This window comes from Manacus vitellinus, unplaced genomic scaffold (genome assembly GCF_001715985.3).
Source record: "Manacus vitellinus isolate BGI_N305 unplaced genomic scaffold, ASM171598v3 scaffold_18_pilon, whole genome shotgun sequence".
NCBI lineage: Eukaryota > Metazoa > Chordata > Aves > Passeriformes > Pipridae > Manacus > Manacus vitellinus.
The window spans coordinates 8620847-8687829 of NW_021939324.1; the positions used below are offsets into that span (position 1 = coordinate 8620847).

General features: G+C 38.9%; 1 protein-coding gene across 5 annotated transcripts; it reads right to left on the reverse strand.

Annotated features, from left to right (window-relative positions):
- Positions 1 to 270: 270 nt before the first annotated feature.
- ZNF366 (zinc finger protein 366) lies at positions 271 to 37441 on the reverse strand. 5 transcript variants are annotated; one of them, XM_018070452.1, is made up of 7 exons: positions 37311 to 37441; positions 26668 to 26740; positions 21792 to 21861; positions 16920 to 18248; positions 14649 to 14840; positions 8917 to 9091; positions 271 to 6969 (listed from the first exon to the last, which is right to left on the reverse strand). In XM_018070452.1, the coding sequence occupies exons 4-7, from the start codon at positions 18216 to 18218 to the stop codon at positions 6437 to 6439; spliced, it is 2199 nt and encodes a 732-aa protein (XP_017925941.1). In that variant the 5' UTR covers positions 18219 to 18248; positions 21792 to 21861; positions 26668 to 26740; positions 37311 to 37441; the 3' UTR covers positions 271 to 6436. The 5 variants fall into 5 exon arrangements, with proteins under 5 accessions (XP_017925941.1, XP_017925942.1, XP_017925940.1 ...); XM_018070453.1 differs by lacking the exon at positions 37311 to 37441 and adding an exon at positions 26907 to 26963; XM_018070451.1 differs by lacking the exon at positions 26668 to 26740.
- Between the last annotated feature and the right edge of the window lie 29542 nt (positions 37442 to 66983).

Here is a 66983-nt window from a genome sequence, read left to right on the forward strand (position 1 = left end):
TTCTGCTTGTTTGAAAACATAGGAGGGCATAGTTCATTTTTCACCTGGAAATTTATGAAAAAGACCAAACATACATTTTTCTAAATTAATTTTTTTGACTGGTAGAGGGGAATCTGAGATTCAGTGGTACTGAATCCCATAGGAGTGAACTAGGTCACTCTCCAACATATCCTTGTCCTCCTTATGTAGAGGTTGCCTATAATCCTAATAGTAGTTGTTACCTAGCATCAAAACATGAGGAGGAAAAAAAGAAAATAAGAAAACAGGAAAGAAAATAAAGGCTTTGTTCTGTTTTATTTAGCCTCCTGCATGTAGTTCTAGCATTTACATAAGTCTTTTTGCACTTTTTAAGGCATTTACGTCAGAGAATTAGAAACAGAATATCTCTATTTTTGTTATTACTTGATTTATTTTATAGCAAACATTCCAGTTGCTTTCTCTCTGTGCTCAGAAACAGCTCAGAGAGTAGAAATGTTCTCTGTGAAATCTGATAATGCCAATTTAATCAGGATCTCATTAAAACAAACAAATTCAAGAGTTTAATCATCACTTAAAAGTGATGCTTTCCTTTAAAAACAGTGACAATGGGTTTCTGAGTTCAGTCTTCTGCTTATTCCTTAATCTATAAAAGTATTCCTACTTTCTTAACTTCAATCTTACAATATGTCTGATTGGTTTTTCCCATCTTTTTACGTCATGCAGGTCTTTCAAATGTGTCTAAGATAAGAATCTTTCTTTTTTAGCTTGTCTGAAGACAAGTTGACAAATAACATAAGCATTCCAGAACATTCTTTATGTCCTCTGTGTAGTTGGTAATAATAAAGTGATATCTCTGCCTCAGAGGACCTGGTAGTTCTTCTGCTCTGGTCTTCTAACTGTCCATCATTGATTTAGGCTTCCCTTTACAAGAACCACTCTTCAGTGATGCTGAGTGAAGCATGACCTCATCAGACCAGCCCCACGGATTTACTATATAAAATGCCTAGAATGCCAAGAACTCCAGATGCATTTCAATACCAAGTACAGCAGCTTTTTCAGTATGTATTTATTAGCTTAAATTAATACAATACATCATACATGCTTTTACTATTGAGATAGAAAGCCAGAACCTAAATATTCACATATAGTTGGTTCACTTTTTGAGTTGTGGCTTTAAATAGGAACTCAATGTTCTATGTGAAATAAATATGCAACACATTATTTGCAAAATCTGTTAGGAGCACAAAATGTTAGCTCTGTTACATCTTGTTCAGCTAAGCAGACATGACTTATTTTCAAAACTGTTAATAATTATTAAAAACTTCTTGGAATAATAAATACAGTACTTATATTACTTCTTAACTGTACACTCAAAACAGCAGAATCCAGCAGCACCATATAAAGAGAGATATCAAAGAATAGGTAGTAGAGAATCACAGAGTTGTAAAAGGGTGGGTGCAATAGCATTACCTGGTCTTTCTGGTAACTTGTTTTAGAAGAAACAGCACAGCATAAACATCAGTTATAATACTATCATGAAGTGTTTTACGCTTTGAGCCTCTGAATACAGAGCACCTGTCTGGCAGCCAGGAAAACTCTGATTCACAAGGAGATGACTGAGTCCTAGTGGCTAGAATCAAAGCATCTTATTCCGGGGTCACCTATAACTTCTCTTTCCACATAAATACATTGTCTATCTTCATCCTTAATTTTTAGTAACTCAGCTTTTAGCTTTTCCTCCACCTACTCTGTACTCTAAAGTGTCTTGCAGAATTCTCCTTGCTACCCTTAACATCAGAAAAACCTCTAATTTAACAAACCACCTGCCTTCACTTGCCCAGACTCATTATGATAGGGCCAATTTACTTTTCCTCAGCATGACTTCTTGAAGCATCTTGGCTGCATGAGTTTGTGGCCCCTCTTATTTGCTGTTATGCTCTCCAAGAGGATGGAGCTACACTTCATCTAACAATGCAGGGAAATGGTATGTATGTAATTTTACATAGAGATGTTAGAGGCTGGGCTTTAGTTTCATGTGTTACCACACACTGAAGACCCAAATACAGAGAACAGTAAGATAAATATTTTTTTTTTCTCACAACATAGCAAGAAGGTAGATAAACTCAGAAATCAGAAAAAGAAGAAAATATATCCCCCAAGGTCCAGGACACAGGTAATGTCTCTACTGGACTTCTGAGCCTCTATACAAGGCAAAATAAGGAAGCTAATCCCTTGAAAAACAGAAATGGGAAATAGCTTCATTATGAGAGCAAATTTCTCTAAAGCGTTTTCAAAGCTATTATAAAGCAAAGGCTGTTACTGTCTGTTCCTAAAGTGATGCCAATGTAAATAGCATGAAAATAACTCATGTTTGAAAAGCAAGGTGCTTCACAATGAAGGCTGTTATTTCACTTTTAATTTGTCCCTTGGGACCTCTTTGTAACAAGTGTCTTAGACCCATTTGCATTATGTTCCACAGAGAGATGACTGTCATCTAATCGCTTTGCTTGGGTCACTTGGCACTGTCTCCTTATTTCAGTAATAGTTCTGTTTGCAACTCCTCTTATGGTAACTTACAGTTTTAGATTAATTCTTTACTATTGTAGCATGAATTACACTTGGGTGTTTGTGAATTAGCTTAGTGTGACTTCATGACTGGGCAGAATATCAGGATCTCATTGTAATGGAATACTCTCTGCTTTCTAGGAAAAATGCAAAAAAAGGGACTCCCATTACGAATTATTTGCAAATAGTATGTGGTTGTCAGATGTTTCTGCTCCAGTGAGAAGTGCATTTGTAGAAGAGGGTAAATTGACTGCAGTGACAGTGTGGTTGAAAGAATTCAAGTTAACCATTTAGAAAACCAGAGTGGTTTGCAGTGATTTCCTTTCCCAAGGACACAACTGGCACATTCTCTTACAACATGTGTAAGGGAACTCTGGACTGCGTGCTTTCAGTAAACATAATTCTTGTGGTTATAGAATCACAGCGTCACAGAAGCATTTATGTTGGAAAATACCTCAGATTATTGAGTCCAACCTTTCACTGAAGACCAGCAGGTCAACTAGACTGTAACACTAAGTGCCACACAGTCATTTCTGGAACATTTCTCAAACATTTCCAGGGATGCTGCCTGGCTCATTGCCCTTCTCTGGACTTGCTCCAGCACCTCAATGTCTTTCTTTGAGTGAGGGGCCCAAAACAATACAGGATTTGAAGTAGGGCCTCACCAATGTTGAGGACAGAGGAACAATCACTGCCCTGGTTCTGCTGGCCACACTGTTGCTGATACAGGCCAAGATGCCACTGGCCTTCTCGGCCACCTGGGCACACTGCCGGATAGTGTTCAGCCTCTGTCAACGAGCACCCCCAGGTCCTTTTCTGCTGGGCAGTTTTCCAGTCATTCTGTCCCCAGCCTGTAACATTGCCGGTGGTTGTTGTGACCCAAGTGCAGGGCTTGGCACTTGGTCTTTTTGCATCTCATTCCACTAGCCTTGTCCCACTGATCCTGCCCATCCAGGTTGCTCTGCAGATCCTTCCTACTATCCAGCAGACGAACACTCCTACACAGCTTAGTGTCATGTACAAATGTACTGAGGGTGCACACGAGCCCCTCATCCAGATCATCAGTAAGATATTAAACACATCCAGATCATCAATAAGATATTAAACAGGGCTGCCCCCCAGTACTCTGGGGAGTACTGTGTTCCACTGGTGACCGGCTGCCAGCTGGATGTAACTCCATTCACCACCACTCTCGGGGCTCAGCCATCCAGCCAGTTTTTAACCTAGCAAAGAGTGCACCTATCCAAGCTGTGGGCTGCCAGCTTCTCCAGGAGAGTGCCATGGGAGTCAGTATCAAAGACTTTGCTAAAGTCCAGGTAGATAACATCCTATGATATTAGCTTCTGTGAGCTGAAATCTGCTGAAAATTTCTCCTTTGTTCCATTTGCCTGGACTGCTGTTGATACGAAATCGTTTGTTTCTTTCTTTCTTGGTAAGGATTGGTTAGCTGTCCCATAGCACTCTCCAATGAATAGACAACAAGGCTTTGCAATGGAAGGACTGAATGCTTTCCTGCTTTACCCACCACAGAAGTGAAGGACTTGTTAAGTTCTACCCATCTGCATGATTACCATTCTAGAAATTGCAAAGAGATTTCTGATTTCCTGCTTGTTCTTCCCATCAGGAGAGCTAATATGGCTGCAAAAGTGGAGTGGACTGATCTGGAATCATGCATAGCTGGAAACTACACCACTGAGACAGAGACAATTCTAAGACTCAGTGACTCCCAGCTTTTGGCTGTATACATTCTCAAATGGGAGCTTTTGTCTGACAGAGACAAGATAGTGACAAGAAGGTAACCGAAGGAGTTGTTCCCATTTCTAAGGGACCATCTCCTAGACTGTGTTGAATTTTTGCTGGATCACTTCCCCATAGTCTAAGAAAGAATGCAGTTACACTCATTATTCTGAATTTTTTTCAGAATAATGAAAAAAATTTTTTCAGTTTCTTCTGCGTGACCACAATGTCTTCCTTGAAAGAAGGATGGCTCCTTTTTCAAGAGGTGTCATCTCAGCGGCAAGGAAGAGTGTGTAAGGTAAAACAGTTCATTCCTGAAAATCATGGCTATTTATAACTGAAATACACTCAGTTTTCAAAGTCTTCTTTAATTCTATGTTTAAACTGACCTACATTCCACATCAGTTTGGCATACCCTTTATATTTTAAAATGTATGCACATCAGTTTTAATTATGTAAGTTAACTACATTTAGAAGAGTCACCTGTATGTTACAGTTTCTTTTATCAACAGCTTTTTCTGCTCTTCATTCAGAATATTTATTATGCCATGTTTGAGCCTTGGAAAGTGAAACCACCTTCTCCAACCTTGGACTACACAAATCCAGTTTTATTTGAGGAATAAAGACTTCTGCACTGTGAATGCTGATTAACTGGTAGGCGTGAGAATCATTAGTTTGAAAGGTATTTGTTTTCTTATAGTGGCAGAGAGCTGCAGCTACTTGACTATAGTCTTAGCGAAACATAAGTATATGACTATATTTAATTACAACTTGCTATATGTTGAACATTATAGCAATGTATTTCAAATCAAGAACTTGGCAGGTAAGTGAAGAAGGCAGTAGTATTTGGAAGAGAATTTTAACCTTTTAAGCTGGGATGTGGGAGGGACATAAGACAAATTTTATGATTTCTTAAATTTTTATTTCTTTATAAGGAAGAGCATGATGCAAGGCTGTTTGTTTTCTATCTTGAAGATGCAGAAATTAATATGATGGCTGAACTACTCATGCAAATAATGAAAAGTTGAACGGAATATGCTTTAAGCATCTTTGTTGTGAATGTGTAATTGTATGGGAATCAGAGGATGCAAAGCTGGGTGTGACAGTAAAAACAGTGTAAGTGAATTCTTCTGAAAGGCCTGGACCCTCCTCAAGACACATTGATAAGGGAAAATTTCTGCCTCCAATAAGAGGAAATCGAAAATCAGTTTTACTCTGTGAGGTACTGCTTGTCCTATAGGGGTTATTTTTACCTTCTAAAATAAAAATTGTGTATTTCAAAATTATCCTTCCTAGTCATGAAAAAATGAAGAGATAAATGGTAAAACTGCATATTTTTTTCAGTGCAATTACTCATATTTCTTTATATGTAATTATAGCAAGATTGTGAATGCTGTATGCTGCTGCTGCCCATTAGATATATTGGTCTGAGCAGGCAGTAGAATGAAATGTCAACACAGTCTATGCTATTTCACTTGAAGAATTACTGAATACTCTCATACTGACTGAAACAAAACAGGAACATTCCTTGTACTAGAGGAAGAGCTTTTGTAATAAATTCCAGTCCTTTCAAAGCCTTACAGAGTTGCCCTTCACTGCCTCCCAAGACATTAGTATTTCTTCTTAATTTCTTTCCCAGTTCTCACTATAAGTGATTGAATTAAGAGTCACTTCAGTAAATCAAAGTATTTGGACTGTGTTAGTTCTGAATGTTGACAGCATTTTCATGCGTGTCACATTTAATAGTACTCTGGCTTATAATGTGAAATATTTAGTATTTTCAACTGTTTCTGAGACATATGGCTAGAAGTGTTCATATTTATCTAGTCAGACAATAAATCAGATGCTAAAGTATGTTGCTTTCTGCTAATTAGAAAATTGCATGTAAGTATCTATCCCCATATAATAGAAAATAAACTTCTGTACCTAACCCATTGTTTGCTTTTACATCAAATGGATAAATATAAAAGTGTTATTGTTCAATATCTATTGCATTTCTCAGTGGCTTTTAATGTATGTGTTTTACACTAAATTATTTTTATCTATTTGGCTTGTTTATTTCTAAAGAATACTACAGACTTCAGGTCTTGGTAAACTACAGTTCATGTTAAAAACTCTCTGGTTCCCATTTTCCAGCTATTTCAAAGTGTCCATTTTACATGCCTATAAGCATTGTTTGTTTTTCCATTTTTCTTTCCAGCAATTCTTTCAAACTCTTGTTCCTGTGCTTGAAATACAAGTAATCAGAGAAAGAGTGGCCAATTCTGGCCTTTTCAAAGGATCTAAAGCTGAGACGTTCTTTGTTGTTTGCAAGCTCTCCTTCTCTTTGGCTCTCCTCTTTGTCCGAATTTCCTATTCTCTTCCTCAGTCCTCCCTCACTTAGCACTTCTTCCTTCTCATTGCAGGAGGACTCTCTGAAGTCCTTCATCATGGACTCGGGTTTGCCAGAGAGATCTTGAGCCACACATAGCTTGTCATCATGATGATACATGACAGGGCTGTACCGCTCTGCCTCATAGCAGTTGTCTTCCTCTTCTTCCTGGCATGAGCTCCCCTTGGCACTCTCGCCATCAGAATGAAATGAGATTCCCTTCCCTTGGCTTTTCTGGGAAAGATCAAAGGGCTCTTCCTGTTCCAAACTTTTCAAGACTTTTGTCTGCGACAGAGCAATTCTTCCTCTTCCAAAACCTTGCAGCAGTTTGAGGGGAGGAGAAGAGGAAAAATTTATATATCGGAAATTTTAGTACTTGATACATGGCTAAAAAACAGATTCTGAGGTGGCCTTCTAGTTCATACTTTACCTTTGTCTTCCATCCAGCTACCTCCAAGTACTTCACTATTTGCATCTCATGGCATCTCCTTTGAGATGCTGCAAAAAGGAGTGCTATTCTATACACTTCCCAGACAGGTCAGGACACACAAAACATTGTGTTATACATGCCAGACTCTTGATGAGGCAGCTAGAAAAAAAGTGAAATGGTCTGTCCTTTTATAAGCTAATTTTTACCAGTGAACCTATCCACTTCCTCCTTCCTATTCTTTTTTAAATGAAAACTTTGATCTAAAGCATCACAGTCCATAATCCAAGTTCAGGTTTTATATATTATTTTTCCATAGGAGTGGAAGATACTGAAATTGTGTTAATGTAGTTGTTCTCTGGACACTCCAATTCAAAGTTAATACTTTATAATGAAAAGACAATAAAGTCTCAGCAGTCTATGACCTCCACTCTCCTAAATTTTTCCTTTCATCCACTGAGAAACCAATCAACTGAAAAGCTCTATGCACTAGATAGTGCTTCAGCTTGAGGAAATCATTATAAACAAATAATGATTTCGAGCAGTATAGTGTAAATCTGCATGTACTCCTGGATCTGATTTGCCTTAATATTTGTCAGAGTGTCTTTCCTCTTACTGGAAATATAGATGTTACCCAGGAGGCAACTGTGTACTCTAATATGCTGCAAGGACCAGGAGGCACTGAAGAAGATCTGGATACTGTAGGCATAGACCATTTTCATTAAAGACTAGTGACAGTACTGGGGCGAGGATTTCACCCCATAGTAAATATATACAGAAGTCAGTACTTGCTTTTGTTTGCTTTGTTGTTTTTTTTTCCCTCAGTAATTGAATCCAGTTTCTGAAGAATCTATGCAATCTCACAAGATAACAGATGCTACTTTGCAACAGACTGTATTTGTTAAAATGGTTCATAAGCAAGTGGCAGGCCTTACAAATTATCTTGTGTCTGATAAGCCTCAAGGGATGCAGAATCCCTCTACAATGAAAAGCTCTTAGCGATCTCCAATTCCAAGTAATTGTCTAACTAGCATGGTGCTGGAGGAGGCTAACAGAAAAAACACACTTATTTCATTACCCATTAAGATGTTTGTACATTTTATATCAAATGTCATTAGAGTAATGTAGTGTAATTAGAGTGTTCTACATATGTGCTGGACTGTCTTAACGCTTGAATTTGAGGAACACTAAGAAATCTTCCCCATTAAAGAATTATTTATGCAAAAAATCTTAAAAAAACATATCTTGGAAAATCAAACTCTCAAAACAATCTTCCTTAATTCCTCCACTTCTTTAGTTAGCATTGACATGTGTGCATACATAAGGATAACTTTTGGAATGGTACATGGCAGATGGTAGACAGGAAATGCTTTGCAGGATACCCTGGGTAGTCAAAAATCCTTGTACTTTGAAATGGGGCAGTAGTATCTCCTGTTCATGTACTCCTTTGTAAATTGGGTCTTGAGCCTATGGCCTTCACCTGACATCAGCTATGCCAATACAGTACAGAATAACCAAGGCTCTTGGATGTAGAAACACTCAGCCTTCCATACGCATTCCAGACTGGAATCCAATATGCAGTAAGCAAGACCCATAAATGTTCTAGATTTTCTGCTTCTGTCAATTTAGGATTAATTTATGATTTATTGGGAATCTCTGATCTGTAACGTTGTAGTAATATAGTTAATAGCAACTTCTCAGGCTTATGGGATTCTATCACTGGCAGTAGCATAGGATCCATGGTACAAGTTCGTGGATCCGTAGTACAAAGCTCATTTGGGTTCACTGATATGCATCTTCAGATCTCACAGAAAACAACCTTTCTGAAAAATATTACCTTGTGAATGAAATCCTCTTTCCATGACCCCGTGTTTGACTTTCATGTGTCTGGTTAGGTTCCCCTTCAAGGTGAATTTGCTGGGACAGTAGAGGCACTTGAAAGGCTTACTATCAGAATGCAAGTGCATGTGTCCCATTAAATTGTGCATTCTGTTAAATTCCTTTCCACACAGCTGTAAAAACAGTAAAAATGAAAATTATTAGTTTGAATCAGTATTTACTAGGAGAACATTTTAAAAGTAAGTAAGACCTACACTTTTCTACTTTAGCCTTGGCAGCTTTTGGCTGCAATGTGTTTTTCAAAGTTCCAGGCAATAATCCTACAGACAAAAATATGTGTTTGAGTATCTAGAGCCCTCTGCACTGCTGGCTTTTTTTTAATTTGGTGACCAAGACACATAGTCAAGGATTCCCCAAAAGCAGGCAATGTTGTTGTAAGGAGGGGAGAGACTTAAGTGAGTAATCTGGTAGGCTCTTAATTTGAATGACATTCAAAGTATAACTTTCTGCCCTGGCAAAGCATTTAATTTGTAGTTTATAAATCTAGCCTTTAATCAAGAACAATGTCAGGCAGAGATGGAGATAAAAAATAAAACCAATTAAGGGTTTCTGTGACACAGTCAAACAGAATATTACTTCTCCTTAAGTGGAAATTAAACAGCTGCATATTTTGCTTAAAGCTAGAAAAAGCAATTCCTTATTTTAGTTTGTTTCTTGCTCACCCTTTTTTCTCTGATCCCTTTATCATTTTTTTATCAAATTCTGTGTTTTGATGTCTCTGGTGAGTAAGCTGGAACGTAAACAGTCATGAGGCTGCAAGAATGACTCAGCTTTCCCTGAAGCATGTTCCTGCCAGCTCAAGCCATTGATCCTGCAATTTTTCCTTTGATGGAACAATAAGGGTCGGGTTTTTTCATTGTTGTTGTTTATCTAGATGAGTCCTTTTGTAGTCTGGATTCTTATAAAACAAATGTATTCTCAAGACATGAGAGTTTGACATCACTATTACAAGTATCTAGTCTTACTTGCCTTCTGGTCTTTCCTTATCAGGATTTATAGTTTTATTCATGTTCAAGTGGCTATTTCCATCCTCTGCAAACTTCTGTATGTGCTTTCTACTTCAGCTCCTTTTTTTTTTTTTTTGACTGGTTCTACCATCAGATTTTAATTTTTTAAAATGATCTTTATTTCTATATGAGCCAGAATCACCATTACTGAGTAACTGAAACTTCCATCTAGCAGGGTAATCATCTGGCAGAAAATTACTAAAAAGAAATTACTAATATTCCACCACATTTTTTGTATAATGGGAATTCTGATTTTATTTGTTTTGATATTGTAGAAGATCTGATATGCTACTTGTAGATTCATATTCAGAAAGTCATCACCTGGAACACCTGGATGAAATGTAGATAGTGGGATTATCATTGGTGAAACAGTACTATGTGTTTTGCATTTTACACTGTCTCTTGAGGGAAAATTGAATCAGTTCATTTATACCAAAACTTTGCAGGTGTACTGTTTCACAATTAAAATTAGAGCTGAGCCAGTGCTGCAAAAACAAAGACTCTGGAAATATTCACTTGTTTTTAAAACAAGTATTTGCTTCAGCTGCATATGTTTTCTTCCATGATTTTCTCTCTGTAATTTTGCTAAAATGAACATTCTAGCAAATAAATTTATCAGCAAGACAGTAGGAGGGGGAAAAAAAGCCACTGGAAATGAATTATTAATTTTTAAAATAAGGATATCTGGTCCCAAGGGTCATCCATCCATTTAGGAAAGAGTATTATCTCTTCTTTGCATTCAAACAAAGACAATATGCAGGATTGCTTATATTCAGAGAAATGAATGCACCAAAAAAATACTCTGAAAGTGCTGAGGGGAAAAAAAAGAGGAAAAGTACTGATGAGCCCAGAAAATTCGCAAGGAATAACAGCAGCTGATTGTATCCTGACAGCTGCTGGAACAACCTATAATATGTCAATATTACTCTTGCTACAAGAATGCCAGTAATAATAGCTTTCTAATACCTCTTACATGAAGGCTTCTGGTTATCTGCTTATGTTGTGGCTGACCTATATTGTCACCAGATCTTGCTTTCCTATAGCTGGGTCTTTATTTCTCTATCTAAACTGGTGGCCAAGGAAAACCAAGTTGAATAGGCGAGTGGCTAGAATACTTCATGCAAATCCATATATTTATAGGTTCTTGAGTATTAAAACTGATCTAGTAAGAGCACTTATTTTCTTCTGTGAAGTTAATATTTATTTCTCTTTCTTCATAAAGAAAAGAAAAGGGACTTCATAAAGGATAGTTCTTTACAGTATAAAAGTTCTTTGTCTCTGAATAAAGTTGACAGATTTTTCCATTTCCCAAAGTCAGGTGTATCTTAGGGCTGTGTAATGTGTTCTTGCCATGAAATCTTCTCTGGATACATGAGGAAATGGCACTAGAAGAGAGAGGTGTGGCAGGAAAATTAAAGAATTGCAGATATTAAAATTGTGTTTCAGAATGATGTTTCTGTGTGTCCTGGTCTTTGTTTAACTACTCCTTTCCAAAAGGCGCAAGACACCTTTTGGGTGAATGATCCAGAGGGTAAAGGAAGCAGATTTTTGGTCACATGCTGGAAGACTGCAACTCAAAGCTGGTTGGGGTACACAGCTAATGCTTAATGAACAGGTTGAGTCTGCATATCAAACTAGAAGGTTGTACAAGATTTCCTTTCTCTGCGGCATGACAGGAGATGATGCAGTTTTATGCAAAAGAACTTGGGATGTCGGGAACTTGTAGATTTTTTGTTGGGCTGTCTACTCTAGACAAGATAAAATTAAAGCCTTGAAGAAACAGACCTCAGCTGCAAGTCTGCTGAACACACTTTGTTGCACTCACTGATGAAATGGACTTCCGTACAGTTTGCTAGAAGAATCCTGCATTAGTTCAACGGTAGATTTTGTCTTCCTAAGATACCACATGAAGTATCACACTTCTAGATTTGTCAGCCTGTTTTGTTTCTTCTCAAAACACTTCTCTCTCACATTTTCTTTGGTTTTGAACTCCTGATTAAAACACATGATTTTAGATGGGAAAAAAGTAGAGTTCAAAACGTCCACTGCGAAGTGTATTTGGCTGGGCTGGAAAAAAATCCATTGCATTCTTTATTGGAGGTCTGAAGCACTGATTACTCTAGCACTAAAAACAACAGTAAATTTCATGGAACCTTCCTCTACAAGTCAGAATTAGCACTGTTGCAACGGTTGGTGTAACACCTTCATAACTCTTCAGTCTTTTTTTTTTCTTTAACAGAAATAAACACGGCAACATGGGCTCAGGACTTTAAATGTTACAGAGAAGTTCACTCTTCAAAGAGAAATCAAACACAGATGAAGGCTGCAGCTGGATGAGGAAACAGAAGGGACAACTATTTGCTACTCCCTCACTTCTGATAGTCTGTGCTTAGCTGTGATTAGACTCATAGGAAAGCTCGTGTTTTCTTTTGCTGTGAGAAAAAGGTAAAGAAAACCATTGCATGTGGTGAAATAGAAAGGCTACTGCTGTGCTCTCTTTCCTTTGCATTCTTCTTCTTTTTTTTTTTTTCTTCATAAGAAGGGTGTTCCTTTCCTCAAAGAGAGAGGGAGAGGGAGAATGACTGTAAACTGTCCAAAAGGACCGTGAGAAAACAGGAAGCTTTGAAAAGTACAAGAGAAAGCAAGATGAAATCTATTTGCAGGCGGTTCCCCGGGGACATGTGAGCCATTGTTAAGCAGGCTGTTCATACAGCTATATCCTTCCTTCTGCTGAGGAGGAGCTTGGTGCCAAAAGGCTGCTATCTGGTCACTGCCTTAACCCTCCAAGTACCAACCAGAAATATTTGCTTTCAAGAGTGTTTTGAGGGCTCTGTCAGAGAGGCAATGTCAGGATGTTCCTAATGACCAAGAGCAATTCCTGATTCTGCCTTTGCTTGTTGCTGCAATCTCCACTCTCAGGGGCACTGATGTTGATTCATACCCCTTCAGCCACAAGAGAAACAGGTTCACTGTGCTTACTTGTTTCTTTCCTCCTAGGAACACTGGGTGGGGACAGAAAAGTGAAAAAATAAGAAAAACAGGTGTTCCTGTAGAGCTTTTGTTACTGGCTGGGAAACATTCTAGTGATACTCCATTTCCCAGTTCCAGTTATTGCCATCTCCAAGTTTTAGTAGTCTACCATCGTCAAACACTAAGCTGAACACAACCTTCCAGCTAATCTGCACGTACCTAAAAAATGGTATGGGTCCACATACTGCACCCACGACAGCTGATCAAACAATTGAGTTTCTTTTCTGAAATTTGAGGAGTCAGAAGAGGACTTTGACCACATGGGAACAAAAAGGCAGGTTTCCAGATGTTTTCAAAGAACAAAAATCTCCAGCAGACTTGACATGAAACTCCCCAAACTTTTCAGTAAAAATTTTTTTTTATCAATATAGAATAATGTAAGCCCAAGTATACAAAATAGCATTTTAATAGGACATAAATTAGGAAAAAACAAAACACCAAAGTTAGAAACCTTTGCTGCTATTTTTTCAAAATAAAATGACAAAGCAAAATGAAGTCAGAAAGATTTTCTTTTAGATTTTCTTATTAAAATTAGTACCGAATGTTTTGTATTCCTATGGCATTTTAAAGTTCTATGGTTTTTGAAGTGAAATCATTCCTTTTAAAATTTTTCATACATCTCTGTTTCTTGATGAAATGTTCCTTTTAAGAAAATATTCAATTCCATAAAGATGTAGGATGAAAGAGTTTTAGAAATTGCTTTCAAATCAGTCTTATATATAAATTGAGTAATATGTTCCACTCTGTATTTGCTATTTATTAGAGCAAATTAGATTGGGAATAAAATCTACAACCTTTGACTTCACAAGGTATGACTATAGTAAGGAACCATATAGGTAGGAAAAGGAACTTACATAGTGTCCAATACCGAGTAAGAATATAAACATGAATAATCCATAAAGAATATATTAGGGAGAAACAGGGTCAAGAAACTCTTAGATTTTTATGGGGAGGGAGGAGAAGAGAGGATGGAAAGGAAATGTCAGCCTCCAATGTACTGGAGAGAAGCAGCAAACTGGAGTTTGCAAAGGATCATAAAAAAGCCAGATGGTCTCAGAGGTTGTTCTGCTAGCATATTGATGTCCTGCCCTGAATTTCAGTCTGGTAATTACATTTGGCCCATTCAAATCCCTTCTGTAGTTGTATTTTGCTGTGGGGTTTTTTGTCTCCTTTCTTGAAGTGTTGCATAGCCTCACTGTGTGAAGCTGTGGCTGCTGCTTTTCCGTGATCCTCTGCAGGGTGCATGACTTGATTTATGGTTTTAGTCAGAGTGTCAAGATATTAAGGACTTAGACTTCTGTTTGGATGGTTGTACAAAGCAAATGTCAAATATTGTCTTGTCCTCAAACCTCTGTGGCACTTAAATGCTCACAAAGCAAATCAAAACCAAAACTACATGAGGATGAAAGTTACTGGTATTGAAGAGGAAGGGACTAAAACACAGGTATTTAATTCTATTATTTTGTACTACATAAGAAGAACCTGGATAAATAAAGAAAACCAGAATGCTTTATGCTGATTTAAATGCAGTAGGTGTAAACAAGTCTTGTTTTTCTAATTCTTTGATATCACAAGATGATAATATCAGAGACATATACTGTGGATTAACGCCTCTGTCACCAAATGCACTTACCTTGCATTTAAAGGGTTTGACATCAGAGTGAACAATCATGTGGGCCTTGAGAGTCTGCTTTTGCACAAAGCTCTTGAAGCACAAATGACATTGGTAGGCTCTGATATTGGTGTGGATCAGTACATGTCGCTTCATGTTGGCCAGCAGAGTAAATTCCCGGCCACAAATTCCACATTTGTGCTCTTTTACACCCTGCAAGAAAAGAAAAATTCAGTAGATGGAAAGTTTTTTAGATCATTTAATCATCAGTACAGCGATTTATGAATTATTCATTCCATATTAGAAAAGTAGATAATAAATTATTTCACTTTTAACATTTGTTCAAGAGGTATCAATGTAATTTTTCCTGAGAAATTCTTACAAGGTTCTGAGAAGCAGAGAAGTAAACCAAAATATAAGCTTAATGAAATAATGAAGTTGGTTTACAAATCAATGAGACAGTCAGTGTCAGTGCTTCTGTGTCTTACTCTACTGCTTAAGTAAAGTATTGGTCAAATATGTACATTTATTGACCAAGAATAAAAGCTAAGCAGTTATAAGACTAAAGCAGTAGTTGCCTTTGATAATTGAGCATCATTTGATTATGAAAAAGTAATAACCCTGTTCTGCAGAAAGCTATAGAAAATAGTCTGAAGTAACTGAGAAGTAGTCAAGCAATGGTACCAAATAAGATTAAATATTTTACATTCATAGAAGAGGAAAAAACATATATATTCTTAGTGGGATTTTCAGTAACACTAGTGAATGATCACCTTTTATATGAGGTTTATAGGGCATTTTTATTATGCTTTATGCCATATACTCAATACAAAATGCATAAATCAGTCTTTTTACACCTGTGTGGTTGGTCTAAATGTCAGCTTCTCAAAAAGTGATTCAGATATTATGAAAATCAAAGAATTTGCCACCAAAAATCTCAATAGTTTGAGTATGACTTGCTGAAGGTGTAGGGATTTACTAGTGAGGTGCTGAGAGCAATTACTCCTCCTGCAGGCTCTCTTCACAAAGACATGAAACGACTGTCTGATTTTCACAGTTAATTTAAAAGCTAAAACTGTGAACATCAGCAGCAGCTTTGAGTGTCTGCTTATCTGATGTGAGGCTTGGTTTGGTGAGCTAAGTACTGTAAACTGTGTTCACAGCAGAATCCACCTGCAGCTATGGACAAAGAAGCAGATGCTCTGTAAAGGCACAGGGACATTTCATTTCCTGTGACTAAAGTCTTCAATTAGTGGGATTTTGCATGGTAAATCCAAAGACCAGGGAATCTTCAAGAAACGCAAAAACTATAGTCATTAAGCAGGAAAGAAAAAGCAAATATGAAGTAGAGGTTGTTGGTTTTTAAAAGAAAATATGTCTATAAAACTAAAATGCTGTAGCTTTCTGTATTTTTAATGTTTTTCATATAAAAGCCAAAATTCAAGATTTAAAGGAAAAATATGCAAATCTGAAAGCAATTTTTTTTTAAATGAGGGGATTTATCTTGTCTTAACAATATTTTTGTAAAGGTGGACAGTCAATTTCCGAGCTTCTTGAATAGAACAATTACACTTTCCCTGTTTCTGAAAGCAATCTTTCTGGAAGTGCTCCAAAGTTTGCTTCTACCCTAAACTGACTCTGTTGTCACTATTGTCAGCAGTGGCAAGACTGCTACTTGATATAAATTGGCTGTGATTATGGTCCTTCTTGCCCATTTCTATTAACTGGCATTCTGGATAACTTATGCATGAAGGGGAATTTTTCCTAGGATTTTTTGTTTTTAAATTGTCTCATTTTAATTGTTCTTCAAAATATGATGAGTAATAGTATACTTTCTTTTGCTGCAGTCTACTGCAAACCCACCTAGTTCCTAATTAGGAGAACAGCAGAACTGGATTTCAGAAAAAAAAATTCTTTTAAAATTTTCAGGGCGGGGGGGGTGGTGTTTATTATACAGCTCTGCAAAATTATGTTATGTTACAGAAGGTCATTCCGAAGACAGAAACCGGAGAGATGTGAATACAGTTTTGGAAAGTAATACGGATAGTTTAATTGAACTCCTGTTTATAATGAAGTCAGTTTGTGTGTACTTTCTTAAGTCTGACAGAGACACCTGGATTATAGTACCACCAGCAGTGCTGGGGGTTCGGCTCTGTGTAAGTATGGCAAAAGCTGGCAAAAGGCCACATGAGGCTGTATAGTCTCTTCTCTTTCCAAGGAGGTAGATACCTTAGTAGCCTGTAACCCTCCTGCTTCCTTCAGATGCAAGATCAGAGTGCAACCCATGCTTACCTTGTGAGTGAGGGAGTGTTGTTTCAGGTGGTGGGGCTGCACAAACTCCATGCCACATTCAGTGCAGATGTATGGGCGGATGTCTTTGTGCTTCATCATGTGGTTTTGCAGCTGACTTGGGTACTGGAAGGTCTTATCACATTCAGTGCAATTGTACTGTATAGGACCACGATGGGTGGTTAGGTGTCTCTTCAGCTGGGCCAGAGTTGGAAAGTCCAGACCACACTCCACACAAATGTTCTCTCGGCCACTCTCATGCTTAGACTCATGTGCTTTCAGCTCACTAGGGTAGGCAAAACCTCTGCCACAGATCCTGCAGTTGTAAGGCTTGATGTCACTGTGTTGCATCATGTGTCTCTTAAGGTGACTGGTTTGAGTGAAAGCCTTGTGGCACACCTGGCACTTATGTGGCCGAGTGCCCTGGTGTGTCAACATATGTGTGTGCAAGTGGCTCAGCTGCTTGAAAAGCTTGCCACATCGGGTGCAAGCATGTGGCTTAATGCCACTGTGCCCCAAGATGTGGGTGACCAGATTGTATTTGGATGTATAGGACTTCTCACACATGGGACATTGCCAGCGTTTCTGTTCACCCCCCACATCAACATAGTAACTGTCATCTATCTGAAGGTTGACATCTACTCTTTCAACTTTCTGTTTGTTTTCACCGCTTTCTCTTACTTCAGCCCTCCTGAAGGGTGGTTCTGGAGGTCTTTTCATTTGAAAGGGGTTCCTGAAATGAAAGTTTGGTGGTACAATGAAAGGAAACATTAAACCAGGGTGGACTTTAGGATAATAAGGGTAAGGAGCCTGCATGAACGCTGGGCTACTGGGCCATGCCATGTTGGGCTTCACTGGTTCTTGCTTAATGGGCTTGGCTCCAAAATGCTCCAGAGTTCTGTAGAATTGAAAACCAAAGTTGCAGAGGTCAATCATCTGGGAGCTGTACTTGGGCTGTGCTGGCTGTTGGAACACCAAGGGGAGACTGGAAGAGCCTATGTCATTGTGATCGTCAGGTCTGTCTGGTGGTGGTGAGGAATCCTCAAGGGTGATGGAAGGTGGCATTTTTGTTGGCATGCTCTTGCGTTTCCGAGACCCTCCTTCCAAGGACCCCTGGAAAGATTCCATGTTTTCAAGAGGTGGAGGACCATAGCGGAAATGCGAAAGGTGTGTTCTGAATTCTTCATCAAATGGAGTTGTTCTGTGTGGCTTTGTAACAGGGCTGAGTGGCTGTAGGCAGCGGGAGAAGGGAGAGGCTTGGGTATTGTCCACATTAAAATCCGTTTCTTCGTTCTTCATCATACTTGATTTTTTTCTGTGTGGCCCAAATTCCTTAAAATAAGCAAAAAACCAAAATCTCTTTATTTCTTCCAGTTCTTTTGGATTTAACATTGTATTGACTGTTTTATTGTTTTGAAGATTGTTGGCTTTTTTTAATTAAATACAACCAGGAATGTCTTAGACCTATACAAGACAAAGGTATTTTGAAGAAGAATTATGTTTCTTAGTGAAGAACGAAAAGGCTTTGGTCTTCCTGAAGGAGATTTGGTTGTTTAAATCAAGTTTGACTCATACAGCATCCTTACGACATAAGTATTCTGTACTGTGACAGCTACTCTGCAGCTGCATCTGTATGGCAGTGTTTCTGCTTAATTTAATTTGGACAGGCTGTTTGTGGGCAAAATTCTGTCCTTGGCTGTGCTTGCACAGTCTCTAGAAATTGGCGGTGCATCTAAAGGATATGGCAATACAAACAGTAATGTGGACATTTATTATGGTTGTGACATGAAAAGCCAAAGCCAAAAAGTATTAAACTTCTTTGTATCATTAACATGTGCTACTGTGAGAGAAAACAATGGCCAAGTGATCTAAGGACACTGTGTACCATCAGATTTTGCGCCGTGTTTCCTGACTTCTCTCACTTTGTATTGTAATAAGAAGGCGGAGATTAATTTATTTTCTTTGTTTTAATCCCAGAGATATTTACCTGGCAGATTTGGGGGAGGAAAGACATTTGACAACTCTCCAAATTACATTCAGTTTAATAGGGTTATTTTTGTTTCTAAACAGGTGGGCAAAATCTCCACTATAAAACCAAATATAGAATTAATATCAACAAACCCCTGGGATTCCACAGTAATTGACAACTAAGAATGCTCTGAGCTTTTCTAGTGATACAATGTGATGAGGCAGACTAATAATTTTCTTCTGGCAAAATTTTATATCCCACTGATTATACAGATGTCTTTTTCTGGATTTAGGGTTCATCTAAAACATTGGTTATAAATTTTGGTTCATCTTAAATAAGGCTGCTACCTTTTCCCTTGTCTTTCTAGAATCATAGAATCCTGGAATCCTTTATGTTAGAAAAGACCTTTAAAATCGTCAGGTCCAACCATTAAGTCAGCACTGCCAAGTCAACCACTAAAACATGTCCCTAAGTACCAATGTCTACATCTTTTAAATACCTCCAGGGTTGGTGACTCAACCACTTCCTTGGGCAGCCTGGTCTGGTTCTTGACCGCTTTTTACATGACGAGGTTTTTTTCCTAACATCCAATCTAAACCTCTCCTGGACCAACTTGAGGCCATTTTCTCTCATCCTAAGGCTTGTTACTTGGGAGAAGAGGCCAAGCCACATCTCACTCACTCATTTCAGGTAGTTGCTCTGTATGTGTTGTGTGATGGCACTCAGGATGATCTGCTCCATAACTCTCCCTCCAGCCTTTCCTGTAGATGAAAGTCATATTCTCTGACCTCCAGTCAACTGGGACCTCCCCAAATAGACAGAAGTGCTAGCAAATGATGAAAAATGGCTCGGTGACCATTTTCACCAGGTTCTTCGGGACCATGAGTAGATCCCATCCAGTCCCATAGACTTGTACAGGTCTAAGTGAGAACAACTGGTCTAACTATTAAAGACTGAAGCAAAGAAGGCACAAAATACCTCAGCTTTTTCTTCATCCTTTGTTGCTATGTTTCACTCCACATCCAATAAAGAATGAAGACTTTGTTCAGCCCACTTTTTGGTGTGAATGTATTTACAGAAACATTTTTAATTGTCTTTTGTGGCAGTAGCCAAATTAAATTCTAGCTGACCTTTGGCCCTTCCAATTTTCTCCCTGCATAACCTCATGACATCCTTGTAGCCCTCCTGAGGGATACACTTATATGAATGTGTGTGTGTTTGTGTACATGTATCTAGCCAACCATGCAGAGATTAGGCTGGAAAACTAGACATATTTTCCCTCTATCATCTGTGACATGTTGATGCTATTTATAACATCATTCTTGGAAATGCTGGGTGGAGAGTACGAAGGTGAATGGAGTACTATATACACTCCTATTTCTTTTTCAGGAAGCTCCATGCTTGATAAACCTTCTTCTAAAGATAGATAAAAGCAGATCTCGGTAACCTAGTTAGGCCATGGGGAAGAGAAGGCATCTTAAAAAACTTCTTGCAAACACATTGTTTTTTTAGAAGGAATAGACTGTGGAATTATCTTTGAGATAAAGTGTGAAGCTAGAGGCTCAATGACAAAACTCTAAGACAGAAAATTTAGACAAAAGGATCAAACAATACATGAAGAGGGGGTATTAATTGAAGCAAAAATTGAAGGATCTCTAAACTTACGATTCAAAAAATACATCCAATAGAGGAAAAAGATTAAAAAATTGTTACATCTTGGACAAGTATCTAATAATTGTACCACAACTTAACTTTTAGTTTCTAGCTCACTGACTGGAAATATCATACATATATGTACACAATATAGAATCATAGAATCATAAAATATCCTATTTGGAAGGGCCTCACAAGAATCGAGTCCAACTCCTGGCCCTGCACCCCAAGAATCACATGATATGCCTGAAAGTATTGTTCAAACACTTCTTGAACAGACTTAGTGCTGTGACCACTTCCCCGGAGAGCCTGTTCCAGTGCCCAAGCACCCTATAGGTGAAGAACCTTTTTCTAATAAACAGCCTAAACCTCCCCTGACAAAACTTCATGCCAATCCCTCAAGTCCTGTTACTGGTCACCACAGAGAAGAGATCAGTGATTGCCCCTCTTCTTCCCCTCACTAGGAAGCTGTAGACTGCAATAAGGTCTCCCTTCAGTTTTCTCATCTTCAGGGTGAACTAATAAAATGACCTCAGCCACTCTTCATCTGGCTTCCCCCAAGGCCTGTCACCATCTTTGTAGACCTCTTTTGGGCACTCTTTAATAGCTTTATATCCTTCTTGTATTGTGGCACCCAAAGCTGCACACCTATTTTTGTGTGTATGCATACATAGCATGTATGTTCAATCAGAGAGGACTTTGATCAACTGTTCATTCTGCTGTTTCCTTGTCACCCTAACTCCCTGATCAAAATAAGGAACAGTTAGACCTTGAAAATTTTTGGAGAAAGGCAAGGGAATCCCCTGAATACTGAAAAATTCTTCACTTCTTTCCACAAGAAAAAAATACTTTAAAAATAATTTTTAACAAAGTTAAACTCACACAATTTGAACATAAAATATGCTTGTAGATCAAAATCTTTCCTTCTGGGGTCTGTCCCTCAAATATCTTTCAACTTGTGTATCTTATTTTTTCCCAACGATATGGGTATAAAATTCTTCAAAAGGCATGTAGCAATTGAGAAACAGCTATGTTATTTACTGCTTTTGTTGGATTATTGAAATGCTGCCAAAAATATACAGAGATGACAGTGAGTTGTGTCTAATTGCTCTCTTGTCTCTTGTCTGCCCATTACTACCTTCTTCCACAGCCAGTTTTGTGCAGTTTCATTCTTTCTTGAACACGCAGTTACGGCAGAGGCTGCAGAACTCCTTGAAATTACTAGAAAGAAATAATTTCCTTGTGCTACTAACCTTTCAGTGCTTTCACTGAGCATAGGGGTTGATTTCACTGTCCACAGCTACATGCATCACAGGACTAAGCCTACAAAGAAAAGTGTTTAAATAGTAAGTGACCAGAACAATCAGAGGTGCTATATAATCCAACACAAGAGCACTCAGAAGGAAAGGGGAAGTCTATATGTATGGATTGCCCTACTGCTTTATTTTCCCCCTTGAATCTACCAACACCTATAATGTATAAATTAATTCTTTCTTCTTTCATTCTGGCAGCAAAACCTTGCTAATTTGAAGGGAGCTGTGATCTTAACCTTGTCCAGAACTGAATTCCGTAAAAACGTGAGTCCTGATGAAACCATAGAAGAGATGACAGATGTGACTACCATGCAAGAAGTAGTTAAGGAACAGAAAGACTAAGATTAGCTCAGTTGGTTAGAGCATAGTGCTAATAACAGCAAGGTTGTGAGTTTGATCTCTGTATGGGCCATTCACTTCAGACTCGATGTTCCTTGTGTGTCTCTTTCAATTTAGAATATTCTGTGAAATAAGAGGAGAGTCCCTCTTCTTTAAATAATTTCAGTAGAGAACTTCAAAATTTTTAATAGTTTCCCAATATGTTTTTTCTATCTAACTGTGCAGTAGCTGCTCACATTTTAATACTCAACAACAAATTAGGAGGGAGGGGGTGAATTTATTTTTTTATTATTATTATTTTATATTTATTATTATTTAAATATTTTTATATTTGAATATCACTTACGGGTCTTCTATAAAGCGCTTGTTTCTTATACAAGCACTTTAAAGTGTCCTTCTTTCTACAGAACGTCATATTTAAAATATAGTGCTATGTAGTGTGATTCTAAACATTGGATGGTCCTTAAAAATTCTAGCTTTCATCAATAATATTTCAGCTCCTAGGTTTTGAAAATTTGGTCTGGAAAACTCACTGAGACAGAGTTTTCCATGCTGTATTGTCACTGAAATATAACACTCCCTCCAAAAAACCTAGCCCTCCAGAGCTTACTAAAAAGTCAATTTCTTTAGAAGAGACAGGTATTCTCACAGTTTCTTTCTTTATGTAAAAAATATATATTTGGAAATACACTAGTTTGAAAAATAGAACCAAAAATTATCTCTTCCTGTCCTTTCAAAACAACAAAAGAAATGTGACAGTGAGTTCAGGTAGTTGTTGAGGTATTTCCAAAATAAAATATCTATGCAGTAGCTAATAATGTTGTTAACTTCCATGAAGGAGGAAGAGAGTTTAATACAGAATATGAATCAGCATTTACTTTCTCACGTTCGCTCACTTCTACAGACAAAGGATTTAAAAAATATGCAAATGCTGCTATTCGCTCTACAAGGATTGTTACAGTGTCCAGCTAATATTCGGTAGTGGAGACAGCAGCAAATTTTCTTTAGACTTCAGTAGAACCAAGATTCTTCCTCCTGTATGAAAATGCCTTCTATCTGTAGATTAATAATGTGTCCAGCTACAACAATGTGAGGTTGTGAAGTTTCTCAAAGTTAAACACTGCCTATTACTGCTGTGATCTTGCTCTTGGGCAGCACAGTTATAAAACCAGGAATGAGGCCAAGGTGAGCAAAAGTGGTATGTACCCTCTGACAAAGGAAATGGTTTACTTTGTCTCAACGTTTGCACTTATATTTGTTCTTTCAGAAGAAGGCGAAACACATGAAAATGGAGGAAGTCTAAAGGTGGCTTAATAGGCTAAAAAGCTTCTCTTAACTGGAAGAGAAGTTCCATGTTTAATTGAATGTGTAGGACTGCAGAACCATGACCTGTAACAGTGCATGTTTGCTCTCCTCTTGAGAACTGAAATATTGGCATCTATAAGGAAAAAAATGAAAAAATGTGTTGGATGTGGGAAGTATGAGCGACGAATTTAACACTATTACATTTCTTGAGCTAAAGTTGAGCAGTTGTTGAGCTTCAGCCTTATTGAACTACCATCTGGGTTTTTCTCAATCACTGTTTTTTGTCAATTGTTATTACAGTGATCATTATCATTATCTTAATAGGTTTAATGGGCTCTCAGTCTGTACTTCCAAATACATTATCTTTTTAAATGTATTCAATCATACAACTGTTGAACTAAGCACCAAATTACTTACACAGTTTTCTCTCATTTACTATTGATGCAAAATTTGCATCTGTCTCAGGATCTGACAAAGAAACTTTACTATGATGAATTCATTTCACTTCAACAGTGAGAAGGTGCTCTCTGCTCAATGACACACTGCTTTGAGCTATTTGTCAGACTTTGAAAATACCAAAAATACCTATATAAATGTGAATATATCCATTACTGGTAATCAAGTATTTTCATTTACTACACATCTGATCCCTCCTTACAATTTTCCTTGCTATTTTCCTTCAGTGGCAGTATGAACCCTTCCAGACAGAAGGTAAAAGATTGTGTTCAAACCCATAACAGAACTTCTCTAAAATCAGTGTCAACCCTACTGTCCTATTCTTTAGAGAAGTTTGTGCAAGCTGTATTTTCTATCCATGTTCTCCATGCGTAAATATCCATGTTTCAAGCACACAGTTTTGAAAAATTGTCTCTATTAACATATACTGAGTGTATGTTAATATGTTCTATCTGAGTATATAAACTGTGTGCATGTTATATGTAAACTAAATATATGTTAACATACACAAATCAGCCTTGAAGATTTTATGCTACGGTATTTGAAGCTAACCTAAAATATTATTTACATTTTAAATTAAGAGAGTACTTTTTTTGCCTCAATCTGGAGATGGGAGAAGACAAAACTTTGGACTACCTTGTAAAATTAAATATGGTTTTAGGGAAAGTATTCAGAATCAATAACTGCGGATACTGATTATAGAGAGACACAAATGTTGTGGAAGCCTTTAGAAAAACACACTTGAGCTGGAAATAACCGTCATTGAGTTTAGTCAAATCTTTTTCTATACCACTTCTACAAACACTTGTTTTCTCACTTTCACATGCATGTAGACCTGGTGTCAAATGAAGTCCATGATTTAACCACTACCATAATTGTCTACTGACATAAGGCTTCTTGCCCCATGTTTTTGAGAGACAAATGTCCGCTTAAATGGAGAACACTATCAAGATAAAAGTATTGTCACATATATCCCTCTTCCCTTTTTGGATTACCATCATTAATAGACTTAGAATTGAAAACAAGTAAACAATTGTTCACAAAAATGACTTGGAATGACTGAAAATGAGAAGTGGACTAGATCAGGTTTTTTCTTCCTACATTAGTATGATAGTACCAAGGAGCTCGCTGTCTTTTCACTTCTCCCTGGGAAATTACCTTCATCTGCTGGTATCAGACTTCAAGTTAAAACTTCTTCTTTCCACCATGAAATGTGGGGGTTTTTTTCTCAGTAAATGCTTGGTAAAGTGATCATCTTTATAATTCTTCTTAGGGCATAATCAGAGCTCATTAAGGTTTGTAGGAAGACTTCCAATGAAGTCTGAAAGTAATTCTTAGAATTTTTTTTGTTATGGGTTCTGTTGTCCAATGAGATATGAACCCATCTATGGCACAACCAAACGAAAAAAATATTTATATTCTCAGAAGTTAGCAGATGGTAACATTTGCAGACAAGCTTAATGTAAATCAAACAATCACACAACAAAGAAATTTAATTGATTAAAAAAATCTGACAGCTTAACGTGACACAGCAAACAGATGAAACAAGCAACAAACTTTCAAAGACACCTTATTTATTAAATAATTTTTTTCCTTCATTTACTATTTTGGCACCTTTCTTGCTTCATGGTTGAAGTTCTAACACTTTAGATATTCCTTTTGCTCCTAGGGCTTCCTATCCAGTGTAGCTGCATTAATATAGTCTGCAAGATGACATCAATACAAAGAAATACAGAAAACTGTGTAATGGAAATAGCCTCCCTGCATTGTCTTTGTTATTCCCAAATGTCAACTTGCACAATTTTTTTTTATTTTAGCTGGGAAATAGAGAAGTTTAGTAAGCACACTCATTTGGCTGCACTGCCTATAGAGTGGATTTTGAAGTCATCTTGGATATGCATGTAACTTGGTTTTGTACTTATTTCAGAGAAAAAAACACTACAAGCACTATCACAGGAGTATAGTTATCTTGGTATTCATTGTAATAGAGCAAATGCTCTAAAATAGTATCAAAATGAACACACATTCACTTTCCCATAACTTACAGATTATTTTTGTTCTGGTAATTATTGAAAGCACTAAATTAGATTTTGATTAGACTAAATTAGATTAGATTAGACTTTGCTGAAAGTCTGGAGCTGTCCCACTACCCACGCTGTCAGAGATGGGGCACTGTTTGTGGTATCAGATATGTTTATAGAGTAGTTTATGGTATAATTTGCTTTTCAATCATTCATTAATTAGATTTAAAAACAAAAAGATTGCCAGATGCTATAGGGAGGGAGCTGCAGATGTGTTTCTTCTCTCCACTATGAGTGCCATGTTGTCAGTTTAGCAAAATGGTTTGCTCTCTCTCTCCCTGCTTTTATGTGCACTCTGTCCTGACCTTAGGGAAACCTTTGCTGTTACTCTCACTACTCTTCTGTGGTCTATCAGGACAGAGGATGAAGGTCTCAGAGCAGAATGGCTGGGCTAACCACTGGGGGCCTTACTTTAGACCTAACTCTAGGGCCTTACTGGCAATGCCTTTAGCAGTACTTTAGCCTCTCTAGTCATTTCTGGGTATGTACAAAGTGGGTTTCCAGTACAGTTTAGGCTCACTGCTGTTTTGGTTCTTTATTTCTCTTCTTCTTATCCTCCTTTCTCTTTTATTTTTTTTTCTTTTTTTTTCTTCCTCTTTATGAGTTTTCTTAGTTCTTCTCTTATATGTCCTTACCTCTTCACTTCTGTATTTCATTTGTTGTTCACTCTATTCTGTTTGCTAAAAGGGTCAGCAACACGTAGACAACCTGCATAACGACGTGGATGTTAAGTCCACAGGCTCTGAAGTGCTAGCTGTTTATACACAGCCACAACAAACCACAGCTACACATGACAGGAGCCTACAAGGCAGAGCAAATCATCCGATCTAAAAGTATGTCAGGGGACAAAGATTATTTGTCCTCAGCTAAGCACCTCCATCTTCTTGATTTGCTGGTACCATCATGGAATTCAAGGCTGCTTCAGAGTGGGAAGGAAGCGGGAGGGGGAATAGCTGCTCACCAGCAGATCTCTTCCTCTGGGTTCACAGTACAGCACAGTACATCTCTGCTCACAGCAGGATGGGCTCTGGCCCAAACTCTTGTCTTTCTCTGTTCCTCCACAGAAACCTACTAAGTGTATCCTGAAACAGAGCAGCTGGTAAGGCACAGGAAGATGTAAAACCATACATATCAGCTCAGGCTAGCAGTGTAGCTAACTCAAAATCTTGGTCTTGTGAAGAATACAAGGCATAGGACATAGTGTCATGTCAACTTTCCATCATGGTCTTCAGGAAGGTTCTCAGATCTGTGGCTCAGTGCTTTCCTGAACTAAAGATGTTGCATTCCGACTTTTTCTTATTCAATGAAGCATGGATGTGGATAAAAGTTATTTAGGATAGAAACACAAAGAACTGTTTCTTGTGAGCTGAGGGACATACAGAGTTAGGTACCGTGTTCTGGGGATGTGACATACCTCTCAGTGGTTTGACGGAAAGTCTTGTGCCTCCAAGACTTAGAGAGGAGCCCAGGCACTGACAGCTGCACTGTGCAGGAGATGATATGCCCACATACACTCTTCTCAATCTACCTTTCCCTGAAGTACTTCTATTTTTTTATCTTAAAGTCCACTGAAGCCCAAACATACTGTAGATTATTTTGCTTATGCCTCGCTTTCCATCTCCCTACCAGCTCTCTGAACAGCAGACCCTCTCCTGCTTCCATTTGCCCCATCTTTAGAAACCATTACTTTGTCACTGTAAAGATGGATCATTTTTGCTGGTAACGGTTCAGCTGCAGAGTCTCTATTAGTTAGGGTTCTTAAATGTATAATTCCTCTCCTTTTCCTTTGTTTCCCCCCCACCGTCACAAAAACAGGAAAGCAAAATATATTCATATTCCGAATAGAAATTTGGAGGACATGCAAGGGTGAACTACCGCCTCAAGAAGGCTGACAGGTGTGTGGCACTGGGCTGCATTTGAAGGTGCTCTTATGTTCATGTCAAGAAGAAATTGTATTAGACTAATTACTCCAGACTAATTACACCTGTTTTGAAAATAAAACAGAAAAGAAAGGTTGAGTGCCAAGAGCTGTTCTCCAGGAAATGAGTGCAGGTCTGAGTTTAGAATGAGGATGTACCTAAAGAAATTTCACTCACCCATACTGGATCCTCACTCCCTTCTTCTGGAGTTTTAGCACTGCAGAGAAGGGGTTACAAGGCAGAATGAACTAGAAGAAGCCTGACACCATAGCCAAGCTATAAATGCAATCACTCAGGATGGTAAAGTGCCTTAAACTTTCAATAAACCTAAAGAAGTGACACCTGGGAGCAGAACAGACCTATCTCTAAAGGCATGGAGGTCGCAGCACTCAAAAACACGTTTGACCTCTCTCTGCTCCCCGCCCCTTGGCACTTGCACTTTTATCTGTCTAAAGGTCCAGCTCCCACCAAAGACAACCAGGGTCACTCTCACAGGCTTTAGATAGGACACTCCCTTAAGAGAATAGAGATGTGTGACCAAACTCATCAGGAAGGAGGAGGGAAATGAATCAAAGTCTCCCATCTTTTACCTGTTATATTTTACCCTGAATTTGATGTCATCAGTGTATATTGAGTTACATATAAATATTCTTACAGGACTGGCTCCCCAAGAGCATTTGGGCAATGATGTACTGAGTTTTCAGATCATGACCAAAGTTCGGGGCTGACAAGATCAAACTGGCCATGATGGTGACATTTGAAGCACATGTAGTAGCAGAGTTCTAAACGCACAGTTTAACTGGTGCCAGCAGACAGGGTGGAAACATAATTTGATCCTGCTCTGACTAGGAATTGGAATTAATGGTGGATTGGCCAGCTCAGTTGACTATTCAATTAAACAATTCATCGTAAGCAACTGACTTAATTCTCTCTCTGGTGTGATCTGTGTTGTACTGAAATAATTATGGAAAATCTGTGGTATAGTTGAGAACAAGATTTGGTATTTGACAGTTATAAGGTGATAACAATTAGACAAATTTCTTCCTTTTCTTAAATGAATAAGGAATTTTCATGTCATAGGTTGGAACCATGGATGTGTCCCTTCCTTTATAAAGTATGTGGAGTCACTTTAATCACTGTTTATAGACGTTCTATCATTCCATCCCTATTTCCTGTCTATCACATATTTGCCACTGCAAATTAAAACAGTACGTTTCTGGCACCACAGGATTCCTAGGTATTAAATAGTTTTTCCTCTGGAAAATTATCAAATAACATTAATGAAACTTTTCTCACCGCATAGGTATTATAAATATTAGGAATGATCTGGTAGTAAAACAGTGATTTTTAATACGGTGTGGAGTCCTTTAAGGACGCATAGTCATTAAACACTATAAAGAGAGCAGAGAGGTTTTGAGCTGTACAGTGTGTTATTTTAAGAAAAATAACAGAGTTATGCAGAACATCCAAAATTAGAATGATCAAAAAGGCATGCCCTTCCATAACCCTCATGCTGTCCTGCTTGTGCTGTTATTTTGAAAGTAAACCTTTCACTGGCATTCATGACCTTTAAAAAGGAAATGCATTGGGCTTTTCTTCCTCCTGTAGTCCCAGTGTCCTTATCATATATGGAAGCCAGAGAGATGGTCTGTTCTCCTCCTATCTCTTTGTTATCTTAAAGGGTAGCTAAGGGCCACCTTCAGCTTGGTTCTTCAATCCAGTCAGCTGCATTGCATTAGCATTTAATTGCATGTACTTCAAAATTGCTTGTTCTGGGCACTGCAGGTACCTCAAAAAATAACATACCATGTAAAATGTGCACACATGATTGAGGAGGATGGTATGGGAGAGATTTCATAGAAAGTTTCCAAAACACATTAGTTTTTAGTGAAAGTCTAGTTTTTCTTAAACACAGAGGAGTATTGTTAGTCCCCAGCACAGAATGGTATTCTTGACTGATGATATGAAACATCTGCAAGGAAGTAATTTAAGATACCTTCCTCTCTGTCTTTGCTCTTTACCTGTGATGCGAAACTAGAATCTTCTCCTTGACTGAACAGTAAAAAAAAAAAAACCAAAACACTTTCCCTCTCCGATCCCCAAAATGAATCCTGCATATTACCTTTAATTATTTTTTGATTTCCAGAAAGTTTTAAAAATAAGCATTAGTTTGTTGCCACAACTACAGAAAATCTGAAATTTAAAGCAAATGTTTATCTTGCTTCTATGATTTTCATCTACTGGAAAACAAATTTCTATGGTAAATACAGGAAAAAATTCTTGAGATTAATTATTTTAAGCTGAAACAGATATAAAATGCCAATTTTACTGAATTCAATAAACTAGGATATGGCATGGGAATGACAGCTCAAACTTGGCCAAGTGTCATCAGCAGATACTGAAACAGAGACTAGAGTTACAAACAAACAAGAAATTATTTTTTGCCAAAGGAGAAAAAAAAAAAGAAAGAGTGAGAAGAAACTCAATATAGTATGAAATCTGAGATTCTGAACATTTCCCAAACCAGTCTCGTACTAATCCTTCGTGGTGGGTGATTACAAAGACTTGAACTGGATATTAACTCAGTTCAGATTTTCATCACAAGAAAAAGGAAACCAAGAAACCCCATCAAACCACTGCGACTCTACACCACGACGACATGAGTAAGAATGGCCAGCCAGCAATATAAAATAAAGTTTTGTAAAAAAACACCTTATACATTAATATAACTCTATCAATCCCTGCCCACATCCCCATGACCTCACCCCCGGTCATTCTACCCAGGAATTTTTCCTGGGGAAAAAAAGCAAGTATTATATATAAAACCCAGGAAAACTTGATAGAAATTATTGCTGTGTTTTGGGAGGGAGCAGGTAAGGCTGTGGTCTGGGCAGGGTGACATTACCCACTGAATTCTGTTACAACTTACTCTCCTAATCATATTCAGTGCCTTCCACTGGATGCCTATTCATGTATTTTTAAGTAGTAAACAAATTAGTGAAAATCTCCACTTCAAGTCATTAGAGTAAATCCTGAGTCCCAATCATATGCCTACAGAATCCAGTGCTATCTGTCATATCTAGTGATACTCTTTACCTATGGCTGAAGTTCAGGTGGGGTTTGCTTTCCGTGGGACATGAAAAAATCAACTAATGTATTTGGAATCTAAGGTCATTAATTAGTATTTCCATTTTTCTGGCAGAGGAAAGAAGAGTTGGTCAGCACCATTCCTCTGATGTATGTGACAACTTCTGTAGCATCCTGACAAAATGCTGCCCACAGACATACAAAATTATTCTGGAAATCTTGGTGACTTCATATTGTGAGTTCAGCACTATACAGGAAAACTGTTTGATATAACATTCATGCTAGCACCACCATGCTGTGGTGCTGTGGAAAAAATATTTTCCTGCACATTTATAAATGAATGGGTTTAATTTCTGGTGAACTTAAGAGCATGTTTTTGTCATCTTGCTCTTCTAGGAGGTTCACTACAATTTTCTTGAATTCCTATCAAAGGACCATAGTTTTGGACAAATACAGGATGATCTTCATAACTTCAGAAATCTGCACTAAGGAACTGACCCAGCGTGGGCTGGTGTCTACCAGATGGTTCAAACAATTTCTGGTGTTCCTTAGAAGCTGACAGATGCTCTAAAGACAGGTCATCCCTTCCTTTTCCCCCTCCTGATATTGTTTTCATTACATATATACTCTAAATAATTTTAAGAAAAAGAAGACAGGTAGAAAAATAATATGCTAACTGAAAGTACTGTATGACATACAGCCCATTTTCAAACAGTGCTTTCAAATCATTTTTACCTGGAGCAAAAGTAGCAAGCTGAAACACTTGATGCTTTAGAAAGCAGCACAGAGAAATGACTAAACCTGAAACTACATTCCAAAATGATCTCCCTGGATATCTTTAGAGTGTGTATAAGTTTGGATTAAATCCAGTGTATTGTGTGTTGGTAAGAGCACATACTCTTTCCAATTTACAAAGTCTTTAGTGGCAGACGCAGCATAGAGCCCTTCACAAAACAGAAGGTCTTTCATCACTGAAAAAAGAGCCCAACAGTTACACTGCAAGCTTAAACAGGGATAACTGAAGTATAAGTGATTTTTGCACAATCACAAACATCAACAAGCTAGTGAAGAGGAAGGCTGGAAGTCATTTTGTCCCTCCCAACCAAAACATTTGTGGTTTTTCAGAGGGGCTGCTGTCAGAACAAGCTGCTCCCCAAAAAGGGGCAAAATCACATGCTTCCGTCCCTGAGACTAGCTCAGCTGTTAGAGAATGGTGCTAATGACACCAAAGCTGTGGGCTTGATCCCCATATGGGACACTCAGGAGCTGGACTTGAAGATCCTTGCAGATTCCTTCCAACCCAGAATATTCTGTGATTCATTCCGGGATTCCAGAGCCACCACACCTGCTCCTCCATTCTAGGAAGACCACCTTTCAAAGTTCCTTCTTGCAGGGAAATTAGGTGATTTCTGTTCTTCATCAGGCCTCCAGACAGAGGACTGCGTGGGTAATGCCTACTTGCTCTGCATTAGTTCTCCTTCTGGCACTGAAAATGCACGACCCTTCTTACAGCCCTGCTTTCAATTTCAAATCAGTTGTACCTGTTGCAAATTCATTAGCAAAAGGGGATATTATCAATGTAGGAGACTCAGTTTACCTTGTAGGTTTTTGTAATTAAATAAATCTTCCAATTCAGTAACATTTATATTTTTCAGTGTCCTCTAAATTCTGATACCGCTAATTACCATATGCAGATGAAAAGTTAGGTCTTTCCAGGTTTAGAGTTTTTGAAGACTGGCAAGGAGAAAATAGGTTTTTTCCTTTAAATCAGATGAATTCATGCACACCTACAAAGTAGAAGGAAAAATGTGTCTGCATTTTAGATGTCATAGTAGAGGAGAGAGGGAAGAAAAATTTAAAATAGAGTGTTTCATCCTTCATTCAAATAGTTAATAATGGGGGGGGGAGTGGTTTCTAACATAAAAAGTAGGAAATAAAGAATGAAAGTTTAAAAAAGGGGCAATTATTCACATAATTTCTTCCCATAACCTCCAGAGCAGAAAAATATTTTCTTTTACTATATGATTTCTTAGTTTAATTACTACCAACGACATTAGAAGTTTTTACAGTACATTAAGCATTGTTGGTTTAGAAGGAAAATTATGCATTTTGCTTATCAAGAGCAGAGTAATGCTCAAATAAAACCATTTGTCTTACAAAAGCAAGTCAAAAAGGTATTAAGTTTGGAAGGAACTAAACCAAATACTAAGTAACATTTTTAATTGGGTCATTAGCATTTTAGAAGCCAAGCAAGAAGGACTAGTCCCTGCCATATACATAAACAAAAAACAGATATCCAGTATGCAGCTCAATGTGTGTTTTAAATAACCGCTGAGTACTAACTTAGGCCTCTTCACTGAATAAAAATCTGAATATCACCCATAAAATGCCATTCTATCTGCAGCAATGGAAAGCTGCAGTCTCAGTTTCAGAATATCAGCTTTTCAGCAGAAAAAAGATAATCCCAAGTAATTTTTTTTCCAGATTTATTTCTTTCTTTTTAAAGACTTTCCATTATTTGCGTCTATCTAATTCTTTCTCGTCCAAGATGATGTTCATTCCTTTTCAGTGGTCTTCTAGGACAGAAAACTAGAATGAGGAAAAATACTGCACTCAAGAAGAAAACCACTGTTTGGTTTTAACAGGTGGTCTATTTTTAAAAATAGGTTGGGGTATAAAATTAATCCATCAAACAAATGAAAAATCTGTAGCAGTCTCACAGCACTTATAAGGTCTGTTTGAAGGAGCAGTTTGTTTCATTGCATGAGTTGCTACTGAGGAACATACATTAGTGCTCGAAAGCTATGGCTCATTTTTTGCCAGCTAATATTTCCTTACACAGTGTTACCTAATTAGTGTCCTTAAACCACAGCCATAGAAAAACCCTATTACCTTATGCAGCCTTTATGGCTTTTATTTCTCATGGTGCTGTTCTGCTGATGTGCCTAGCAGAATGAAGTTATTCATCCAGACGGACATTTTTCTGCATCATTGTGTCCTTGCAATTTCAAAGATTAGAAACAACTTAAGCATTCCCTGGGGTAATCCATACTCTTCTGCCTCTGTATTTTAGGCTTATCTTGTATTGCTATCATGATTCATCCCTTTGTGCTTCTCCCATTCTAAATTCTGTATATCTGTTTGTCACTACTAGAAACAGCACTTTAAAAACATGACACTATGTTTATCTGTGAGATGCACATCATGGCTTTCACATCATGGCTTTCAGATGCAGTATCTGCTCTGCATCCAGATAGTCTGAAGGCAAGGTTCTTACTGATTAGCTTGTTTAAAAGAATCAAAACCAATCAAAAACCAAACAAACCAACAACAAAGCCCCAAAACCAACTAAAAATGAAAAAACTTACAACAGCACCAAACCTCACTAAGATTCAAAGATTCAAATTAACTCCTGGTCAGAATCTCTACATTAAAGATGCCAAAATGTTACTAGGAATGTAACTCAGTGCTACTATTCTGCATCCAAAACTCCCATTCTCAATAGTATTCACCATTAAAGAAGCTGGTCCTAAACATAAAAAGGCAACTGACATTTACATAAAGACTTCTCTCAGCTTCTGCGCTGTTTGAATTAGATATGTTACCTTAAGATTCCCACAGGCTACAACCTGTTTCTGTAACAACTTTGCCATTACTTTTGACGTTTTATTTTTCTATTTCAAAAAAAAAGGAAAATTCCTCTACATTTTACTTCATTATACTTGAAAGCAAATCAAATGGAAATAACGGCTTTAAATAATACTCTGGGAAAATACATACACTGAGTGACTATATTTATGCTATATACATAAATATAGCATATATATTTATGCTATATTTATTTATATATCTATAAATATGGCTCTTAGCAATAGAAGCAATAACACTTGAAGCAAAGTAAACACAGTCTCTCTCTTTTTGGTTTTGGTTGTTGTGCCAATATTTTTTATAATGTTGAGGTGAATAATTGAAAATTCATTTCACAAATATTTAATTTGTGCCATAAGACGGTAGTAGATCTGTACTCCAACCAGACTCAGATTATACCTTTCTCTGCTTGCAAGTATCTCAGCAATGTGAGATAAGGATAACATGTCAGCAAAAGAATCATCTTCTTGATACCTCAAGAAAGATATTAGTTCTGTTACAAATTCCTGTTATACTGAATCATGTTAGAGCTCTCCCAGCAATAAATTACACAAAGTGAAAACAAATAAACTCCAGATGACTGCAAAAGTGTATCATTTGAAAGAAAAATAAAGCCAAGAGGTAAAATCTAAGAATGAAGTTTGAAATTCAAGCTCTACTTTTTACTGTCAAATTACTAAGCATTCCTTTAAAAATGTTTTTTCTCTGTGCTCATTATTGAGGACTGGGTTTTAAAATAGTATGTACTGCTTTCGGTCACCTACTGTGATTTTGAACACACGTGTTCTTATTTATATATTTCTGACAATGTCTGAGAGAAAGAATTTGTTGTATACACGTCCTAAATCAATAATACATTAATGTTTATCATCTTCAGAAAGAAAGTCTGTACCTAAAGGCTGTGGTTGGCTCTTACCTATATGACAAACCAGACTTCTGAACTAACCAGACCAAAACCTACAAGTGATTGCAATCCCGAGTAACACTCTGCAGTTTGAGCAAAATACCACTACAAATGTAGAGCTTATGGGGTTCTTTTTTTGTGTTTGGAAGACTCTTCTACTTCTCACTTAAAGTAAAAAGTGGTATTCCAGGTGTTTAACATGTAACTGTCAAAATAGATGTCCAAATAATCTACTAAATTTGGGTCAGTATAAGTCACGAAAAAATAAACCCAGATATCCCAAGCAAAAAATATGGTAAGTAGTTTTCACAGCAATGCCTGGCATACACTTTCTATTAGCAGAGGATTCTTTGTGGGTTAAATATAATGAAATAAACCTAATAACTGGTGCCAAACTAAATGGAGCTGCAACATTAAGCTAAGAAGTTCAAGAAACAAGCTATTTTAATCTCCTTTGGCAGAACCCATCAGCTGCTCCCAAAGCAAACAGAATCTACAACTTACCCAGAAACTGGGCTGAATTCGTAGTAGAACATTCCTTCCTATGAAAAAACTTGCACAAAGATGCCAGATAGAGTGGGGCAGAAAGTCCTTTCCACTAGTTGGTTCAGTGAGGGGTGGGAGCAGAAGGCTGTCACAGGGCGGAAGCGCAGCCCAGGTACCCTGGTGGGAGCAGGAGCTGGAGAGGGGCAGCTAGAGCTGCCTGCTGGCTCTCTGCCCTATCTGCTCACCATTTGTAGCCTCTCTGTCTGGGCTCTGGGCATTCTGCAGAGGACCCCGCACTTCAGAGAGATGCAGCTTGAAGAAATACTGAATCATAAGATGAATAACTCTCCTTCTGCAAAGAAATGGACACCTGTCCCAATTCTTCCCCCACCTCTACATTCTGCTTCTATAAAAGTGTGCAGGAGGGGATTTTTCTCTTCCAATATTTGAACATACCCTTGCATTCAATCACTCATTTCACATGACAGTTCTGATGGTTGTGATACATTAATGACCAACATGAAAAATGCTATTGGTGTCTATAACAATGCAAACAACAGATAAACAATTGAGTCCATCCTATTACTGATGCAGGTAATTAGCCTCACTGTTGTTATATACTACACAACATAAACTTTTTGTTTTCTTTTTTTCCACAAGAGAATCAGGAACTTTTTTTAACACCTCTTAAATGTTATTGTTTCTGGACTAATCATATACATAGATAAGTAGAGAAAAACCTGTGTAATCCTAAACACAATACAGTTAGAAGGAAAAAAACCCAATGGCCCTGGTAATTCTTCTCCTGATATAGCACAGGTTGGTGGGTTGGAGCAGACTTCAGTAGAGAAATGAAATACATTGATTTGCCTATGATACAGCTCCTCTCTATATTTCAGCAATGGTCCAGTGACTCTTACTGAAACTGCACTGATAAAGTTAGTGAAGCCCGTAACAAGATTCTGGTAGGACTTATATATGCGAAATTCACAGCAGATTATGCTTTGTTTCTAGCCTTGCTGGGAAATTCTGGTTAAACCATATGGTATTAGCACCAGTATCTAAAAACCAGACTATAGGTATTTATAGCATAAATAGACTGCTTGTCAATGCATACGATTATTATCCTTTTATCAGTTAAATGTGTAGCTGATTAGTGCCTTTTCTTAATACAAAAGCATATATATATTGCACTTCTAAAAAGTTAACCATAAAAGAATTTTACTTAACTTACCAATTGTTGAAGCTGGAAGGAGTCTTGCCCTAAACTCTACCTGTTCTCAAGTTTGTAATATCTGTGTCTCTCTCCCTCTTTCTCCCTCCCCCCGTGCAGAGATTGCAGTAAACTTAGAAAACTAGCAGGGACAATGTTTCAAATGACTTAAGAAAGAGAACAGGAACAATCATTTCGTTCTCTTTTTTTCAGATGAGTACAGTACCTTCAGAAAGAAGGAAGGAAGGGAGGGGAGAGGAAGTCAACAACCCTTTGCTTTCCTGCAAAAAAATAAGGAAACAGCAGATAGCAATCTCGTTTTCTCTCAAACAAAATGTTTGGAAAAATAAATATGTCCAATCCAAAAGGAATTCCTCAAGTGTTATATCTGCATTATTGGCTTCATAAAACCTTCTTTACGGCTCGTTATGTGCAACTACATGAAATGAATTTCCAAAATAGTGGGTAGGAATAAGACAACCGTCTCTTATGCAGAACAATTAGCCATAAGCTTGCATAGATAATGAAGGTTTTTACTCTGGAGAAAAACGGCTTATAGATGAATACACAGATCTTGTTTCCATGGTGATATAGGTGAAAAAAAACCACCTAAACCCCCTCTTTACTCTGACCGCAGGAAAATATCACATTGGATGTTTATAAAATGCTGTGGGAAAAAAAAGGGGAGGGGTGAAAGGGAGAGAAAAATGTTAAGACTCATAGCTTGATATTGGAGGTACAGCAACAAGTCATTTATCTCAAAGAATTATAGAGGACATCCTGATTTATTCAAGCAAAACCAATGTGCTATGTTCTAGAACAGATTTCATACCTTATTTTGTTTCTTTCTTTCCCCATTAAACTTATTTTGACAAAGAGATACTGGCCAGCTGCCTGGAATTATACGTGGGATAAGTTTAGTTTGTTGTGCTCCACTGTGTTTTTGTTTGCTTGTATCTTTTCCCCTAACTTCATCTATCATCTAAAGGTCACTTACAGTGATTAGATGCTCCCTTTTTTTTCCCGTTAACTTTTTTTATTCTAACATTCTTGCCAGTAAACACCTTCACACTGTCACGAAGTCATGTTATGTTTTTAGTTAGTGTGGTAGTGCAGTACTGAAGATGGAGCTGCTTCTCTACAACCAGTTCAGGTTGAGTTCTGTGAAACACAAAAAAAAAAGCCTTTTCAAGTAGCCTTATCATATACACTCTGCATCCAGACTTTCCCCTGGGAGTAATAGCTAGATCAGTGCTGCTGAAATTTAGTGGAAGGACAAGTTGGTACCTTATTCTTTTATTATAGGAAGTAGCTCTTTAGCACCTGTGTTTCTTCATGTAGTTACTGGTACTATTTCCAGAAGATATATAGCAATTATTTGGCTACATAATAAGCAATTTTCTGGGGTTTATTCTAATATTCAGAGTCTGAAATCTTTGATAATGGGTATCAGTACTTGGCAGAGCAGTGCAGGTGCTATGACCAATCTCTGACCTTACCACATCACCAGGGTTTTCTGAAATGGGCAAAAGTATAACAGGAGGCTGAATTTTAAAAGCAAAAGAATGCAATGCACTTGGGTTGTATATTGCAAATGAAGTCCTTAATTCTCCCCTGGGAGTGGAGGTCCTAATCAAATAGATCTCCTGTGCATACTGAGCACAAGGAAAGTGAAGAGGCATGGAAAGCCACCAAAGTAATGTATTGTCCTGCGGGGTCAGTCTAACAGCTCAAAACTTGTCATTGTGTTTTGAAATTGTTTTTCAAGATCTTGAAGATATTTGCAGCTTCCAGGCCTTTTTAGCTAGTTTAATTAATTTATTTGCCAGGCACAACAGGTTAATGAGACCCTGAAGACTGCCATTATGTAACACTTTGTGTCTCTCCATTGGGAATCCATTGCAGAAGTGTAGTTGAAAACCTATACTGATCAAGTTAGGGTCATTCTTAAGTCACTGAGGGTATGATAGTCTTTGAAGTCCTCTATGAAGCACGTAATTGTCACAGTAGTACTTCTTCAAAGGGTGGCTTTCCCTTTCTTGAGGACTGCAAAACTAAGCAGATGGACACAAATATCTACAAAGCTTCTTGTCCTTCCACTAAATTTCAGCAGCATTTATCTAGCTATTACTCCCAGGGCAAAGCCTGGATGCAGAGTGTATATGATAAGGCCATTTGAAAAGGTTATTTTTTTTTTTGTCTTTCACAGAACTCAACCTGAATTGGTTGTAGAGAAGCAGCTCCATCTTCAGTACTGCACTACCACACTAACTAACAACAGGCTACAAGACTTGGCTATTCTGATTGAAGGAGACTGTGGGAACCCCTTACTTCAGCGAGGACATCAGGAGATGTAAGGTCTTCTTTCACTTAACGCTACCTTGGGTCTCATTGTCAGCAGCCTTTCCACTATTCAAGAGGTCAGGACTTAACTTAATTGCCCAGCCAAGTCTGGGTAAAGTAATATTGCTTCCCAGCATGCAGCCACTGAAACACTTGACCTGTTCTTACTTTTGTCAATTTCTCCCAACTGCTGCCAGAAAATCACAACCCAAGGAGGAAGAGGCACTGAAACTGTGGTTTTCATGCCAGAAAAACACCTTGCAAGGTCATGCCTGTGCAATTACTGCGGAGGAAAAAAAAAAGCATGACCAAAACCAATGGAATCTAGAGTCATGCAAATCATGTAATAAGATATTAAATTATGATATTTACCCAAGTTTTAAGGGACAAGTTAATCTGCTTTTCAGAATATATTTCTGGAAGAAGTGTTTGTCTTTTTTTTTTACCTTTTCTCAGTCTACTGTTACCAAGATGAAGGCACTGATACAAAGTCAGACAGATACAGTGCCAGCCTCAATGCAGTTTGATGAACAACATCAAGTATAAGTATTTCCTGGGTCCAATACATAATGTCTTGTAAGGAGTGGCCACAAAAGAAAACATTCTTGTGTTCATGGTCTGAGTAAGTATTGAGGACCTGGAGGATTCCTCTAATAGCACTCTATATGATCAGACTAGATCTTCAATCAGACTGACATCTGAGAAGTTAAGGTCCTTATTTCTTTTTTTTCCTTCTTTCTTACTCTTTTTACTTCAGTAGGGAATAGATTGTGTTTCACAATCTCTTTCCAATGACAGCAGAGATGCTTTCTATTTTTCCTATTTCCTTATTTTGATGTTTTCAAAATAAGAATGAAATAAACAAGTTCAGCATACTAAAAACAATGAGCATCTATCCAGCACAATAGGAGAGAACACAGAGGTAACTGCATCAGCAATAGTATTACACTTTATCCTGAGAAAAAGAAACAGAGGCAAACTCCAGAAATATTTACTGGTTTTCTTGATTGCTTTAGGACAATAACCATATATATCTGAACTGTCTGTGAAAAAAATAAGATTAATATCTTCCTTCCGGTCTACAGTATACCTGTGGCATTTTAGCTGAGTAAAAATAATACAGTTCTCAATCAGAGACAAAAAACCTGAAGGACACATAATTGTTTTTCATAAGTCACTCTCATCTGTGCTTTTCCTGGTTTCTTTTCTGTATTGCCTGTTTACCATAGATCATTCAGAAACAAGTTGGTAGAATACTAATGGGACCAGAGACAACCAGGGCCGGGCCTAAAGAACTCTCCTCTTCTGTTCTGCAGTGTGTGGAGAACATAGCTCTAGATGTCAATGTAGGGTTATGTTTTGCAACTTACTGTATTGCAACACAATAAGCCTGTGTACACTGATAAGTATTTTGTTCAGTTTCTCAGGCTATAAAATATTAGAATGTTAGATGTTCCAAAGGTTTTACGCTACTGCCTGTCTTTCGTGATTATAGTATGATCAGAGTATTCTCATGAGTATGTGCTTGTACAGCCAAATTTATTATTCTTGAATCTACTTTTTTTTTTTACTTTTGAGACAGGTAGTACCTAACCATCACTTTAACGAACTATTAGCGTTTGCAGACTATAGCCTTTGGACCAACCACATTTGTCAATTGTTTTGGGGAGAGAAATGTGGGAATTTTTATCAAAGAGAGGAGTATTCCTGGCAATAAACACCTTATTATAATTTCAAGTGGCCTTTATAACTTATCCTGGGCCAAGCTCATTTCTGGTAAATGGTATTGGCTGCAGTCTTTAAGGACATGCTTTTCCTGTACCCTGTATGCAATCATCACAACTACCTTTACTAAAACAATAACATCAAAAGCTATTTTAAAGTATGATGGTATGATTAAGAGGATGTGTTTTCATCTTTTGACATACATAAAGTTATGAAAGAAGGATTGTGAACCCTATTCAGGTCAGAGGTGGACAAGAACTTGGCTTTAGTCAGTATCTTTGAATTTGATGTCACACTGAAGATCTGTAACATATGGAAAGCTGCTGAAGTATGCACCAAGTTTTTTGGTGGTTTCTCAAAATGGTAATTTGACAGCAGTAAAGGCTGCAGTTTTATGTCTACTTAGACTGGGTAATAAATCCAGCATTTGTTCTAGTCTTTCTTGGCTATCTTGCTCAATTAAGTGTGTTCATGTGTTCTAATGTCTAATAAGTGTACTGTAGCACCTGAAATTACTTAATTCACTTACAGCTGAAGGCTGGGCATCTAGTGTTGTAAAATGTGTAACTCTTCAGGAAAACGCAGGTTTGCATATTCTTGTTGTGCAGTGATGTTTCTTACTTTGTTAGCTCTGATAATAGAACTATTTCTTCTGTAAACCTGATATTCTATTTCAAGATTAATTAAAAATTAATGTGAATTTATGTGGGTTTTTTTTTTTTTAATCAGTGTCCAGTTGTTGTCATTTTCATTTCTGACCCTTTTCATTTCAGGCCCTTCCTGGGAGCAAAATAGTAGTGCACTTCTGATTTATAGCTGCTAGGCTGTAGAGACAAGAAACCTTCTGGGAAATCTGTACTCCATACCCATGTGAATGTTGATAAATTTTGTCTCTAATGGTTTTTTAAAGTCTCAGAGAGGGGGAGGTGGAGGGAAAGAGAAAGAAAATGAGAAAAAAGGAAGGAAAGAAGGAAGGAAGGAAAGAAGGAAGGAAGGAAGAAAGGAAGGAAGAAAGGAAGGAAGGAAAGAAGATTCCTTCTAGTTGGAGTTTGAGAGTGTTTGTTTTTTTATTTTGGGTTTGGTTTTGGGTTTGGACTTTCGTGGAGGTTAGTGTCACAGGAAGCATGCCAAAAGGCATCCTGGGAAATGTAGTTCCTGATACTCTATTGCACATGCTCTGTGGAATACTCATATGTGATTGATTGAACATCATTTGTTACTTTTTAAACTGCGTATATAAGATGTTGTTGTTTTCTGATTCAGGCACTTGTCAACCCAAGTGTCAGGGTCCGTGCCCACAGTGCCATCAAATGGTACCCTGCAACAAGGATATTAAGCAAGAGACATCAGGTGGATGTCTACCAGTGGCACCCCTGGCTGAACTAAAAGAAGAAAGGAGTTGCTAAAAAGAATTGCACGCATAGTACCTGGAGTCGGTAGGAAGGAATCCTGCATTAAGAGAATCAAGTTACAAAGAAAAAATAAGATAATATGGCTTCAGTGACTGGATTCCAGGTAAGCAGCCAAGATGGGGAAGAGTGCTTCCCGAGAATTAGAGAAAAATGCTGAAGCCTTAAGCTTAATACTTAAAAAGTACTTGCAAGAAATCAAGGAAGCCAAATTAGCTGAGCTATTAAAATGGATTAACAGAGCTGTACTGGGGTTCCCGCTGGCCAGGACTCTAAGCGTGACTACTTGGCAAAAAATTGGAAAGACTTTAAGAGACAGAGCAATACTGGGAGACATGGAGGCATTTAGAAACCTTACTACCTGGATGGAGGTCATGGAAGCCTTAAAGAGCACACAGAGGAGGGCCAGTCCCTCCATGGAAATAGACCCTAACCCTCCTGTTCCCCCTACAAACCTGACAGCCATAGAATTCTCCTAGAGACCAGGCACAGAGATCGGAGTGGGGGGGAACTGCTGGGAATACAGGAGGAAAGAATATGGGAAGGAGAAGGCATATTCTCGGAGTCGGTATTGTATTCCCACAGCCAAGGACGGGAGGGGGATGTCGTGGGCAGTAGCTATATGCTGAGTTTTCATGGGCGTGCGGGACTTAGGAAGCAAACGCGTAACTCAAACTGTGTTACCGGGGAGTGGTTCCCAGATTCCTGCCGTGAAATGGAGGGACACATGCAGGATGACCTTGGCCACAGGGCTGAGGCAGAGCTGGAAGAGAGTCCTTCTCTTCCAGTCCAGTGGCCATTTTCTTGCATGACCATATCGGAGATTGGATGCCTCGGTCTGGTAGGGCGTGAGATAATGGAAGACGCTGGAGAGGGGTCAGCCATAGTCCCTCAGATTGAGAACAGAGGCGCGGGTGCAAATGTTTCCGTAAGCAAATGGGAAAAGTGTCGGGAGGAGGCATTACGAGTGGGGGACTGGGAAGTGATAAACGCATGTCCTGTAATATATCAACCGCAACAAAACCCTCAGTTCCATAGCTTGCTGTATGATGTGACGAAGGAACTGAGGCAAATAGTTAAAGAAAGTGGTGTCTCCTTGCCCCATATGTTTTCTTACTTGGAAACCTCAATTGGAAGATTCTCTTCACGATTGGAAGACGCTCTTAAAAATGGTCCTAACAGTGACTCAATACAGCGTTTGGCTTACAGACTTTAGGGACAGTTGTGCTGCTTACGTTAATAATCAGCTGAAGTGACTTGTGCCCATTTGGTGGGAGACGGAGCTTTCACAGTACATGGCTCCTAGGTTCATTATCAACGAGAAATTTATGAGGTTATCACGATATTGGTATTGAGAGCAGTAAGAAAGCTTCCCAGCACAGACAAAGACAGTAATCTGTCCTTTGCTAAGGTCCTACAAGGACCTACAGAACCCTATATGCAGTTTCTTGACTAGTTGCAGGCTTCTCTAAGCAGACAAATCAAAAATGAAGAAGCCAGAGAGTTGCTTTTTAGGCAGCTTGCGTATGAGAATACCAACAGTGACTGTCGGTGGGCGCTGCAATCTATCGCTAAGCGAGAAAGCTGCACGATTGCCAAAATGGTACGAGCCTGCCAGAACCTGAGGTCTGTTGACCACCACATGGTTTCTTTAGCTATGGCTTTAGCAGCCCAGTTACGGGTATATGAAGGGGTGAAAGGGAATAGCGGCTGCTTCCGATGTGGAGCAATCGATCACCTTGCTAAAAACTGCCCCAGAAAACCCCCTTCGACAACTTGCCATAGCTGCAGCAAAGGGAAGCACTGGAATAGAGAGTGTTGATTCAAAGTCTACTGTAGAAGGTAGCCTGCATTTCCAGAAAACAGGGGCGCTGCGTGCCCCTGCGAATCAAACAAGTTCAGCGTTAAACAATCAGTTCGTGACTGACTCGCAGCCACCATGGGCAGCGCTGGCCCGGACTTGGCCTCCAAACAGCCAATGACCATAACATCCACTGCCGTGGCATTAACACCTACTGGGGTGTGGGGACCCTTGGGACCTGGGGTCCATGGCTTACTAATTGGCCATTCTTCAACCACAAGGATGGGTTTGTTTGTTTTGCCTGGAGTGGTTGATTCTGACTCTGAAAGTGAAATTCAAATTATGGCTTGGACTGCTGTACCACCTTTTTTATCCCTGAAGGACAGAGGCTTGCCCAACTAATTCCCTTTTACAGTGTGACTCCCCAGGAAAAGGCCAGGAGGGGCTCAGGGGCTTTTGGAAGCATAGGCGAGCCACAAATTTTAGGCTAAGACTATTACTGCTTCTCAGCCTATGCTGGTTTGTCAAACAGATGGGCATAGGTTTGAGGACTTGATGGACACTGGTGCGGACGTTTCTATTATTAAGGACACGGAATGGCCTTCCGATTGGCCCACAATCTTCCCTGCTTCTACTGTTCTGGGGGTAGGAAGTATGCAGAGGCCTAGGCAGAGTGCACATTTGCTTGAAGTGATAGGACCAGAGGGACAGACTGCCAGGGTTGCACCCCTCATAGCTCCTATCCCGTGTACCTTGTAGGGAAGGGATGTCTTAGGTCAGTTTGGCACCACCCTGCAGATTGTGACGAGGAGAGATCAGGTTTTTCAATAGAGGTTGTTGGTCAGCCGTTCCAGGAACTTATCAAATTAAAGTGGAAGACAGAGGATCCAATTTGGATAGACCAATGGCCCATAAAGACGGAATGGCTAGTCCACCTGTGAGGCCTGGTGCAGGAACAGCTGGATGCTGGGTACATAATACCAATTTCTAGCCCATGGAACACTCCTGTGTTCTGCATCCCTAAGAAAAGTGGCAAGTAGCATGTGCTACAAGATCTCAGGGCAATCAACAAAGTTATTGAACCAATGGGAGCATTGAAGCCAGGGCTACCTTCACCTGCTATGCTTCCTGCGGGAAGGCCACTGCTGGTAATTGACTTGAAGGACTGCTTCTTTACTACCTTTCTGCTCCTGGATGATGCTCCTCGCTTCACCTTCTCAATTCCATCCCTTAATCATGCAGAACCTATGCAGAGGTACCACTGGGTGGTGTTGCCACAAGACATGAAGAACAGTCCAATAATATGTCAGTTGTATCAAATGTCATACAGCCCGTTTGAAAGCTTTGTCCCTCAGCTATCATACATCACTATGTGGATGACATCCTGATACCTGCAGCCCGAGAGACTGAGTTACAATCTGTTAAGACTGCCTTAACTACTGTCATTCTAGAAGCAGGGTTGCAGATTGCACCAGAAAAGATCCAGCAAACTCAACCCTGGGCCTACCTCGGATGGAGGATTACACATCAGGAGATCATGCCACAGCCACTGACTTTAAAGGTAATGGACACTTTAGCACTAAATGACTTACAGCGACTGCTGGGAGCCATTAATTGGCTGAGGCCTATTTTGGGAATTACAACAGAGGAACTGCACCCATTCTTTGAATTTCTTAAAGGCAACTCAGACTTATACTCTGATCCCTAAGTACAGAAGCGAAATAGGCTCTGAAAATATGTACCCAGGCTATTGAGAACAGGCAGGGCAGATGACGACACCCTGACCTACACATCTGCCTTGCCATTGTTCTCAGCAAATTCCAATCCTTTGCCATCCTTTCCCAATGGGATCAGATGGAGTCTGACCCCCTAAAAATTCTGGAATGGCTTTTTCTACCCCACTTTCCACCTAGAACTGTATGGACTACTAATGGCATGTTTGCTACCTCATCATTAAAGGCCGAGGACGCCGCAGGAGACGGATGGACGAGATCTTGAGACCATCTACATTCCAGCCACCAAGGACAATCTAGACTGACTCATCGTGGAGGACGCTGGATTCCAAACTTCTCTGACAGACTGCAATGGTGACATTTCCATTCATTTTCTGAAACACAGACTCTGGACAGAGATGGGGAACTTGCCTTTGATGGCCACATGTCGTTGTTGGCCACAGCCCATGTCAGGTGTCATTGTCTCTACTGATGCATCTGGATGGTCAAAAAAGGCTACCGTGACATGGATCAATCCTGTCACAGGACATTGGGACAAGCAAGTACAGATCACAGTCCAAGAGTCTGTACAAGGCAGAGCTTGCTGCTATATGTAGGGCTTTTGAATTATTTTGTAATCAGCCACTGAATATTGTCACTGATGCATGTCATGCTGTAGAGTTAGTTTTGTGTTTTGAAGCCTTTTTTCTTCGAGATGTCACTAATCCTTATCTATTTGCAGAAATACATACTATATGGCTCCTTGGCAGTCACTGAAAACATGACTTTTACCTAATGCACGTCCGATTACACACAGTACTGCCAGGGCTCATAGTAGAAGGCAATCAAAGAGCAGAGGCCACTGCTGCGATTGCTACAGTCCCCAAAACTCTTGAGCAGGCAAAACTATCACATCAGTTTTTTCATCAAAATGCACACTCATTGAAAAGGCAGTTCAAACTTACAATGAACCAGGCTAGGGATATAATCATGTCATGTCCTAACTGTCAACAACTTACCCCAATGCTGTCTGAAGAAGAGGTTAATCCCTGAGGCCTAGCAGCTGATGAAATCTGCCAGACAGATGTCACGCACATAGTCGAGTTTGGTCACTTAAAATCCGTTCATGTCACAGTTGACACCCACTCCAAATACATTAATGCTACTGCACATGCTGGAGAAAAGGTGAAGGGCATTATCAGACACTAGCTTAGTTGCTTTATAAATTTGGGAGTTCCAAAGAATATAAAAACAGATAACGGTCCTGTGTATTCTTCTGCAAAAGTCGAAACATTTCTTGCAGACTGAGGAGTCCTTCATTCTGTAGGCATATCACACTCACCCACAGGACAAGCCATAGTAGAAAGGGCACGCCACACATTAAAAGGAATGCTTCAAAAACAAAAGAAGGGGGAGTTGGTATACAGCCCACAAGAACACCTGTGGAAAGCGTTATATGTCCTAAATTTCCTAAATTGTGATGACACAGATCACAGTAAATATGAACGCCAACACAATTTGAACTCCCAAACCACCAGTCATGATAAAAGACTTAATGTCAGGGCAATGGCTAGGATCAGTGGATTTTGTGACATGGGGAAGAGGATATGCCTGTGTGTCCACAGGCACTACACTAAAGTGGATCCCCTCCAGATGTGTTAGGCCTTACATCAGCTCTCGTTTGGAGTAAAAGTGGACAGCAGAGATGACAAATGAAGAAACAGAAGATGAAGAAACACATAATTAATGACTACTGGTAAACATAAACCAAATGGTTAAAAAGCAGAGACATAATACAAGATTTAAGTATGCATGTATGAGGTGAGAATGAAAAGGTGGCCACCTTGGTGTGAATGAGAAAAGTCGTGCAGAGATATGTATGTGTGAACTCAAATGCACTTTATGGCAAAGATGCCTTAAACAAGTATAAAAATACTACCTCAGTTACACTGACATATCAGAGAGCTAACTGAAAACAAGACATACAACTCAGAGGAAACATTTCTCCTTGAAATAAAATTCTATACAAACCCTCAGAAAAATAAAACTGATTCTTCTACCCAGTTACACACAAAACCTCAGGTGGAAGGCTCTAAGTGAATTTCCTTATTATAAGGTTCTAAGCTGATAAAGGTTGCACTGTTTATGGAGTTACAGAAGTTACACTATTGGTAAAGGTATATGATCGATTTCAATAAAGGCCTTATCACGTTAGGCCCTGATTACATAGACGGTTAAGATAAGTTTAGGAAAAAGGTTAAGAATTGTTCTGTCACTTGTTACAATATTAATAATTGTTCTGTCTTTTGTTATAATAAAGAGAGGGGAGCTGTGGTGGTTAGCATCACAGGAAGGCTGCTGAAAGGCATCCTGGGAAATGTAGTTCCTGATACTCCATTGCACATGCTCCGTGGAATACTTGTATGTGATTGGTTGAACATCGTTTGTTACTTTTTAAACTGTGTATATAAGGTGGTGTTGTTCTCAATAAAGCCGACTTGGACACTTGTCACCTCAAGCATCGGGGTCTGTGCCCACAGTGCCATCAGATTTTTGTGTATTTTTGGGTTTGTTTTGTACCTTGATGCTTAGGAAATAGACAAAATAAACACTGTTCTCCTGCAGTTCTCATTCATTTGCTGCTCATATTGACTGCTATAAGACTTCCCCATAACTGGAGATAATTGTATTAGGTCCCATATGTATTAAAGACTACAGTCTGTAGTGAGACAATGTAAACTAGTTGACCGTGTGTGACAGACCATGTGGGTTGACTCATGAACTCACAGGAGTTCAAAGCTGTTACCAGTAAATAAAAAGTGAGTGTTAAGATAACTAGCCAAGAATAATTAGGGGAAAAGAAAAGCAGACCTCTTAGGTTTGTTAGATTTCCTCTCTTCTTCAAAAAGTTTAGATGGGTTTTGTTTTTGGACCCGTACTTTTTTATTTTAACAAAACAGATTTGCTGAGGCTTCTATTGTTTTGTAGAAAGGCATTTGGTTATAATATAAAGCACAGGAAAAAAAAAAAAAACATCTACAGGAAAAACCTCAGACTACACTAGAAATCTTGCCAGTGAGATTTCTTCAGCTGTACTTTCACCTTTGGCTCATCAGGGCTGCTCGCTACAGTTCATGCACCAAAAAGCGTACCCTGATACAACTCTGCTGGTGATCATTCTGTATAAGCATACAGCCAGAGTATCCCTTCTGAGAAGCCATTACTCAGTCAACAGTGTTGTGGAGTTCCTGAATATTTCTGTAGAAGCTTCTGTGTGTGTGTGTCCGTGTATGAGTGTGTGGCTGACAACAAGCAGGATTTTGTGGGGCTTGTTAGCTTGTTAGCTTGCACAGTGCAGTGACTCATGTTCACCAGGCAGTGAGCATGAAAAAGGGAGGAGAGGTTGGATGTTTTCTGCTTGGGCAGCCATCCCATCCACAGAGGATATATCCAAACAGTACATGACCAAGTGACTCAAAATCAGAGGGTTAACATATGGTCATAATATAAGGAGTGTCTTTCTTCTCTGTTCTTTTTCTTAGTAACTTTAACACCACAGTTCAAGTTGTGGGAGTGAATCAGCAATCTCAAGGTCATACTATGAATAATTGTCAATGGGGTACAACTGGAAGTTACATAATTATTGTGCTCAGCTGCAATATTGCTTTTGTTCATTTTACACATTGAAGTTATAGTGTGAATTAAGATTTCTCTAATATGTGGCAAGATGGTTCCAGCCTGCCCTAAATGTGAAGATAAACCTAATCTCTTACATCAGCAGGAATCCTGTGAAGTCCATCAAAGTATTGAAGATTTAATAAGAGTTTTGGATGTACTTTGCTGCTCAAACATCGCAAAAATTGTCACCAGTTGTTTTTCTTGTAATAATTGTGGTTTTTTCCATTTCAAGAAAATAAAATTGCAGATATTAAAAACCTATTTTATACTTCAGAAAAAACATAATAATAAATCCAGGTTTTCTTCTGCTCCTGAATTAATTACTTATAATGGAAAATTGATTAATCATTTAAGAAATTTTTCCTGTTCATTCTTTTAAGTGTAAGGTGAACAAAATTTTAAACTTAAACTGCTAAAACATAAAGAGCTAAAATTTGTTCCATCCCTTTAATCATCCCGGTGGGCCTCCTCTGGACTTGCTCCAATAGTTTGATGTCCTGATGTCCTTCCTGTGCTGGGGACCCCAAAGTGGGATGCAGCACTCCAGGTAGGACTTCATAAGGCTGGAATAGAGGGACAGAACCCCTTCCCTCAACCTGCTGGCCATGTTGTTTTTGACACAGCCCAGGATACAATTGGCTTTCTGAGCTGCAAACACACACTGATGGGTCATGTCCAGCCTCTCATTCCCCAGCATCCCCAAGTCCTTCTTGGAAGGCTGCTCTCGATCTGTTCATCCTCCAGCCTGGATTGATACCAGGGGTTTCCCCAGGGGTTGCAATCCAGGCACAGCACTTCACACTTCGTCTTGCTGAACCTTGTGAGATTCCCATGGGCCCACTTCTCAAGTTTGTCCAGGTCCCTCTGGATGGCACCCCCACCTTCCGGTATGTCAGCTGCACCCCTCAGCTTGGTGTCATCTGCAAATTTGCTGAGGGTGCACTTGATCCCCTTCTCTGTGTCATTAATGAAGATATGAAATAATACTGGTCCCAGTATGGACCCTGAGGGACACCACTTGTCATTGGTGTCCATCAGGACTGTGTCATTGACAACTACCCTCTGGATATGACTGTCCAACCAATTTCTGATCACCAGACAGTCCACCCATTGAATTCTTCTCTCTCTTATTTACAGAGAAGGATGCTGTGGGGAACTGTGTGAATGGCTTTACAGAAATCCAGGGAAGACCTTACCTTGTCCACTGAAGTAGTCAAGCCATCATAGAATGCCGCTAGGTTAGTCAGACAGGACTTGCCCTTGGTGAAGGATATCTTTGTTTAGCCAGTCTGGATGTCTGTTTTTGGTGGGGATTGAGTTCACTGAAAAGTTCTATGCTGTTCTGATTTATCTTCCAGTTCATGTGTGCACTGGAAACTACTCAGAGCAACACTACTGGCTTTTCCAACTGCTGGTCTAGGCAGCTGATGAAAACTGTAGGATGAAAAAAAGTATGATGAAAAAGTATGATGAATTTACTGAAATAGATGATTTTCATAAATGCATTCATGATGAGATCAAATCAGAAAATGAATGCCTGATTCTGGTTATATCTTTATTTTCTTCACTCAAAATAAACAGAACACTTCTAGAGTCACACTGGAAAAAACCTAGAGCCTTAAACATTCCACATATGGGTGGGGAAAGGTCCCAGGAGGGAAATGAGAGGTTTCTGCTAAGAACAGAACTAAAAGGCAAGATTGTTTAGAATTGTTCTGATTCAGGTTCAGACCCTAGAAAACAGATTCTCCATGAGTGAAATTCATCATGTAGCATCTTAGAACAAGAGCAAATATACCCTAAATCTGAGTGAAGGAGAATAATATCAAAATTCAATTTTCACAATACTCTCTGAATACCTTCAGGACCAATGTAGCTAAAGAAAAATATCAGACTTTGATCTTTTGATCTAAATCAGATTCAAATCAAGACATATTGCAGGGGTGGAAAGGCAGTTAAAATCAGGCAAATCTTTCCAGGGAAAAGAGGGACTGTTCTTGTAGAAGCATATGATTTGGATGTCTTTTCATACGATGGCATTTTCAGCACAGGATTAAGAGAAAAACACTCCAAGGAGATGACCTTTTTTTCCCCAGTAGCTAGAGTCACTGGTGAGCTCGGTGCCACTCTAAGCAGAATGGGTCGGGGACAAAGGGTCATAGTTTCTGGTGGACAGCTGCCCACAGCACACCAATGCCTTGCATGCACATCATACAACAGCGGCACCACTCCTTTAACATGCACGGCCAGAGGTGGAAAGTAGCAGGTATCATGGGAATGCCACTATGTGTCAGTGTTATTGAGGGTCCCTGTTCTCTAGGGAGGGACAGTCAGACATCTTCACAGTAAATTTAGTTAACCATGTTTGCATTCACAGACCTATAATTTTGTCCTCGAACTGGTATTTTTTCAAGTCCATTTATTTTTCATTATTTCTAATATTTTCTCAGTACTCATCTTCATTCAGTTCTGAAAAATAGAATTAATCAGATATACTATTCTTATAAATAACCTGAACATTTATATAACCTGTATCATTTATTGTTTTTTACAACAAACAGGCTTCAGTCCCTAGTGCATCTCGTTTTCACATAAACACGATGTCACTGAAGAGTAAGATTCGAAGCACTTTGCAATTGCAAGACAGATCACAACCTATTCAAGAATAAAATGGCAGCTAAGCACTTCATAAATACATCACTCATTTTCAGAAAGGACAAAAAATGCTCATTTTCTAGGCTTTTTATTGCATCCTGTGTATCATCCATTTGATAGTCCTAGCGTCATGGGTACTTTTGCCATTCCCTTGGATGACTGAGGATGGCTGTTCATATTGAAAGGGTCTGTCCAGGTGAATATCGCAAAGAACATGTGGATGTGAACACACAGCAGTGCTTGCTGACAGAGAGACCTCCTCATGCCCCAGTTCCTCCCCCAGTAGGGTCTTGTCCATCAGGAGAAGAAATGCTGGGGGTATTTTACTTCGTGCACCAGCTAGCAGCTCCTGGTGATGGAGTTTAGGAAAGTGGCACTTGTGCAAATGTGTGGTCTCAATACTTTGGGCCACCTGGGGCTTGTAATGGCAAGAGACAATGTAGAAGGGGAAAGCCTGGATGCCTGAGCTCCTGACAGAGTTAATGGAGAGAGAGACAAAGCTGTTCAGAAGTCTAGTCAGAGCACATACATTAAATCTCTAAAATTAAACAGTGTGAACACATCTCCAGGGAGCTTATGTTGCCTTAGATAAGCTCTGATTGTCTTATGAAGCATCCTAAGGGTTGAACGCAGCTCAAAGGAGAAACTGGACCCACCAGAACCCCCATTTTTCTCATGGCTGTCTCACTTCTCTCTTCATCTGGCCCTAAAATGTCTCTATGCTCTGGGATGCCCTGGAATATGAAGAGGAGCATGATAGAACCTGTTGTATGTATGTGACCTCCCCAGAAGGCTCCTCAGTGTTAGCAGTTGTTCTTCCAGCTGGGCTGTGGTGGGGCAGGAATGAGCTACTGTTGAGAGAGAGAATGAAAAGCTAAGATAGACCTACAGTGCTTTGGGCAGGAAGGGTCTCACTGGCCATACTGAGGTGTATAGACTCTATGGTTAAAAGTCATTCCTGGAGCAATGATTCATCCGTCCCAAAGTAAAGGAATAGTCTCTGTTGTCCGGGTCTCTTAGAAACTGCAGCATTGCCAGGTGTCATGAGTGTAGCGTGGGGCAATGAGGGTGGCAACACCTTGAGCAGGCTTTGCCACCAAAATGTCATGGCAGGAAGCCACGGATTCATGAATCAACCACCTTCTGAAAGGTGGATGTAGCAGAAAGGGGAGAGGTGACATTTTAGTCCCTCATCCCAAGGCCACCTTGAAGTCCTGCAGAAGACTTTGATCAACAGCTCCTCATCTTCAGCAAACAGAGCTCCTGGGACTACCAGAGACTCCCACTCTCTCTTTCCCTTGGGCAAGTCCAGAGTGAACTGGTCTTTAATTCTTCCTATCCTGAGCTGTCTCACTAATTTGCTGCATGTGTCTTGGGACAGCCCATAGAAATGTAGGGACTTCCTACTTTTATATCCTTGTTTGCTAAAGTAGAACAGTTACATTTGATTTAAATATACTGGTGGGGCATTCCCTAATGAATCAGTAAATTTTAATAATGTGTTTTGGACAAAACTCCAGATACATAGGTTGCAGGGTATAGTCCTGGTGCTTTACAGTATCAAAAATTTGACTTGCAGTATGCAAATAATTCTCCAACCACAGTTTACTGAAGGAATGTTTTCTCAGCTTTACAACAAGTTACAACAAAAGACAGCACTGTAGTTCCTCAAACATTACCCCCAGTTCTTGCAAGGTGCTGAATTCACCAATCCTCATTGAAAAGAAGAAGTGAGGATGTTCAGTCGTGTGCTTTGTAGGGGCCTCTGTTACTCCCAAGCAGGGAAACTGTGATTTTGAAGAGTCAAATACTGAAGCTGGCACTCCAAAGATGAGTCACTCTCTTCATTGCCACAGCAAGTGCCCATGCTTCAGTGTTTTGCATAAGCTGCTCCCAAGCTAAGTCATTCTCACCAGCTTTTAAAATGTGCTTAGCTTGTAATTTGAAACACAAAATTCAATATTTAACTGCACAGATTTTGTTTATGTGATTTCCTATTGGAATACAAAAATATATCAAGTAGAGGTGATCTGTATAAGACTCTTATGCTAATTCTTCCAGCCTCTGACCTGCCTCTGATAAGTTGTCCCATGTGCCTTACTTTAATACACCAGGTGTTTATTTTGTCCCAAAGTTACACACTTGATAAAAATAGTTCTCTATCACTATTGGATAGAAACTCTGTAGCTTAATATTTATCTTCCTCTTATGGTCCATCTTACAGAAATTGATTATGTTAAAATAAACATAATTTTTCATTGAAAATAATTTTCTAAGTAGTATGGGGTGGAGATCCTAGCATTAAAAGTCTCGTTCTGAGACTCAGATGTAACAAAACACAGAACTTCTGATAGTGTTTTGTAAAACTTTCCCCTTTTTGAAACGACATTTGACAGAATTAACAAGGCACCCCTTATGATTTGAAATGGGTCACAATGATAGAGTATAACAAACATTTTAAAACCTACCAGCATGAAAATACTACCAGTAAAGCTTGTGAAAACTCACATGAGAATACTGTTTCAACTACCAGCCTCACGCTTTATATGCTTCCCTTGTTGCATCACACCCAAGAAAGAAAAATTTTAATATAAAATTATGCTATTACTATACCTGTTTTGTACATGAACTGTCTGTAGGACTCCAAGAAACCAGATGTTTTCTTTCTATTTCACTGCCTGCTTGGCATTTCTCCAGACAAGGCCCTTTGCAACACATCGGCAGACCATGTATCAGGCTTTCCACCTGCAATCCACAGAGGCCGTGACCTGGACATGTACTTTCCTCACCCACGCTGAAATCAGGGTCAGCTTGATGTTGCTGCCCCTTGCCAGATGAAATCCACCCTGTTGAGATGAAATAGGGTGGATAGTTACACAATGCACTTTTGTGTGCCTTAGGATTACAAACAAATCCACAAATCCAGCTATGCATGGTATAGGAAAAGCTGTGTTTCAGCCATTAGCTGTGTGGAGATTCTCTGTTCCAAGCAGGAAAAGGAATGAAAATAAAACTTTTTTTTGGTATCCCGGTCAACAGACTTAGGACTCAATAGCTGGTATTTGCTGTGCTTTGGTGTGCTTTTTAAAATAGAGCCATTTGTTAAGACACATTGATTTCTTCCCAGAGATCTTAAAGAAAAAAAGAACATTTGAAATGTTTGTTATTTCATTTGACTTGGAGCATTTCCTGAAGTTTCTTTTTATTTCTGTAGGATTTTGACTGTGAAATGTTGTTTTAGTCCTTTTGGGTCTCCGTTGATATTGTTTTGACTTTTCTGAAATCAAATTAGAGATAAATTTGTTCTGTGAAATAACATGGGTTTCTGAAGAACAAACTTTGTGAACAGCTATGTATTTTAACATAAAGATGTCTATACAGGTAAATTTCTAGGTGGATAGGACTTTCTGACTTCCTGCGGAGTATTTAGGGATTGAAGTATCTCACCGTTTATTCCACTCAGTGTTGAGGTTCAATATCTGCAGCAGATGTAACATAACTAGCTGTTATGTACTAGCAGCCATTTTTGAGAAAGGAGATTAAAAGCAGCCCTCTCAATTTGAAACTACAGGAGAACGAAATGTCAGCACAATAGAGGTAAATTGGAATTTAACCAGGACAACATGGAATAATCTCTTATTATTGCACAAAGTGATGATGAGTTTTAGTCAAATCCGTGCATCCGGGGTTTCTTACAGCCATGCCTGAGTGCAAATCCATGCTTTGAGGGATAACCTGTTACTAATAAGTTACTAGCAATAATGCTTTGGAGTAACTTGCTAACCACTTCAGAAGGTTGTTGTACTGGTCAGGGAGTTTCACAAGAAACTCCACAAAACAGTGGGGATATTTACGTGTGGCAGTGTGTTTTCAAAGAAAGATTGAAATACATACATGTGACATATATTTAGTATGAAAGAGCAGTAAAGGTTCTTAAAAAGCCTTTAGGTGAAAATCCTCTGCACCTTTTATTTGTCTTGAACTTCTTATTTAATTTGTATTCACATTTTTTACAGCATCTGAGTTCAAACTAAACTGCTTGTATGCTTATCACTTCAAATTTGAAAGAATTTTCTTTAAAGAGTCTCTTGTTGTTGGTTCTGCATTTACCTCACAGGACTAGGTTAAATTCAGTTTCCCTGTTTCTTCTTCAGCATGTGCACAAATCAAGAGCCACAACCTGGCTGTAGTTGTGGGAGGGTGTTTAATTAGGAATAATGAGATGAAATTAAGAGAAGGAAATTTTAGGATGGATATCAAGAAAACCTCTGTCACAGCAAGATATTTCAAATTGTGAGATAGTCTCCTAGAGGAAATGCTGGAAACAAGCAAGCCATGCAGACAGAAAGGTGTTAGGCATGAGCTAATGCTTATATTCTACATCTGCATTTCATTGCCTGGAACTGCATGACGCTGTAAGTTGAGATCTAGCCAGAATTATGACAATCCATAACAGCCTGAGCATACAAGCCCTCCACATTCATCAGGGAACCACAGCACCGCTGGAGTTAGTGGGATTGCAAAGACACTCACCAGGCCACTTCTAGCATTTCTTGTTGGTTACAAAAGGAACATGTCTGTAGAGACATGACTGTGCAAAAGTAGAGCTGCATTTCCACAAATGTGCATATCTCCTTGTGGTCTATTTCGACTGCTGTAAGAATGGTGAAAAGTTAATTTCAAGGCACTTTGCTTGGAGCCAGTTCTCTTCCGTTTGGAGGTTATAGGTGGTGAATTTTAACTTCAGGAAATGTAAGTATACAAAAGATTAGTAAAACTAATGAAAAAAACAATGTTGCTGCCTCTGAATTTGGCTCTTAAATGAGCTTCGTGGCCTTTCCAAGAGCACTTTGTTTCAACAACAAAAGTGTTGTGTCCCACTTTTCCTGAACTGGAACTACTGTGGTATTGAAAATACAAAAAGACCACCAGCCCTGAGATGTTTGTGCAGGGGCATTCCCCATTATGGAAAAAGATAGAACTCATCTGATGCCATGAGCATGTTGCAAGCCTTCCTATTTCTTTTTCAGATTTCTGTTGAAAGCACAGAAATACAAGGGTCAACCTACCACTTCACAGCAAAGCACCATTTGCACTGTATACTATGAAAATCACAGCTGTTCCTCTGCTAATTGTTAAACATTCATAGGTCATTAGTGAGTGAGAGAGTGGTTGTTTTTCTCCTGGATGTGCTCTGCAGTATGTCAGTAGTTATCTAAATATGACCCCTAGTGTTCAACTTGCATGGTAATAATTTAAGAAAATTATGGTCATTATTAGACTTTCCTTAAGAAGTGGGTCATCCTTTCTGGTCATCCTAATATCTTACCCCCCAACAAAAAAAAATTTACTACATTATTCCTGCTCAAGCAGCAAAATTTGCTGAAGGTGCTTTCAAAGCATAAAACACTGAAGAATCACTTGAGGATTTTAGACATAATTGTTACAGGTAGGGAATAATCTATATTGAAAAATTGGATCACAATATTTTCCCATCTGCATAAAAAATGTTAAACAATGAAACTGTTAATGGTAGAGTGTTGGTGGAAGCAGTTGTATACTGCTATGCATTGCATTACAGGGACAGTGATGGAGACTGTGGTACAATGGCTGGTAAAAGATGGCTGGCAAGATAGGACTTTTTTATTTTTGTTTCATTCTTGATGTTGTCAGTAATTTTCTGGTATGTTTTTCATTAGGTCGTTTAACTTCTGTGTTTATGTGTTTTCCTCTTGACAAAATGCACAGATACATTCTTTCCTTTGAGGTTTATGAGATTTGTGTCTGTAAATTTGCATGAAATTTTGGATAAAAAGCAAAATAAAATTGACTTGCTACCTGGTATTTTTTAACTATAGTAAAAGGCAGAGAGAAAAATCTACACATATTCTATTTGCTTTAAACAATCAGAGACACAACATGGGACCATAGCCTGCAGAAGGGTGCAAGACTTTTAGGTACCTCTACGAGTTACATGATATTAAGGGAGGAAGGGAAAAGGTGCAGTGCTTTAAAGTCCAGGCTGCAGGTGTCTAACACCTGGTCTGCTCTGAGAAAGGATTGACACAGTTAAACTTCTGCTTAGCAATGTTCCTTTCTTCTTACTCTGATCTTTGTTGTATTGCCACATGTTCTTTAAAAGGACAATCAGTAACAACCTGGCTAAACAGAGGTCATTGAAAGCTTGGAGAATCAGCAGTGACAAACTGTTTTGCAATGCAGTCCTTTGCTGATTGTTTTAAAGTATGTGAGTCTGTGGATACAAACAAGCGATTTATCACATCATGATATAAAGCATTATGTATGACATGTATTGTGAAAACATGTAATATAGAGCCTCCTGCTTTCTGATTGTGTTTGTTAGCTCTGAGCACACAAGCATCTTGCAAACTCTACTACTTTGCATCTTGTTCAGATAGGGAATAACTCCAACAGATTAATTTCTTGTCTCATCTGAACACCTTAAGCATTAATGCATATGTTGTATGTGCTCTCAGAGCCCTGTGGTTTATTTGCTTGAGTATTGCTACCACCAGAAAATCAAAGCCACTTCAGATCTGGCCTACAGATTGCCTTTACACTATGCTGCTTCTTACAGTCTTGTGAGAAATAGCATACCTTCTTGTTATGTGAATGTTTCTTTGTGCCTGTTCAAATTTGATCTCCCCAGTAGAAAAGCATACATCTCCTGAGGGCAGAAATCAGATATTATTTTTAATTTCAGTGCCATACTCCTCTTGATGCTTTTGAGCTTAAAAATGGAGTGTTACCATTTCCCATTGTTCCTGTCTCGATTGCCCATGGCAGTGAGGCAGGAAGCAGCTCCAAACTGTTACTTTGAAAATTTGGTGGTGGATGTTTTAAAGGCTTTCTTCTTTACAGCTTTTTCCTAGATTCCTCCTGCCAAAATGGGAAGGGACCACAGGAGTATGCACAATCCTTGCATATAGATGTGAACCAGTCTGCTTATGCCAGAGTGAGCATGGTGTTCAAGGCTGGAGTTTATTTTTCCAGTCAACATAACCAGTGTCCTTTCTGGGTGCATGTGGTTTGAGAAACCTTTGCCTCCTTAGGGCACACAGCTCATGGGTCACATCCTTCAAACTGCCTGTGGCACTAGAACCAGAGCAAGGTTCAACAAGGACACTATTTGTGGTGGCTTTCCCTGCAAGGCAATACTGTGCTACAGAACTAGAACTGAGGGGTCTGCAAGGAAGATTACCCACCCTGATGATCCCTCTTGACCTGACATGACAAGGTGCTATTACAACCAGTGCTGGTGCCCCACTGTGAGTGTGAGTGTAAAAGGAAAAAAAGAAGGGCCAAGTACAACTTTAGGAGAAGGTACGGCCCCAAAGACAATTGGAGGGCATTGTCATCAATAGGATATGCAGGGTTCACTGTGCAGAGTGAGACTAAGTTAAAAAGCATCGTCTGCACAGGGTGCCGGCTCCAGGACCAAAATCTGTCCTTATGGTGTCAAGGGATTATGGCTAGGATCTATGGCTCAAATCAAGAGCTTTTAGGGAAATGCAGTCTGCTGCAGAAATACAAAACTATTTGATCAAGGACAGGTCCTGACACTTTCCTTTGGAAAGGAAACTTGCTGTAGGCTTCAAAGGGGGCAGGAAAAAGTCCCTCCTGTCTTTCTCTTGCTTTAAGAAAGAGTGATGAAAAACACTCAAAGCAGCAGCAAAATTAACACATTTGGATGTTATCAGCAGAATCTGCAGTTCTGTCCTCTGGCCCTCTGTCAGGGTAGCAGGCAGTCAGCAGGGGTTTTCTGCATGCCAAGCATTCCCAAACATTGTGGAAAAATCTTCCCATCCTTTCTTTCCTAAAGCTTCCAGTTTTCCAAACATTGATTGAATGTTGGCAATGTGTTTCTGACTGCTTGGACACAGACAGCCCTCTTTGTGCTGATACACTGCAAGGTGAAAGGAAAGCTTTTTTTTTTTAGATGATAAAAATGGTAGGGCTTCAGTTCTCACTTTCTCTCTGTCTGGAACTTCTAGCTGATGAGTGTTAATCAGGCTGTGAGTGTATCTCTAACTGTTGTAATTACTGCTGTGTCTTTTGTAAAGGTCCTAGATCAGCCTCCTCCCCCCCCATAAAATTACTGTCTTTTTTTTAATATTTTCCAGTTTCCTATAAATTGTAGAATTTGTGAAAGTTTTGTACACATTTGTGCTGCTCTCTTCTCATGTGCTGGTTATCTCTTACTTGTCTGTTCCTTTGCCCAAGTGCTGAACTGTTGTGACTTTCTTGCCTCAGTCCAGCACAGCATTCGTGTTGTGCTTATCACTGTTAATGCCTGATAATGACAATAGTTGTGACTAAGGCAGGGTGAAAAATATTATAGCAGAGACAGGTCATACAATATCCCATGCTGACACTGCAAAGCCATGTTCTCTCTTATCCAATGACTGGAAGTGCCTCTAACATTTACCAAAATTTTGGTTCTGCCAACATGTGTCTGCTGTGAATCTGGTCATCTAACATCTCCGTCACTGGAAGGGATGCAAGATCTGTGGGTTGTCTGAACAATTTCTGTCCACAGCTATCTCCCTGCCTGTCCCTGAGAACCCTCATCACACTGAGAAATGGAAAGACTCAGTTCATGCATTAAATTTTGATGACTGGAGATAAAAATTCTACTACAGACTGAACAGTTTAATGTTTAGAAGCAGACGAAGCATAAAAAATATATTTAAGTTATATATGAACTTCTTTTAAAAGGGATTGATTTGATTTCTTTCCTTTTTTCCTTTTCTGCCATAGTACTTTCACACTTCCAGAGGTTGTAATACAACTTCTGAAACCTGCACTTTGGCTCTGGAAGAAGGAAAAGATAATTTGGGTGGATGGATTTGTTATTTTAAGTTTGATTGAAAGGCTCTGCTCATATAAATTAAGCTGTGTTGACTTATACCAGAATATTTGGCCCAACAGTTTAGTATAACATCACATATGGCATACTCTCTGTGATTTGACAGTCGTTTGCAGTTCTGTTATAGTGCAAAACAGTTCATTAAATAAAGCATAAAAACTATATTTTTCTCAAGTTCCAGAAAAATGAACAGATAAAGTTTGAAAATAATGAGTACAAAGTGGTTATGTTCAGCATTAATAATAAGAAAAAAGATTTTTACAGTAGCAGAGCCTCTGTACATCTTTTGGCTAGAGATTGATGGCACAGATAAAACTTAATGTCACAGAAAGCAGGATGTCCTGGAGCAATACAAATGAGAAAGACATGTAATTAGAGCGGCATTGCATTCAGTCAGAAGGTCAGGTTCAGTGTAATGTTTTCCATTAAACAAGATCAGAAGTTATATTGTCCTAAGCCTGTACATTTCACAAACAATTTAGAACTTCATTAGCCTGCATTACTTGCGCCTCTTTATAGTGTACAGCTTGGAACAAAGACTAATGCAGATCTTAGGAGTCTGAGGACTTTGTGGTAAAGCCTCTGAGGTGGTGTCAAACAAAGCTCTGAGCCCAGTAGGTGTCTGGATATAAAAGTGGTGGAGACATAACTCCATGGAGGAGCTCCGAAATGGAAAAATGAAGGAAAGGAGCTCAGTCATTAAACTCCACAGCAGCAAGTGTCCCATCAGTCACAATCATAAGCAGCGGTGGAAGAAACACAATCTCTGAGGATTCAGAGGTTACTGCAATGCCTGTCTGCTGCTGTTCCTGTCCCAGGTTCCAGCAGAGGTTGTACTAACCGTAATTATTATCAGACCGGCCACCACAAAGTTCCCATTTCTCATCTAGATGTTAAAGAACACTTTGGTCAAAGAATCTCTGCACAGAAATCCAGAAACAAACTAAGATGAGTGTAGAGGAGAATGAATGCTTTCCATCTCAGATGCAAATACCAGTGACTAGAAGAACAAAAAAAAGTTATTTTGCTGAGAGCACCTCAGATCACACATCCTTCTGTTAACTGGAGTGTGTTTAGCATAAGTCCATTTAATCATCATTTTTTTCTGTATTTACTACATTGTAACCAAGAATGGAGAAATTTTCCATGTTCCTTTTGCTTTTATATTTTCCTCTTTTTTATTCTGTGACTCTCTGCTCTTCTCTTCAGTGTTGCCTGACTTTACTTGAATCCTTTGAGGTTCTCCAGGTCCGTATCAAGGCAGTGTACTCCAAGCAAAAAAAATGAGATTTCTTTCCCAGTCTCTCAGAATCAGTGCTTGCTGAGGGAAGCATCCTCACCTTTCAACTCAGATCTCCTTAATCACAAAATGTGACAGGCCTAAAACCATCCACCAAAAAACCTAAGTGTGAACATTATAGCCACATGAGAAAATAGGTACCTGTACCTAGGTGTGTTTTTGTATATTTTATATCAAGAGAGAGTTGCTAGATTTGAAACTGATCATTTTGTTGATGATTATTGAACCAGTTTCATTGTTTCTTATTGCTCTGAGGAAAGAACTGTATCATAAGCTATAGTCGTAAAGGTCACTGACTCTCACAGGCATTTTTCTATGCTATAGATACATTGCCATTTTGCTATTTCATTATCACTTTTTCTGCTTTTCATTATTATTATTTTTTATACAAATGTAAAGAAATGTCTAAAAGAAACATTTCATTCTTTTCTTGATTAGCAAAATTACCATCGTCTTCCAGTGCTTATGCACAGCCATAGACTTTGCAGCTGAGAGGAAAGACTATTGATTGCAATGGGTGCAGCACTGGGCCAAGTCTGAAAGTCAGTCCTTCAGTAGAAGGACTCTTTATAAAGTTCAGTTTTAAGGCAAACCTGAGCTTAAAACAAAAACAAATTGCTGGATTATTTTTCATTCATCTTGAGTGAGGTGAAGAGCTGGTGGCACCTCTGAGGAGCATGATGGGTGGGTGAGTGCATAGCTTCCCTTCCTCCCCTTCCCTTCCAGACTCTCATCTCCAACTTTTGTGCAGAATTTGCTTTAAAACTGTCTTCAGAACAGCAAGGTAGGAAACCACAGGGGGAGTCTTGTGGCATTTTCTTGAAAATAGCTGATTCTTGTTCTCTCTGTTCTTGCCTGGGAAAGGTACCTAGAAAGACCTTCAGGAGGCAGTCTTCTCAAGCTCTCACAATCCAGATGTTTTCTGATTCATGATTCATTATCTTCTGTCCATAACATTTTGATAAGGTTTCTGTTTTGATTTTTTGGTGTAACAGTCCAAGTGATCAAGTTCAGAAAATACGCTTAGTGGTTAGAAGGAAAATAAGGGCTCAGACATTCAAGTTCTGCTTCCCAGTCAGTCACTGACTCAACTTAGGTAATTGATGTCACTCCTTATACTTAATTTTTTTCCTTATACCACAACATTACTTACTTGCAGACTGTTGTCTAAATGCTTAATTTATTCATGACCATGAAGCCCTTAAAAATCATCAAATGAAGGGCATTATGTAAATGTGACATATTATTGATATTCTTCTTACTTATTACTTCTCGTAACTGAGAATGGAAGGAAAGATAAACATTGGGATTAAACTGTGTTGTTAAAAATAGCCAAGAAGTGTATTTCCAAAACCATAATTTCAAGGTTAGCTATTTTCCTTTAACACAAAGGACAGATCTGACCTGCAAAAATTAGGGCCTGACTCAGTCAGCCCTCCTGCATGTAGCTAAAATCACTGTGACTGGGTAGTTAACTAGATGAGAAAGCAATTGCAGAATAAGATCCTTAATATTTTCATTGCCCACATTAAGGTTTTCATTTCAATTAGCTACATTAATTTAAATATTCTGTATGTTATGTCTTTGAACTATTCATACAATTGATGCTAATGAGTCTTAAGAGCTCACGACATAGAGTTACTACAGGCTTTTAGCTTTGACTCTGATGTTTCATTTCGTATGATTTCCACCTAAAAAAACAGTATATGTTTAATCTAAGTAGGCTCTTTGTACAAGAACATCTAACTGATTTACATGTATTTCACTGATTGCCAACCATTCTTGTTTTGGGAGTTTGATGAGGAGGTGCTGCTAAACTCATGCATGCTTGACATTAAATAATACAATTGAGATATTGAGAAAAGAAATTATCCCATTTAGATTAAATAATATCTTTGCTTTGAAAAGTTGTCTGAATTTGACAGAATTAGAATCAGAGTTTCACTAAAGCTATTATACTTTAGAAGATGAGAATGACAGGATTTCTGAAGCCCATGTGTTGTCAGGCTGACCTGATGCCTCTAAATCTATCAATTTAGTGGTGTGAGATAGGGAAAAGGGTAATAAAATTGGTTGATATGATGGGGACATGACCTTGAGCTGAATGGAATAGGTGAGTAGACTTAGACTAGTTCTGAGCAGTTTCTTTGCACTGAGATGCCATTTGGAATCATTGGACTGTTTGTCCCTGACAAGACTGGAAAAGGGCTTGCCACATTGTTGGAAAAAGTCTTGGAGACAAGTGGCCCAGAAACACATACACTATCTCATACGGACCTTTTCTAGGGAAGCTGCCTAAAGGTATTTTCCATCTGCATTATCCTACAGAATAGATCCAGATGAAGGTGGATATTTTGCATGTCTTTTTCGTCCTCTTTTTATTTAGGAAAAATTTATATCCAGCTGCAACTCTACACTGAAACATTCACAATTTCGTCTTCATGTCAGACTTCGGCTCTCCTATTATGATTTGCACAAGATATGGTGCTAAATTTAGCCATAACTTTTGGAAGAATACTGTGATGTGAATCCAAGTGTTCATTTTTTTTCTCTTTTTGAAAGTTGCTTAAGCTGTAAGAAGCAGAAAAAAGCTTTAAGTGGACTACCAACCTAGTTAAATCATTTCAGCCCTCTCATTCTGCTGCCTCCTCCAACAGAAGTTGTGCATCCTCCTTTTCACAGGTCTTCTATAGTCTTTTGGTCTCCCATTACAAGATCAGCTCCCACATCTGATCACTCATGATGCTCTTACAGTGTTCCTGTGGATTTTCAGCACAAACTCTTTTCTGCTTGTCACAGTTGTCATCGGTTATACCCAGCTGGCAACTAAGCCCCACGCAGTTGCCTGCTCACCCTTCCACCCGTGGGATCGGGGAGAGAATCAGGAAACTAAAATTGAGAAAACTAATGGGTTGAGACAAAGACACTTTTAGAGGTAAAACAAAAGTCATGCACACAAGCAAAGCAAAACAAGGAATTCAGTCACCACTTCCCATAGGCAGGCAGGTGTTCACCCATTCTCAGGAATGTAGGGCTCCAGCAAGCATAACAGGGTTTTGGGAAACGATATTATTCCAAATGTTCCCCTCTTCCTCCTTCTTCCCCATCTGTATTTGCTGAATATGATGTCATATAGTATGGGAAATCCCTTTGGTCATTTGGGATCAGCTGTCCTGGCTGTGTCCCTCCCAACTCCTTGTGCACTCCCAACCTTGTCACTGACATGGTGGTATGAGAAGCAGAAAAGGCCTTGTTGCTGTATAAGGGCTGCTCAGCAATAACAAAAGCATGTCTGTTATCAACATGTTTCAGCAGAAGTCCAAAACACTAGCCACTTTAAAGAAAATTAACTCGATGCCCAAAACCAGGACACTTCTTTATGTTTTGTTACTCTTTATATCTCTTAGAGGTTCTCCTGGTCTGCCTTGGATCAGTCTAATCATCTGTCTTCTTGACTGTGGCATCTACATCAGGTGAGTTCTTCTCCGTCGTAGTTCACTTCTGACAATATTAATTTGTTTATTTTGTCTAACACCAAGTGTCAATTTTTTAATAGTGAAGTCTCTGTTTGTACACTATATAGCTGTAGGTTTTGGGTCATCAGTTTGGTTTTGGTTTCCTTAACAGGAACGTTACCTACAGGCAAGATAACTGGAGAAGAGCACCAAGGCTAAATATCTGTCACTGCTATCATTTACTGAATGAACGACAGGTGGTGAAACTTCAGGAAAATCAGTACGTAGTTACACTGTGAAATTAAAAGAAGAAATAAGCAAGGGAATGGAGAAAAGAGGGAGAAAAAGAGGAATAGGGCAGAACATTACTAAGGAAGAGTACAGGAGAAATGAAAAACTATAAAAGACAAGAGCGAAAGAGGTGAGCTGGAGTTGAAGTAAGAACAACAGGGAGCCTGGGGAGAAGGCAACAGGAAAAAATCAAGTCTGTACAATCTCTGAAAGCTCATTTCACTGAGGTACCTGAGTGTCAACCACTATATTAAGAAGTTGAGCTCATGGATGTTAGACATTTCGCCATGTTTTTTCACATACTTTTAAAGACTCAAAAAGCTATTTCCACCTACCCACAGGCACTGCTTATATCAGCCCAGCCTGGATCTTAGCTGACAGTATCCCTGTCCTGGGAGACTGGTGGAGCTCCTGTATTTCCATCCACACCCTCCA

Bases quoted from the DNA above. Each gene is read 5' to 3' on its own strand.
- ZNF366 (XM_018070454.1), bottom strand. From the start codon at position 18,218: ATGATGAAGAACGAAGAAACGGATTTTAATGTGGACAATACCCAAGCC. The intron at 14,841-16,919 runs GTAAGCATGGGT...CTTTTCTTGCAG, and splicing joins AACACTCCCTCACTCACAAG to GGTGTAAAAGAGCACAAATG. The intron at 9,092-14,648 runs GTAAGTGCATTT...CTGTTTTTACAG, and splicing joins TCAAACCCTTTAAATGCAAG to CTGTGTGGAAAGGAATTTAA.